Source organism: Lottia gigantea, assembly GCF_000327385.1.
Source record: "Lottia gigantea unplaced genomic scaffold LOTGIsca_49, whole genome shotgun sequence".
NCBI classification, from domain to species: Eukaryota; Metazoa; Mollusca; class Gastropoda; family Lottiidae; genus Lottia; species Lottia gigantea.
In genome coordinates, this window is record NW_008709687.1 from 120,657 (window position 1) to 175,336 (window position 54,680).

At 36.9% G+C, this 54,680-nt stretch overlaps 4 protein-coding genes across 4 annotated transcripts; 1 reads left to right on the forward strand and 3 right to left on the reverse strand.

The window, feature by feature from the left end:
* Window positions 1-2,503: 2,503 nt before the first annotated feature.
* Window positions 2,504-3,034, forward strand: LOTGIDRAFT_125317 (hypothetical protein; the record flags this gene model as incomplete). The annotated part of the gene is made up of 1 exon (XM_009061532.1): window positions 2,504-3,034. The coding sequence occupies one exon, from the start codon at window positions 2,504-2,506 to the stop codon at window positions 3,032-3,034; it is 531 nt and encodes a 176-aa protein (XP_009059780.1).
* A 5,201-nt stretch (window positions 3,035-8,235) lies between these two features.
* Window positions 8,236-8,915, reverse strand: LOTGIDRAFT_69892 (hypothetical protein; the record flags this gene model as incomplete). Its single annotated transcript, XM_009061509.1, has 2 exons — window positions 8,236-8,404; window positions 8,776-8,915. Coding segments are annotated over 2 exons (309 nt in total), but the record flags the coding sequence as incomplete, so codon positions are not given.
* A 355-nt stretch (window positions 8,916-9,270) lies between these two features.
* Window positions 9,271-10,191, reverse strand: LOTGIDRAFT_77902 (hypothetical protein; the record flags this gene model as incomplete). Its single annotated transcript, XM_009061514.1, has 2 exons — window positions 9,271-9,345; window positions 9,922-10,191. Coding segments are annotated over 2 exons (345 nt in total), but the record flags the coding sequence as incomplete, so codon positions are not given.
* Window positions 10,192-11,547: 1,356 nt separating this feature from the next.
* Window positions 11,548-53,575, reverse strand: LOTGIDRAFT_218809 (hypothetical protein; the record flags this gene model as incomplete). The annotated part of the gene is made up of 76 exons (XM_009061533.1): window positions 11,548-14,457; window positions 14,962-15,174; window positions 15,700-15,805; window positions 16,194-16,356; window positions 16,608-16,742; window positions 17,146-17,340; window positions 17,627-17,768; window positions 17,994-18,077; window positions 18,291-18,583; window positions 18,902-18,997; window positions 19,388-19,527; window positions 19,846-19,975; window positions 20,365-20,488; window positions 20,784-20,961; window positions 21,606-21,820; window positions 22,228-22,426; window positions 22,736-23,007; window positions 23,178-23,303; window positions 23,705-23,823; window positions 24,221-24,511; window positions 24,910-25,171; window positions 25,341-25,637; window positions 25,860-26,082; window positions 26,335-26,491; window positions 26,651-26,876; window positions 27,178-27,322; window positions 27,544-27,797; window positions 28,138-28,315; window positions 28,593-28,683; window positions 28,961-29,104; window positions 29,362-29,443; window positions 29,703-29,987; window positions 30,403-30,600; window positions 30,917-31,107; window positions 31,390-31,526; window positions 31,854-31,962; window positions 32,241-32,351; window positions 32,553-32,667; window positions 32,846-33,025; window positions 33,237-33,415; window positions 33,626-33,923; window positions 34,186-34,469; window positions 34,718-34,868; window positions 35,262-35,437; window positions 35,854-36,063; window positions 36,322-36,472; window positions 36,839-37,029; window positions 37,745-37,897; window positions 38,212-38,401; window positions 38,768-38,943; window positions 39,165-39,312; window positions 39,766-39,952; window positions 40,218-40,354; window positions 40,594-40,770; window positions 41,562-41,692; window positions 41,959-42,154; window positions 42,603-42,762; window positions 43,088-43,274; window positions 43,700-43,961; window positions 44,219-44,458; window positions 45,099-45,304; window positions 45,665-45,820; window positions 46,098-46,258; window positions 46,478-46,641; window positions 46,947-47,080; window positions 47,660-47,888; window positions 48,415-48,618; window positions 48,851-49,124; window positions 49,240-49,411; window positions 49,670-49,929; window positions 50,365-50,711; window positions 51,040-51,198; window positions 51,523-51,784; window positions 52,180-52,438; window positions 52,713-52,928; window positions 53,401-53,575. The coding sequence occupies 76 exons, from the start codon at window positions 53,573-53,575 to the stop codon at window positions 14,182-14,184; spliced, it is 14,244 nt and encodes a 4,747-aa protein (XP_009059781.1). The 3' UTR covers window positions 11,548-14,181.
* Window positions 53,576-54,680: the final 1,105 nt, after the last annotated feature.

The window sequence follows — 54,680 nt, forward strand, 5'->3', positions numbered from 1 at the left end:
TTGATTCATTCCATTTTATTTCATTCTCTCTAGTCCATTCCCACTGTCACTTGTGTTATTTCATTTCATTCGCCCATGTTCTGGTACCATTCCATTTATTTTCTTCTATTTTTCTATTTCGTTTCATTCTCTCTTGTTCCATGGTATTGGATTATCTCTTGTTTTATTTCATCTCAATATCTCTGGTTCCATTTCACTGCATTGTCTTACTAATTTCATTTTATTTCATTCTCTCTTGTTCTGGTTCATTCGTCTCATTTCAATTTCTTTTCATTCTCTCTCTAGTTCCATTTCATTTCATTCTCACTTATTCCATTTCATTTCATTTCAATTTCTCATGTCTCTCTTAATATAAATTTTAAACTCTTCCAAATTGTAGGAAAATTAGAGGAACCAAGATATCTCAATCCATTCTTTATAGCCTACCAAAGAACATCTCTTATTTTTTATCAAATTCCCCTTTTCATCATCAAAATATGAGACGAAATCTAGGTTATGAATTTTAATTTCAGTTTGTACACAACTAATTTTGCCCGGAGACTATTTATTATGTACTATGCAAGGTTGTTACACCATTCCCGAATTCCAACTAGAGGTCTGCCGTTGTCGAGTTGGTGGATTCCTGCCTGAAGTGTGTGCTGACAGCTTGATCCAAAACCAATCTAGCATGGCAAACATACAGATGACTTTAAACAACATAACATCACTGACAAACGCTCTTATTTTCACCCAACAGGCCAGCTCCTGTGAGAAGATTTCCGACGACGTTCCAATTACTGTCGTCAGTTCATGTCCAATGTCATCTAAGATGGCGGACATTGTGAATTGTGAGCAGACGACCGAACGCCTTCCACCGGTTGACTACATTGGCGCTATCGACATTACCTTTAAGAATATTCACTGTGCTGTATGTCATGGACTGGATCTAGATGTAGCTGAAAGCCAGGTGGCGCCGTGGTCAGTGAGCTATAACTGTACAGATTTCCACGATGGTGGAAACAACATGGCGGCCATATTTCGCGATAGCACGTGTCAGGCGGTTTATGAACCACGTGATTATGATGATAAATTTTGTTCTATCATATACGAGTTGGATTCTGTTTTAAGAAATGATTGTTTTCGGTGCTTGGACCTTGTGCAGGCAAATGTTTACACGGATGGCGTTTTGAGCTGCTTAATTTGCCAGTTTGCTGTCGAGTCGAGTCGACAATATCCGCAATGTCCAGATCCAGAGGCGGAATCCAGTTTGATGACCCTGTTCCAGTTACCACGTGAATCGGAAAAACGAATCAAAATCAATCAGCAAGTTTTTAAAATCAGTGAGGTTTGTGCCGATGATGAGAAATTTGATGATCTTTTTCAAAAATGTCGACAGTTTAAATGTAAGACTGATGAGTACGCCAAGTCAGGCGAATGTTGGAAAAATAGTACGATTTACGTCCCTTCTTCATCTCAACCATTTCCTAACGGAACTGACGTCATCTATGTTAATATTGTGAAAAAATCGGAGATGGAATTTGGAGAAAGTTTTGGCGACGACTTCCAAAAACTGGCCACAATTCTGGATTCACAATGGAACTTGCTCATCATTAATAGAACCCAAAGTGAGGCAATTGAGGGTTCTGCATTAATTAGAATCGATCTGGAAAAACGATCTACTATTGATTTCCTAGATTCTTTTTCAAATAACAAAATCAAAAGGATTTTTGTGGATTTTTATTTTACGTTTTATAATTACCAGAACGCTAGCGAATTCAAGAACTGCATTGTAGAAACGTTGCATTGTACCACAAACGCAACGGTGTTTTTTGTAAAAGAAAATTGGTTTGCTCGAATGAAGGATGGTAACATAACATTGCTTTATCCGATGGAGAATATCTTGTTCCGGACGACAGCAAACAGCAAAACGGACGGTATTGCGGTAGAGGAGGTTTGCGTGTGTCCGCACACTGATGCTTCCACAGTCTTCAACTGTTCGCACGCACTCTATGTTTATACACAGGACGAATATGAATTTGATGCCAATGGCGAATTGCAAATTGTAGGACATCATCAGAGGTTTAGCTCCGAAGAATTCTACATTTCGGATTCTAACGCCTTTGTGTGTTATAATCCCGACAAAACGCACAAGTTCTTTACTATGGACGATATACAGAAGTATGTCTCGTGGGCTTGTTCTTCAGTGTCAATCATTTGTCTCATAGTAACCATTATCGTCTACTTCCTGTCTGCAAAACTCAATGTTCCCGCCAAGCTGAATATAGGTCTGGCTGTCTCTCTTATTTCAGGACAAATTTTACTGGTAATACCTGCTGGTGAGGACATCACAGTATGCCGATATATTGCAGCAGTGACGCATTTTAGTTGGTTGTCGGCCTTTGCTTGGATGAGTGCTCAAGCTCTGCAAATGTTGATCACTTTCCATCCAAAAACAATCCGCGTTTCGTCCAGTGATGGAAATTTCAGATATTACTGCTTGGCATGCGTAGGTGTTCCAATGGTCATGGCTCTCGTTTGTCTCATATTGGACCTTGTTCCGGGAGATCACTCTAAAGTCCAATATGGCGCCTCGTCTTGTACGTGGCTGTCCTCCAGGTCTGGATATATTTATGCTTTCTTTGTGCCAATCGGAATCAGCCTTGTATTTAATTTCGTCTGTTTCATCATGACGTTATATTTCATCGAGAAAGCGATGGCGTCAACGGAAGTAACGATTGGTAAAAAGAGGGATAAGAAAAGATGTCTTATGTACGTCAGACTCTCATCAGTAATGGGTTTTACGTGGATCTTTGGCTTCATTGCGTCTACGACCAACATCTCCGTCCTATGGTACGTGTACATCATTTTGAATGGACTTCAAGGCGTTTTCATTTTTCTGTCTTTCTGTTTGAATAGTCGGAATAAGGATATGATCAAAGCCAAAATGTCTGAAAGTAGATTTACGAATATCTTTACTGCAAATACAGAGACTACTAGCGCCAGGTCCAAAACTGACGACGAGGACACGAAACAGGTTACCTCTCGAAAAATTTGATCACAACCTGAACAAGAACAGACATGTTGGCTTGGAACTGTGGCGTGGAAATGAATGGAGTTTTACGTCCTACTTTTCTGCACCATTTTATTCTCGGAAGCAGGTTTGACAAACCCAGCCACAAATAAAGTAATGCAGATGGATGAGCTTAACCGGTCTCCACATTGTTTGGAACCAGCTGTTCACCAGGCAAAAAAGGCGAGACCTTTACAAAAGACTTTTCAGAAGATAAAGACTTATCAACAGCACCAAAAGTACCGACATCCTTCCCTGAATGACATGATCCTATCTAATCCTATCTATAGTTAAAATATTATTTTCGTCATTTCTGTCGTTAAATTCTATACAATTCCAACAGACCACCCCCCCCCCCCCCAACCCCATTTCACTCAAAATAAAACACTATTAAGAGCTATTGTAGTTTTTATTACTAACACAAACCATTAGATTATAACATGTTAAATAATTCCCGACCTTAAGTAGCAGACAGTGATAGAACTCTCCGTTTCAAAACTCCAGCTTTCGAGAGAACACGTTCCAAAACTTTCCAATTTTGAACAAATTAATGAAATTAATTGGGGTTTTACGTCCTACTTTTCCGCTAACGAAAACGGAAGACGGTAGTCGGAGTGTCGTTATTGGACCAGTAAGTTGAAGAACTTCAGTTGCATCTTGTTATTATGGACGTTTAGAGCCATACAGATGTATACTCCACCTTGGGGCACCAGGACCCTCCTTAGATCCAGGACCCCGTTGATAGTGGGGATCAGATTGGTCACACCCACAGTACCGCGGTACCATTTGATCTGGCAAGCTGGGTTACACTGTGTCGAGCATTTAACAGGTACAATGTTACCACCCACTGTTACTGCCTGGAGATCTCCTGGCGTTAATGTTAGTTCTGTTGGTCCATCTGAAAGGGATGATATATCTGTTTGACTTTTGTAATAAACTACAGGCAGGGGAAGGCAGTTGTAAGACAACAGCGTTGATCTCGTCAATCATCTACGTCACCAGTAATAACGTCGTATCATAAAGATTAAGATTATTGAACTAAGTATAGCGCTTCTCAAACGTCACATAACGTTGGATCATTGACGTCGCTTAACGTCGAATCATTGACGTCGCTTAACGCAGCACATAACGTCGTATCCTTCACATCACCTAGCGTCATCAATGAAATAATGTTAACGTCGTCTCAAAGACGTCAACTTACGTCACATCATTGATGTTGAATAACGTCGTACGTCGTCCTTGACGCCAATGAGTTTTTTGGAATGAGAGGTCACTTTTGGATTTGATATTCTATACTTACACACGACGTTAATGGCGAGATTCTCCTGCAGCAGTTTATTAGTGATACCATTTTTAACCTGACAAATATATTTGCCTGCTTGATTGCCAGTAATATTGGTTAGGTTCAATACGCCATTTCTAGTAGACACTGCACTCAGAGGACTGACCACGTTCTTATACCAAGTGATGTTACAAGGGGAGCAATCGCTGGAGCAGGAAATAGGTGGCAAGTTATCTCCCTCTATATAAGTAGTCATGGTAGGACGTGGTTTAATACTCACTGTTCCTGGACCATCTAAATATAAAAGATTAGATCATATAATAACGAAGTAGGTCTACGGTTATTCATTGAGATTAAAGGGATTCTATATTTATTATGTGTATCGGGGACACTTATCGCATCATTTTGCACCATTCCAATTTTCAATCAGACTTATTTGGTTCTTGCAATCCCAAATCGACTAAATTTCGAAATTGTTTGGGTATCGGGGGATATTTTAACAGTTGCGTTTCTATGAACCATGAGGTGAGTAGGGGACACATGGCTGTCAAATGCCTCTCTCGTGACACGCAACTTATTCACAGCCCATTGTCTTCAACGAATTGATGAACTTACAATAGACATATATACTAGCTGTTCTTGTGAGGATTTTCTTGGTTTCTGGGTTGAAGATGGTACAGGTGTAGTTTCCGGCATGTTTTCTGGTAATATTGGTCAGTTGTAGGACACCGGTAACAGCACTCGGTATTACGTTGGTCTGAACAGCAGGACCTCGGTACCAGTTGACTTTACACAGTGGGAAACAGTCGGCCGAACAGATAATCCGGTACATCGCTTCTCCTTCTTTGATAGGATGAACAACGGGCGGGGTGAACGTTACGAAATCTGGACCATCTGAAATACATAACATTGTTTGGAACATAGACAGGAAAAGGGGAGATATGAGTAGCCCTGGGCTCTCGGACCAATGAGTTTCTCGAGGCCTAAACCTTAAGACCCATCCAATATAGTGAGATAACGAAACAAGTATCTACTATTTAGTTCCTTGTCCTCAAACTACTTATACTAAATGTTCCATCTCAAAAAGCAGCTTGGTTGATTTTTATTCGTACTTTTCTATTCGAGTACTTACACGCAACGAAGACGTTGACGCGTTGAACGTAAGCTTTCTGATAGACATGTTTACTGTCGTACTTGTTCCCGGCGATACAATAGTAAGTACCAGCGTGGTGTTTGGTGATCTGGGCAAACCTCATCACGCCACCTACTGCGTTTAGCTTGGTGTTGTCCTTGTACCATTCTACGTCACATCCGGGATCACACTGACTCTCACAGGCTATTGGTGGAAAAACTTGGCCAACTTGTAACGGTCCAATATTGAATGTAATGTTGTTTGGACCGTCTGGAAAAACAAACAGTAAAGTTTAGTTCATTTTAAGAGATTGCAGGCGAGCCTCGCGTCTGATTGTAATCTTTAAAATGATACGGGATGCTGTATAAAAGCAAAGTGAAAACGATGTCGTAGCTTAAAAACGGGACCGTAAGAAGCGTAGAGGCAAAAGAGACAACTTCGACTTTAATATTTGTCAAAACTATAAGGATTTTGCATTATATTATTCTCAGCTTCATGGAACCTTTGTGGTCCGGAAATCAGATAAACATTCTATGTCGGCACGTGTTATATCTAAATAGTCATTAGGACAACTTAACACGATAACAATCTAAATGATTTACTGACGATTGTTATATGTACAGTAGAACCCCGTTTTACCGGTTGCAGACCATCGATTTCCGTCCGCTTTTTACTGGGAATGGATCTTCTACTATGCAAAATTAGATAGATATAGACAAGACTCTATATATCTTTTCTGGAATAGTCGGATTTAGGACTTTGAACTTACACATTACTGGGATCTTTATAGACTTTCTTGAAATGGCATTAGTCTGTTTATTGGTGGCCAGACAAACATAGACACCGCCACCTCGCTCCGAAACAGCCATTAAATCTATAACACCCTCGTTCGAGTTGACGAGGATATCATCTTTATACCACGTAATGTGACATGGCGGGAAACAGTCAGCAGTGCAGACGACAGGAACCTCACCCTTTCCCTCAATAACTGGATCTACTACTGGCGGGTTGATTACTACCACGTCTGGACCATCTACAATTTAATTGCTATATCATTATCTATAGATGCCAACAAGTTGTGGACTCCCTACTTCCTAACTCGATGTGGGTTCTTGGAGAGGGATGTCCAGATAACCTTTAAACATGCCCGATAGGGATTCCGAACAAACCCCATATACCAAATAAACATTATTAGCTATGTCAACCCTCTGAAAAGGATGCCGAGTTGACAAAACCCAAATACCAAATATCCACTGTTTCATCTGTAGTGCAGGAGTACCTCACTAAGAAGAGGAAGTAGAAAAAGATATACTTACAAATAATGTCCAGGGTAAAATTCCCTTGGGCTTGTGATTTACGGAAATTTTTGGTGTTAGTAACCTTACAGATGTACACCCCAGCGTCAGACTTGATCAGGTTGGTTAGTTTCAGAGTTCCATCGATGCTGGGTAGTATGTTCTCTTGGGTGATGGCACCACGGTACCATTCGGCAGTACAGGCTGGCCAGCAATCAGCTGTACAGAGGACGTCCTGGTCTAGGTTACCATTCTGAACAACGCTACTGATATTTGACGGGGATATTTCTGCTTTGTCTGGTCCAACTGAAAATTCAAAAATGAAATGAAATGAATGGAGTTTTACGTCCTACTTTTCTGCACCATGTGGGCTAATGAAGACGTGCAACGCCATTCAGGGTGCAATGAAGGAAATTTAGTCAGGACAGTAGCACACGGATCCTCGGTTTATTATTCAAGGGAACAATATAAATATTTTTTAGCTTATACGCCATTCTGTAATATATTTTAATTTTTTGTCGTTATGTAATTAATCTTAATTTATTTTCACTGTTGTTATTTCAAAATAACAGTTCTACTAGCCATGTTGGTGTTTGCTTACTCGGTATTTCTCTTGTATCTCTGATGCCCGAGGCGATTTCCCAATTACATTGCGCAACAAGGGCAATAACTGTCAACAATAGAAATTATAACATAAACATAAATAAAATAATATTTCTTTTACAAAAATTTATTCTCCCCGAGGCTGTAAAAGTTAGATGGCATGTTTCTCGTTTCATAATAAAGAAAAAGTCGAATCCGTATGCCAAATAAGCAACTAAACTTACAAATAACATCTATTTCTATATCCTGGGTAGTTCTGGCGACACGGCAGGTAAAATTACCAGCCTGGTACCTCTGTATACTAAATATCTCCAGTACGTCTATATAGGACAGGATTTCACTAGGATTCGAACTCTCATACCATACATTCTCACAAGGCGGTGAGCAGTCGTTACTACAACTTATAACTGTAGCGTCTTCACCTTCATAGAATGGACCAGCTGATGCCGGATTGATACTGATTTTGACATCCTTTTCTGGAATGAAGAAATAAAGTAGGAATGAATGAATGAATGAATTACTAGCATCTCATCCCAGCTGACAAATCAACCGACCATTAACAACTGAGATAAATGGCATAGTTGTTGATTTCGATTGTCAAGTCGACAACCAAATACAACTTGTATCAGTGGCAACTAGTTGCCGGTAACTGGTTACAACTAGGGGTAACTGCTGGAAACAAGGTGGCAACTGGAGGCATTTGAGATTTTATCAGTCATCGGTGCAGTCATGTCAGGTCTACTAAATCCAGAGATTGGCAATATCTCTTAGATGACACCAGTTGCTGTCGGTCCACCTGAAGCAACAACACCCAACCCCCATTACCCTTTAAAGCCACGTTGATTAAGCAACAAAGATTCGCAACCTTACCCTCACAAATAACAGATACATCTTCATTGTGTTTACAGTTGTGAACCCCAAAATCAGAGTGAGCGCAGTACAGATACGAGATCTCAGATCCGTTACATCTAAACTCGTCCAGTAGAATCTTTCCCGAGCCTTCACCATAAGCTGCTTCTGGGAGAGATTTTGGTTTGATGTCACTCTTGCCAGAACTGGATAGAAAATAAAGAGTCACTTTTGTTACCAACAACAAACAAAAACAAATAACAGCAACAAAAATCATGATAATAACTACTCTATTACGGAAGAGGTTGAAAAATTAGCCCAGACATTATTGGTGAACATAAAGATCTCTGCTTGTTGTCAACAGAAGTCCGAGTACCAGTATAATAAGACGGAATTTGACAAAGTGAAGATGGTGCTCTGGAAGATATTCCAGGACTTTCCTGCTTAAATCCTGCAGTAGACGCGGAATCAAGTTTGTAGAGCATTACAACCCAATGTGTTACAGGCTATTCATGAATCCTCCTTCAAGAGTTGGATTTCTTAAAAAAACTGCCAATCAACTTACACATCGAATCCCAATTCTCTACATACAACTCTAGCCGAGTTTTCATCCCAGCCGTCGTCACATACTGTTCCCCATCTACCATTGTACATGATCTCCAGCCTCCCGGCATAGGGACCAGCTCCTCCTACCAGTCTTATAGCATAGTCTAGAGCAGCTGAAAAATCATAAAAAATATTTCAGCTATCTGCATCACACTTCAAAACGATCTTTCAACGTATGGTTCTTTTACAATTTAGTAAGGTATAGTCGGAAGTATGATTGGGTTTGTTCTTTTTAGCTTTCGTAGAAGTGTTATACGCCGAAAGTCTCAAAGGTATCACATCACCTTCGATCTGGCAGCTTTGATAGCTATCTTGAATAGAGGTCGCCAAACAACAAAACTGCCAAAGGCATGCTAAGGATCAGCAGGATTTCTAGCGAGCCTAACAATATCTGGTGAGAAAGAAAGCTCTGGTTAAAATACCTACCATACTGAGGTTCTGTGGTACATTTGATACCTTCTGTTAATTCTAGATTGTCTATGGCGATATCACTCAGAACATCTTTACCTCTAACAGCATCTACATAGATCTAGGATATATAAAATGACAGATACCTGTCACACCTACATAATGTCAAGTTATTACGAATTCCGTCTAACTAGAGTTCGTAATAGCTTGACATTGTGAAGAAGCATCGAATCATTCACAGATAACATTTACTGTTATATAGTATAAGGGTACCGGTGGGAATCGTATATATACCCTATCATTGTGCTCCAATCTGACAACAGAATACTGTCAATGTCCCCAGTACAGTCACAATCTGCTGACTTGTTGAAGACGATATCTCGTATGATTGTGACCAATTGGCAAGCAGAGCTGTGCTTGGCTCGATGGCAGTTTTCTGTGGTGTGATAGGGGTGGTGTAGCATGTTCTCCGTGGGTTGTCACTCCTGTTGTGCTGACTCTTGCTTTCGCCGACATCAAAACTCATAAGCTCTCTCTTAACCTATTGACCTTCGCTCTACACCCAAAATATGTACGTCCTCTGCGTCACGTTGATCACTCTCACCTTACAGACCTCCCTCTCGGGCCCTTTCCCCTCCCCAAACTCTAAACACCAACCCCTCTCCCCTTCCTAGCCCCTCCCATCCAATATACTTACATTATATTTAGTATTGATTTGTACGGGGATGACTAGCTGGGCGTGGAACCACTGATCACCCTGTTCGTCCTCCAACTTCCACAAATTGTACCGTTCATTAGTCTCCGTCACCACATATACCGACAGACTGCCCATATCTTTACCGAACATATAATAATAAAACCCGAAACACGTGTTACCATTGAGACTGGTCTGTAGCTTACTCTTTAACTTGGCTCTGTCACCGGCTGCTCTTGGTCGGGATGATTCCGTGTAAATATAGGTACCTGAAGACAGAAACACATTCTCAACTACCAAACCAACAGTATTGAACCATATAATTGATCTTGATCGTACTACCAACTTCCACGATTACTAATAACTAAACCAGGTACTAACGATCCGAACCGCAAAACAAAGCCGAAATCCAAAACAGTATTTTTGCGAAACATTGGTAGCAGATAATGAACTTTTCAACGTGCCTTTGTGGATTTTAGAGAGCACTACCTAGTCATGTTAGGGGGTCAAGATGCAATCAAGACGAGTAGGGCCAGAATTGTCAGGCTAATAAATAGGGTTGCTTACCATAGTGTTTGGTAACGAAATCATTCCTAGGTCCAGTTCCTTTTGTTGGAGTGTTTCCAGATCTTCTGATCCAGTCGAATTCATCCTCCGCCTTGACATTCTCCCACGTACAGAAATCAACCTCGAAATCACATTTTGCTGGAAGTTATAATAAAATATTGGATTATACAGGTTGGTGATGCTCTCGAAACGTTCAGATGGGTGATCAGGTTTCTAGATGAACCTTCTCGTCTATATCTATCTTCACAATACCAAGCAATTACGAACCTATAATTACGTAAAATCTTGACTTTTGAAGACCGGTACTTCTCTCGTTGTTTGAAGTTCGTGTGCTTCTTCTTTCCATGTCATTAAAAACAATAGTTTTACGTCCTTACACACTGTGGTGCCATAGAAGAGTAAGCTAATCATCTTACCTGAACAGTCAACTATGTGAAATAATAATAGAAAATACAGAAGAGAAAGACAATGTATTATAACCATGGTGATGAAGTCTTGTATAACTGACCTATTAAATGGTTAAATAACTCTTCACTCAGAAAATTCCTCTCATAAATAACGAGGAAACTGTCAAATTAAATTAAAAAGTTTAAAGGTGGACTGTCTGCGTTTTTGGATCAACTTTCTTTTCGATGTGCCAATTTACAATCTTTATTATTGTCAATGATGGGTCTTCAGACTGACAGCCTGTAGCACCCGAACGAGGAGACGTTAGTCCTTCTGATCTACATTACTGACTGGGTAACCATTCCCTATTGAATCTTAACAGTTAAGATATCTTTAATGTAAACAATCTGTAGAACATGGGGGCTAAGTTAAGTGTCTTCGTTTCGGCCTTTATGAACATTGACAGGAGGAAACAGGATTACGACCTTCGACAGAGAAGACGGACAACGTCACCTAGGAAATACCTATCAACAAAGAAATCTTGAATTTGCACAAACTGAAGGTCAAATATGCCTATAATCCCCAGATAATCCCCGGCTAGATAATTGACTAAGAGAGATTTGGGTAAAGAAATGGGAGTTAGTCATCCTAGAGGGTGTAAACATAAAATGGTATATTTATGAATATTTTTATTCAGTATATTATGTCTATTCGACTGGTGAAATTAGTTTCCCACGACAACAAAATAAAGCAATAACAATATTTCTTACAGTTCATCTCGTATTCATAGTTTTAGTTTCTCAACTTCATTTAGAATTTCAAAATATTGGAATTTCATCCCCACTTCTTATCCAGGTGTGCTGATGATGATTGTATATCAGAAACATGTGCCAGCAGCATGGTATGTGCTCCAGTCAATTAGGTTTGATGAAGATTCTTCGAGGGTATGAGATGCGCATTGTATTCGAAATTATACGGTAATTATCATTTATAGTAATATACATTTTTTCAGATTTACTCAAGGGTAAGAAGGTAATTATATGCGCATTATACAGTATATGGGATAACCGTCAGTTAAGCAACGTCTTAAAGAAGTAAGAAGTCATGCGCATTATACTCGCAATTATACAATATATGGAATAACATGTCAGTTAGATTTAAGTCAAAAGTTTTCTTAAACTAGAACTGTGAATATGAGAGAAAATAAAATAAAATGAGATATATACAGTGTGATATGAATATTAACAGTGTTATATAATGATATGATATGGAATATTATCTATCAGATATAACTGTACATTCAGTGTACATCTAATAATCATCAGAGCTCCTTTTAACAAGAAATCTCTGATCGATCAAGTCATAAGTATGGTTTTTTCTCAATTCCACTATTTTTTTTTCTTGAACAGTGGCCCAGCATGGTCAAAATACAAAAAATAAGTCACACAATTATAAATTATTTTTGTGCATTTCAGAAACAGCCCCCTTCAAAACATTTTATATTAAACTATATAAAATTGTGTTTCTGGGTCAATGAGACCATTCTAATATTGACATTTGATGATTGAAATGATGAAATTTTCAGATATAAGCAATAATAAGGTAGAAGCATGACAGTCCAAAATCCATCACAAAAATATTAAAACTAAAATTGCCACCATGTTTTTGTAAATAAAAGCAATAAGCTACACCAAAAAACTTACTAACTTATTTTCATTTAGATTTTGATAGATATTGAACAAGGTCTTGTTTTTTTTTAAAACTCTACACTGAATGACATACATCAAATAGCAATAATATGCTAGACAAGAGTCAGTAAGTTTCAGTCATAAGTAAATAACTTGTTTGTTTAACAATATAATACAAATATCAGTCCTTTTATTTCACTGTCCAAAATACAGTAAACATGATTTGTGCATTTTAAAGGGACAGATGCGCCATTTTTTGGGAGTTGATTAGATTCTGTAATATATGTAAATAGTCTTCAGAAGAACTTGAAATGTATGAAAATCACATAATTCCTTTAAAAATACCTTAAACTAGGAATTTTACTCACTATTTCTATATATATCTTTTCTATAACACAGAGTATCTTAAATTGACATTCAAACCCAGATAATTCTGGACACACCTGGATTTGAAGGCTCAAATTTCAACAGTGAGCTGTGAACACTATTAATGATTAGCTTAGCTTAAAAATCCCAGTTTCTGAGAGTAAAGTATGATTGGTCAAAAACAAATGGCCTACCTGTCACTTTAATGGAATACAATTTTAAAAAAGCTGGCAGATATAAAGTAATACATAAAAAAACCAAACAAACCCAAAAAAATATTCAACTGATCATTTCAATGTTGGTTTACTTAGTTTAAGGTGAAGTCATATCAATATATTCAACAATCCCATTGTTTAACTAAATATACAATAAAAACAAAACTTGTAAATATGGAGTTGACTCTCTCATTGGTTAATGTTTTGAGATCAAATGATGAATTATGAAAAAATTGATGTCAGAAATTCGAAAATTAAAGGGATATTTACCCCCAAAAAATATATTAGAAATATAGATTTATTAGGAAAATGGTTCATTTGTTTTTCATGATTTAATGGTTAAAAACTAATAAATGTGCACAGGTATTGTTGAAGATTAGCTTTATTAGCTCCAGTGAGACTCTCTGAGAAAGGGATGGAGAGTTGACAATCCAAGTCTTAGAGTGCTATCAGGTATTTTTCATAAGATAAATAAAAACTGTCACAACTCATATTGTATTTGTTTTCCACCTCTTCTGCACCGTTGTTAGCAGCCAATGAGAAGCTTCATTCGAGTTGTACATGGGCAATGGATTTTTTCTCGGGCGTGAAGCCATTTTGATTGTCAAGAATGCTTTAAAGTGACTTTTCTAGGTTTCGGGATAGAGATGGTATGATGTTGTATCATCACGGTGCGAATAGCCACAACCATTGTATTATCTCACCTCGGACATTTGATGCCACTATTGAGAATTAATACTAGTTACTTTCATAAGGGATAAATTCGTCTAAATATTCTCTTGATCAGCTGATTTATGATTCGTGGTTCTCTTGTATGTTATTTTGACGTCATGATATCTAAACCTTTTTAAAAATAAAGTCTTTTAAAAGATGTCATTGAGAATTGAAATATGTACAAGTATAAAAGTTGACATTTTCTTCCCTTGAAATTTAATATATATTTGGTTGATCTCGAATTAGAATTAACAGATATTTGACAAATATGTCATTCAAATCTCATTTGATGGTCTCCTTCCGATTAAAAACATATATCTTGCAATTTAACTCGTATCAGAATCCACGATTTCACCCTCAGAATCCATACATTCCATATCATCTGTATCTTCGTTGCCATCTGGCGTGTCTTCGTCCATGGTTTCACCGGTTAATGCCACTCTCGCGTAATCATCTGTATCTATCGACTTACAGAAATGGATGGCATATTTCAGTTTCTCACGTAACACAGACTTACAGGAATATCTTGGCATTTTTAATAAAAAGAAACAAGTATAACTTTCTGGTAGGAAATGGTCTGGTGGATTATATTTATCCAGAACCTGAAAATAAAATTTACAACAAAAATCAAGACAATTTCTTTAATCAAAATCTCAGTAAGAGTAAGCATTGTCTTAAATGGTTCAAATGTTCAAATCAAGCAAACTATTTGACAAATTGGTGTTTCTAATGAATTACCATGTAATCTTAATCATATCACTATGTTCTTATTGCATATAATTAAGAGTTTTAACCAATCATAAATGCTCATGTATGTACAGTCTGGTTAAACAAAAACGACTTTTTGACCTTTCTTGATCGGTCACTCATTGGAATTCTGTTGGTAATTCTCTTCTACTTTAGCTAATTATGAATTAATTATGGACATGTGAGACAAACTGGTATTTTTCCAATTCATAAGAACACCTCTACTTTCTATTTATATAAATATTAACATTTTCATTTTTATAAATGAAAATAAGGGAACCCATCTTTAATTGAATTTTTTATTTTTAACCTTCTATCATTCAATCTATTATATTACACGATCAATAATCAATATTTACCTGGAGTACAAAATCTCTGCCTCTAAAATCAGCTATAGTTCTAGGTAACCTGGTACGACCCCAGACAAATCGTAAAAATAACGAGCGTTCATTATTGGTGAAATCTTCCATGGTCTCCCAGAACCATTGTATTAATGATGAGGTGGATTCAATACCTTTATACGTAGCTACAGCTTTTAATAGAGTCAGTGGTATATCTGGACTGCCACAAACCTAGAGGAATAGACATGTTCATTACTTTATGAAATAAAATCCAATGGTAAGATTATAAAAAGTTAAGGTAAGTAGGTAGATGACATGTTAACGTTTGATTCCAGCAGATGCTGATATCGCAAACTAGGTAGTTGTTGGTAGTCGTAGTAGTTGGTAGTCGTAGTAGTTGGATTGGTTGAATTGCATGATTCTGTACTGTTGGTTTGGTAGATGATAAAGTCTTACAGTGTACTCAAGGAGAGCTCTTACCCGCCTGAATACCTTAACGTTTATTTGATCATGGGTTCTCAACATATACAAACAATGGACACCAGAACAACAACATTGATACCGGTAAATTGAATCAAAATGCCTTTCTGAGAGTGCAACATGAATTCCTGGACTGATGCAGCACGGAACAAAAACAGGAAACAGAAAAAACAACTTGTGCTGGTATCCAATAATAGATATGAAGGCTAGTTAACACATCTGTAGTTTGCTCAAGCACTGTGATCTCCCAATATTAAAAGAGAATAGCTTCTTTACCATAGTTTCCAGTTCAAATCCAGTAAATAAAGATAATAATGGAACTGGTACAACTTTTGACATTCCTTCTCTCACCCATTTTATCTGATCATCAAATTCATGTAGTCTGTAATAATTAATATAACAATAACATTATTTATACATCAGTAGATTCCTTTCTCTTGTTCTAAGATTTTGCTTATACTAATAGACTTTGTACAACGGTATTTGATAGCTCTCATTGTAGATACAAATATTTGGCACAGTAACAATCACCAGTCTTACACTTGGGTGAAAATGAACAATATTACCAAGTTTTGTCAAATCTGGCAAGAATTCAGCCTTCTAGGTTATTTACCAGCTAAAAAGTAAATACACTTGCCAGAACATGGGCAATAACTCATATTAAATATTAAATCTATAAATTCTTTAATTCAGTGCTATACCAGACTTTCTTTGCCAGCTTCTTAATATGCTCCGTGTCACAAGAGAGATTATCTTAACTTCTTACTGACCTATAATTCATGGCTAATTTGATATATTCTGACTTGTTCTCTGGAGTAATACGGGAATATTTAGAACTGAGATGAACCTCCTGACTAGAAGCACTGGGAATACTGAATGGCATATCAGCTGCCTTTAAACTCTCATCATCCATTCCTTTGATACAGATTAATCCTGCAATATAACATCATTACATTTTATATGCAGTGCAAAGGTGATACACATTAAAGAGACACATTCCCCACTCGTTTGACCAAGAGTACCTTAGTCTTGGAAATAGGAATTTTTTAGTTAAGCCAATCAGCAATAGTGTTCACAGCTCACATGAAGAGTTGTATTTTCTTAAGCTTGCCATATATAGAAATAGACAGTTTAAATATTGATACAAGGATGCGTCCTGTATTCAGGATTATACTGTTTATTACCTGGTAAGAAATCTTTATCTAGCTCTGTTAAATCAGAGATATTTAATGGCATACTGGCCAGTTGTTTCCACACTGATTCAGCTATATTTAAACTAAGAGGACTACCACTTCTAATAGCTATACCAATTAATATACCTACAATGTTAAAGCATAGATCGTTGAGTAGGAATTGGGAGCAAAATAGCAAAAGAGCACCATTAGCAGTGAATACTGAAAGATCACTATAAACCAGGCAGTAATATTGAAAAAATCTGAGCATTAAACCAAGAAACCAGTTCATATTGTTAACCATATCTAATATGATGAACCATGAACTGTATTTGCTATCATATTAAACACTGAAAACCCAGTAGGGGATACACATTACATATTGAAACAATTCTGCTTTGCAAAGCAGCAAGGACTGCATTTATCAATTATTATATTTCTACTCATGTAAGTTTTAGGCTTTCAAATCTAAAGAGATCTGTTTAAAATGAATGGAGTTTTACGTCCAAAATAAAAATTCAAATGCAATAAGAGCCAAAAGTTAACTTACCTAAAAATCTGAACATATTTTGATGTAGTTGTGAGCTAAGGAGAGGATTAAGGATGAAGCAATCTCTATTGAAACCTGATTCATCACGACCGTTTGGTGTTACTATCAGTAAAGGTAGACAACCATTTTGTAACTCGTCACAAATCTCAGCGATAGATTCACTATAACCTCCACCACAATCATCGACACTTTCACCTAAAATAGAGAATACCAAATTAACATTATTAGCTATGTGGACAGTCTGAAGGGGATTCAAACCTTAAAGGTATTGTAAAGAGATTTTCTTAACTTTATATGTGTATTTGGACACTGATATCATCAATTTGCACCATTCCAATTTTCAGTCAGATGTCCGTAGTTCCTGCAAATTTACTTCAAATCAGCATTTTCTGACGCCATTCTTTCAAAAGCTGTTATTGATATATAAGGAACTTTGAGATAGTGGCGTCATAAAACACATAGTTTTAACTTCTTAACTTACCAACAAATTTCACCTTCCAGACTCTATGAGGTAACATCAAACTTTCAGGACCAAATACAGACATTTTCTGAGCCATTTGACCAAACACAGATTTAATTCCATCAGGTCCAGCAAATCCTCCTTTATTCTTCGATCTTTTAACCTACAATGAATAATTCTATTCATTAAACAATATTCTCAGAACTCTTAATTTAAAACATTCTTGAGGATTAAAATGAAAGTTCACCTTTTCAAGTTTATATAGTAACAATTGATACAGAATATAGATATGCACAACTTCAACTATGACCCTAGCCTTGACCCTTAAACTGGCTCTGTAACCTTACAATGACCTTGACCCATAGCAATGACCCTAGATTGACCTTACCTGTAATCTGTTGAGTTCCACAACAGGACCATGTTGTTTATCTCTAACCATTGTAGCTTGGACAACCTTTCGGAATGCTGTTTCCTGAAAATTAAAATCAAGCACCTTTGAAACAATTTCATTAAAGTTTAATGAAGTGTACGGCTATATCAAAATGTAAAATGGCTTCATTTGTTTACACAAAAGCTTGAAAGGCAGATACTTCTACTGATGCTCCAAGCTAAATATCCAAATGATGTCCATGTATCAAAAACCCCCACAATGTTTATCAACCAGCCATCATAATTCAAGCCTTACCTTAGCAGACGACACAAGAACACCACGTAGAGTATCAAAACCATTTCCATTATCGTTCGCCTCCTCCCCAGGGGCCGTGTCTTGTAAATCAAACATGGAGATTGATGGACAGAACAAGTCTGAGAAATGATGTAGCAGAACGAGACGATTTCTTAACGTAATGATAGATATTGATTTTAAATGATTATATTCCATGGGGATGTCTGTTGGTAGTTTACCAGCGCTGACTGGTTTGTGAGTCGACCACGCTAAACTGTGAGCTGAACCACAAGCTACTCTGTTGATCTTCTTGCCTGGAAATATCAAACATACAACATATTGCATCAAATAAGCTCTTCACACACTTAGCAGCGATAAAGTCTCATGTTCTGTGTGCTGACCAGACAGCCCCTTTAACACTAGTCAGCAATAAACAGTGCTGACCAGACAGCATTTTGTAATCTAACAAGGTTTTATGGAGAAAACCACAATATAAAAAAATTACCACAACACCTTGACTCCATTAGGCACTTTACTTTGTAAATGCAGTAATTTCATTGGATTGCACACACGCAAATACAGCCAATCTGACTCTTACCAGATAGACCGTAGGATGAAGTTTGGTATCTTACCTTGTAAAGCTGCCACTAATCTAGGTCTCTGTATAGCATTAGTTGTTCCGTCTCCTAGTTGACCTTCATCATTATCACCCCACGTAAACACTTCTCCTAAAATATACAATGACATATAACATGAAATAGACTATCATGCGTTACTTTTCTATTAGTGCTATTGATTAGACTGATGAGGGACAGCACCAAGCAGTAAGCAATGAGGTAAATAAAGCATTAGCTTTCTCATAAAATATGAAATGTGTACACTGTGTACACGTACAGAAGAGTTCACTAACAAAAAGGTGCTTGGTTATCAGACACATAACTGGCTAAAATTTTGTTAAGCCAGTCATTGTACTCTGAACCCTTGACAAATAGAAATATCAGCATTGAAATTCTGAAGGAACTACCGGTAGGCCTCCTATCTTAATGGATCGGTTTCATCAGAAATCATAAATATTATTAAAAATTGGGGTTTGGTGTCTTTAGAATATTTGGTCTTACCTTGATCTGTACAGGCTACACAATGTAACGATCCACAAGATATATCTATCACTTTCTTCCCCTGTAGAGCATTCACACGTCTTGGTCGTCTGACATGATCATCAGATCCATGACCTAGTCTATGATAATCTCCTTTTCCCCTAAAAATATAAATATCCCAATAAAAAACAGATCCCAAGAACTAACAATTAGCATCACAAAAACAAAACCAGAAATCCTAATAAAACTTGGTCAAAACATTGGTAGCAGAATTGAACTGAATATAATGAGGGAATATATCAAGTATAAATGAGAAAGTATCAATGAAAAATACTTGAGCTGAAAATATACAGAATCAGATGCAATAGTCTGTTAAAATCTTAAAATCAAAGAATCTAGGATAGATATCCTTTGTGATATCAACGATTATGGTAAAATCCTATCCAAACCACCAAATGTGTTAAATATCCTAAACTTACCAAGTGTAGACAGCTCCTGTTTTGCTTAAAGCGACTGAGAATTGTGATCCACAACCAACTTTGATGACACCCCAATCTTGTAAGGATTCTATCTTTACTGGTATCTTACATCCATCACTACCTCCACGACCTGGTGATTAAAATAAATAGACTATAGCTCGTCTCATACTTTCTTAATGCTTTTCAAATTTAAAATAGGCACCATGACAGGTAGTTTTGGAAATGGTATTACTTTCCAGTGTGGGGATGTACTTTGTCTCAATAGACTATAGCTTGTCTCTTACTTTCCTAATGCTTTTCAAATTTAAAATAGTCACCATGACAGCTTGTTTGGGAAATGGGGGAATTTTCCAGTGTAGAGTCGTACTAGACTAGAGGTCTATTCGTGCTTCTGACTTGTCTATGTACATTATATATCGAATTGATCCAAAATTTTCAAAAAGGTGAAAATACTATGCATCTCTAGCAACACCATACCCATATAACAATGGTACCAGATGGTATCGAGCATGTACTCACCTAATTTACCATAGTCTCCATCACCCCAGGACCAAACAGAATCATCGTCTGTGATACAGAGAGTCTGAGCATCACCACTACCACAAGCTACATCAGTAACTCTATATCCTTTTAATGCTTCAACCTGATATATACAATATACAATTATATATCAATCATGTTTACTGTTGACAGAGAGTCTAGCCATCACAACTGAATGACCAATGAATATGGAATAAGGTCACCATGCAGTGGGTAATGAGGACATTTTTTTCAGGAAATCGGCACTAGTGTTTTGAGCCATGTCAATCTGACAGGCATTACTCAAAGACAAATATATTGGTAGAGAAATTTGGAAGAAAGAAAACAATCATTAGATTTAAAGAATTTGTTTTACGAAAAGTTCTGATAATCCTATGACATATGTCACATGTACTTACCAATTTTGGACGTGCTTGATCCTCACTCTCTCCATGTCCCAGTCTTCCATAGCGACCTTTACCCCAGGAGTAGAGTTCTCCATTAGATGTTATACAGGCACTGTGAGCCCCACCAGCAGCAATATCAACAACTTCTTTACCTCGTAAAGATTCTATAACTCTTGGTCTATCACACGGGCTGCAATATAAACTGGAGAGATACATTTTATGATATTTAAAGATGGGTTCCCTAATTTTTATGCTAATACTTATACCAATAGAAAGTAGAGGTGTTGTAATGACTTTGAAAAATACCAGTTTGTCTCACATGTCCATAATTAATTCATAATTAGCTAAATTAGAAGAGAATTATCAGCAGAATTCCAATGAGTGACCAATCAAGAAGGTCAAAAAGTCTTTTTTTGTTTATCCAGACTGTAACAACATGGACATTTATGATTGGTTAAAACTCTTAATTATATGCAATAAGAACATAAAAATATGATTAAGAATACATGATAATTCATTAGAAACACCAATTGATCAAATAGTTTGCTTATATTGACACTAAAAAATAAGGAAACCCATCTTTAAAGGAAAACTGTCTGCAATCAGCCCAAATTTTTTTCATCAGTTAGCCAATTAAACCTTTACCAAGCCATTGAGAAACTCAGGAAGAATATTTTGGACTTGATTACTTCTTTAGTCTTAACAATTAATCATATCTAAGGAGACAATGAAAATGTTTGAAAAGGTGTGCCATATCAAAATTTGACAAAATCTATAAGGATGGGTTATCTTCAAATCTCGATTTTTGACACCAACAGGAGGAAGCAACCTTACCTTCTGTTACCATGTCCGAGTTTTCCATCCTCCCCCTCTCCCCAGGAATACACCTCACCCTCAGCTGATAGAGCTAGACAGTGTTTTCCACCGGAATTAACAGCTACTTTCTTGATGAAGACATGTTGGATGGATTCCAGGAGAGTTGGAGTTGAGATGGAATCGTTTCCTCCAATACCTAATCTTCCACCAGCACCATACCCTGTAGCATATACCTGAAAAATAAATAGAGTTTTACTTCTACCTTTCTTTCCAAAAGATTAATTGACATCCTAAAAAACTACAGGTGCTTATATAGCCAATACAGATGACTTACTGAATGTAGTTGGGCTAGAAAGGCATATTAACTCGTCCTGGACACATGGCGCCACTCTACGACTGGGCTTACCACGTCAGCATTTCGTTCAGAGCGTTCACATAGCAGATAATGTTTCTTCGAATTATGTTTTGACAAATTACCATCTTTTTCTGAGTGTCCACATGCAGTAAATAATACTATTTGGTATCTAGGTTTAAACATTTCTTTCAGAGAGTTCACATAGTTAATGACATTTATATGGTACATAGACTTCGAACAGAGTCAAACAGAAAAACAAAGAAAAAATCCAATCGATCTACATACCTTTCCATCAGCAGTAACAGCAAATAATGTCTGTTCTCCACCAATCAGTTGTATTGGACGTAATGAGGCCAGAGATTCACAGCTTATTGGTAACTTTACCTTCGCCCCTTCTACTCCACCCAGCTGTCCACGATGATTGTGTCCCCACACCCAGATCTGACCACTTCCTCCCCATGATAATGTCCAATCTTGGGGTCTCCTGGAAAAGGTCAAGTTCAAATTAGAAAAAATTACAAGTTAAAAATTAAGCTAATCCAATCATACAGTCCTGTCTCTAAGAGTTTTCAAAAATATTTCCTGATGTCTGAGAAGGGAATTTTTATGGAATTTTTGACAAAAAAAAAATGATAGCAAAGTGGTAATTCAACAGTTTATTAGCTACTACCAATTCTTTTTTTTTATGTCGGGTTTCACTTTGCCGTCGTTGGTTCATAGACACTGATCATAGTCTATTCGAACTATTTAGCATCACACTTTGATATTGTGAACGGAGCAGAAAGTAACGAACCTGTTAAGCCATTGTAAGAGTTGCTCATCTTGACCTAATTTAAATACCATCTGATCTTTGTGTTCGTGACTTTCTTCTTCTCCTTCAGCAGCGATATCTTGTATCTTCTTTAAAACTTCATCACAGAAAACTTGTGGTAAGGGGAGACGATTCACAATGGCATTGGCCACTCTTGCTGCCATACAGTATCGTCTAAACCACACCCATTTATGAGCCTCGGCACAACATTGTAGAGTGTCTAAATGTAGATCACAGGCCAGCGCGACTAATACCTAGAAGTAAAAGATAGGTTGTTGTAAAGGGGAAACATCTGTCAAGGTTGAGGTTCAGCAGTTCTATGCGCAAGCCTCCCTACAGAGTGTCTGAGAGCATCAAGAAATCTTTGAAAAATAGAAAGGATTTGGTGCTATTAGGACAAAATGTATAAAAATTATTTACTGACCTTAAAGAATGGACTATGCATGAGATGTTTGCCACTACGTACTAGAGGATCTTCATAATCAAACTGTCTCTGTAGGGCTTCAGGTAAACCTTTCACTAACGAAGCTAGAGCTGTTCCACTTAATGCCTGTAATATAAAGATTTTAATATTAATACAATGCTTAATTAGATTAATATGACATACTTAATAACAGACATGACAGATAAGAAGCATTAGAAATATAACTTAAAGAGATAGTAAACAGGTTTTTTAAATTTTTTTATTTTTTTAGGGGACACTGATAGTATCAATTTGCACCATTCCAATTTTCAATCAGATGTCTGTGGTTCTTGAATTCCACTAAAACTAAGTGTTTGATGACGTCATTAATCGCAAAGGACCATAAGTCATACAAGCATATTTTTTGATTAGTGAAGTCATCAAACACTTTGTTTCAGTGGAATTGGTTCAATGTAACCTTTTCATCATTGTATTAAAATTATAGTTATTATAAAATCAGAAACACTCACCACTGGAAATCTGGGTACATCTTGATCTGGGCTCTCAGGTGGACTGGCCATCAACATCTGTATATTTAATACAGACGCCATGTTACACGCCATTAATTTACGAAGTTTACGTAACGCCCACATTCTTTGATTGGCACCTGAAAATAGAACGATAAGACTATAACATAACATCATTCTAACTATATAAAAAGTCTACAAAGTTCAGTCAAATGCTACCAACAACTACCTAGTTTGCGATATCAGTATCTGAATGTATGCTTTTGTTATCTTGTCTACCAACCAACCATCATAAAGGTAATATCAAAACATTGTTCTTCCTATATATAAAGCCCATAAAATTCTGCAGAGCAAATTAATGATAATAGAATAACAAGACCTGTTTGACACAGATCTGTCAGCTTCTGAGCTATTTACATCCTATATTTCAGACAACATAAATGCAAAGATACTATCAATAGTTATCTTTGGATCTGTTTTCTGATGTGGAAAGCATTTACAGAATCATTATAAAGAATAGAAATAAAAAGAACTCACCTAAAGAACTAAGCTGAGCACAAGCAGCCAAAGCTGCAGCCAGTCGAGGAACAATGTTTCTGTCCATGGGAAGATCCAGTTTGAGATCCAGCAGACAGGTGACCAGGTTAATGGAAGGTCTGGAGAGGATGGTACGATCTGACAGCAGGTCTAATGGAGCGGCTGCTGGCATTACAGGGTACACCGTTAATAACCAGCCCCACCCATTCACCGACCCATCACTTGTAAACTTCCAACGTAGTTCCTGTCCTTGGATTCTTAATTCTTGTGACCAATCAGACCACTCACGACCTAAAAAGGACAGAAAATGGAGTTTTATATCCTTCTTTTCTGCACCTGATTGAGCAAATCAAATTTGGAATTTTACATCCTACTGATATGCAACTGATTGGGCAAAGAAATGAAATGGAGCTTTACGTCTGCACGTGATTAGGCTAATGAGGATAGGCTAGGAAAGAGAGAAAAGGACATAAGCTTTAATATTCCACAAAGCGAAGTCCTCGATATTTGGATAAGGCCTATTACTAAATTGGAAGAAGTATATATATATATATATATATAAATTGGTTTCAGAAAAACTGAGCTACACGTCCATGAAGGACATTGAAAAAATCGTAATGATGCACATAGAAGGCCTAAATGGGTTTGATACACAAACAATTTTTTCGATCCCTTCCCAGCCATCTTACCAGATCTAATGGCTACTGTCCTTCCAGTTCCATCTTGTATAGATAATGGATCATGTCTGCGTTCTGTTGAACATCGTCTATCGAATTCTACACGTAAAGATTCAGCCCCTGGTATTTTAACGTGACCAGTCAGTGACGTGTCATCTGTATAGGGGTGGGGTGATTCTTGAACTACTGGCTGAGCTGCCTGACGACCGGATTCTGTATCCGTAGCAACATCTTCTAATTCTGTTACACATAGCTCTAGTAACATTTCAGCCACCTGAATCATAATAAAATTGAACTTAAAATCCTTCTACACTTTGAACAAATGCATACAAATCGTTTGACAGTAAAAGGTCTTGATTTAAACAATATGAAATCAAACGTCGTCTGCAAGCCAATTAGGTCTGGTGTCAGCTCTCACCCCCTAATACCAATACAAAACTTACCATTGCTGTAGATTTCCCAAGACTATTGAGTTGTTCAGATAGCGTTTCCTTCCCTTTCTCTCCTACTCTAGTAGCTACAGCAAGTTTCAGCAGATCCACCAACACCCTGGCATCTTCAGTCGTTATCTTACTTGTAAACTCGTCTAAACAGGGGGGATAACTAGCTAGTTGATTATCAGCAGGGCGTGTCACTTCTTCTGTTGATGTAAAGGTCTCCACTATGATACTAGTTGCCGGGGAAACTTTAGCAGCTAGACTATGCATACTGGGGAATGCTGGGAGTTCTATTTGAGGAACCTGCAAATATTTTTTATAATCATTAGTCCATACCATAATTTATGGAGCAACCAAAAGTTTTTAAGAATGTTCCCTTCTTTATATATGGGTGTCCATAAAAAACATGGTGGAGTAGTAGCTCTTTCATGATTGTGTGTCTAGCAAAAGTAACAAAAAAATCTGATTCAGTTCCACAAAAGTTCTCATAATATGTAACTTTTGCTTATGTTTTATGTGTGAAACTTGACCTTTAAGAATAACAATAAGCCAATATAAACCCCAACTTACTGTATCAAGAGAGTCAACCATTGAAACACCCATATCACTATGATCAATGACATCTGATTTGACCAAGGCTAGTGTACTGGATTCAGACTGACCATTAAAACTGACTAACATACTGGGGTTTAGCTTGGTATCACCTACTGTTTGTGTTTCTAGTTTTAATGCTCCCACTACAGCATCTCTGTAAACAAAAACAGTTACGAAATGAGTGGAGTTTTACATTCTATTAGTCTGATTCCAAGGACAGTAACTCAAAAAATGTCTATCAAAAATTCATAAATATCAAACTCGTGCGAGTTACCAGCAAAATACATATTTATAATAAGTAAGGCAATTGTAGTCTGCATTGTGTTCACTAACAAATGTAAAGCAACAGACGGACAGAGGTGACCACAATATGTCAGCATCATAATATGGCTGTAAAATAACTAACCTGGCAAATATAATCTGTAAAGCTGTAAGAACATGAGTTAACGCTTTCTGTTTCTCCTGATCAGATTCTAATGATAGTATTATTTTAGATAGCGATGGTCGGCCATTTTTATTCTGGTTGGACTGTGGTGATGGAATTGCAGTTTCATCTATAGTTCCTTCATTTAATGCTATAATAAAATACAAACATGTTTATGACCTTATGTTGAGGACTCTGATTGGCTGTTCGGCATGATCTCAAATCTGAATAGAATAGCGGCTATTGCAGTCAAGGTATAAGTGAATGCACTTAGACCTACATGTAAAATTTTACATACCAACAAGAGAAGAACCCAGAGGATCTTTAGAGGTGGAGAAGAGAACAGGTTCGTGTGATGTCGGTGCTGAAAGATCTGTTGTTGCCCAGGCTACACTGTGACTTGATCCACATGCCACTCGTGTTATTTTATAGCCTTCTAATCCATGAACTAACGCAGCCTTTCTGTTGACTGTAGTTGTTGAGTTGCCTTGCTGTCCGTGATCATTATCACCCCAGGCATACACCTGAACAAAATAAGTAAAGGTATTCATAACTATATATACTGTATAATTGCGAATAAAGTTCGCACCTTCTTACCCTTGAAATTCAAAAATCTCTGAATGACATTTGATTTATTGATTGCAGTTTTTACCTTGGGATTTCTTCCCTTACAAAGCATTTCATTGGTTGAATATCAAATGACACAGAGCAAGAGATGTATATCAATTACATCAGATCATGAATGGAATGTGGAGTCACCCACAGAAACAACACAAAAAGAAACAAAATATTCAAAAAAAAAACAAAATTTGTATCACCACCAACCTGTCCAGCCTCTGTAACAGCCAGACAATGTAATGCTCCAACAGACACATGTACTATTTTCTTCCCTTTTAACCCTTCCACTAACTGTGGTTTCCGAACGTGAGCATCTGTTCCATGTCCTAATCGGAAATAATCTCCTTTTCCCCTGAAATATAAATCAAGATTGTAATTTAGACAGAATTTAACCCTATTCTTTTATGTTATGAACTCGGAGAAATGGCAGATGAGGTCATTAAAAGGTTCAAAATTCCATTATGTTCACACGTTTGGTCCAATGGCACAAAAATGTTTTGGTTCAGTTTGTAATTGGTATGTTCGATTAAAAAGATCCTCAAATGTGTAATTAATATTTGATTGTAGACTCACCATGTCCAAACTTGTCCAGATTTAGTAAGAGCTAGAGAAAACTGAGCACCACATTCAATCTGACAAACTCCCATCCCAGTCAGCCTGTCTATCACATGGGGCACGTTACATCCATCACTACCTCCTCGTCCCAGCTTTCCAAAATCACCATCACCCCAGGAATAGACGTTCCCATCATCAGTTAGGGCCAGAGTCTGGGCGTCCCTACTTCCACATGCAACTTGTATGACTCTCTGTCCTGACAGAGCTTTCACCTGAAATGGCAGAATATTATTATAAAATACCAGACCATCCTTAAAACAAATACAGCAAACCATACAGAGGTTTTACTTTAAGCGATGACAGAATACATTATTATACTTAAAGAAAAGAACACTTATCCCGAAATAAAGCAATTTCTAGTGAGTAAGCTTTGACCATTAATCAAACCCAATCCAACCCTCACCCTCACCCTCCACCCACATCCACTCCTTTCTTCCTTCCTCCCATCCCATCTTCCCTCTCTCATTATTCATCCCATCCTTCCCTCCATCCCATTCCATTCTATCCGATCCCACCTCCCTTCCCATCCCATCCCATCCCATCCCATCCTACCTGTTTTGGTTTAAGCTGTGTGGTGTTATCACCATGACCCAGTCTACCATAGTCACCAAGGCCCCAGGTATACAGGTCACCGTTTGATATGATGGCAGCACTGTGGCTACTACCACACGATATGTCTCGTACACGTTTAGATTTCAACGCTTCAATTAGTCGTGGTGTATCACATGTCCTGGAAAAAAAAAAAAAAAAAAGTTTTTACTGCCATCTTGATCTCAGTCAGACAAAAAATACTACCACAAGTTTACATCAGGGGAATTATAGATACCAAGTAAACATTATTAGCTATGTGGACTCTCTGAAAGGGATGCCGATTTGACAAATCTATATATCAAATAAACATTATAAGCTATGTAGACTCGCTAAAAGTGATTCTGGGCTCAGACACAAAACATTCAAACAAGGCATGATAACAGAGCTTAATTAAACAATGAAAGTATCAAACTTACATGCGACTAGAATGACCTAGTTTACCATCATCTCCTTCACCCCAAGAGAAAACTTTACCATCTACAGTGAGGGCCATGGCATGTCGTCCTCCTGTCAACATACAATCATATACCGTATATTTGTGTGTATAATGCACAGTTTTACACCCTTAAAACGCAGTGGAGTAGATATACTGTAGCAACGTCTGTTAGGGGAACAGATATTATAGGTTCAAATCCTCTTAAAGTTAGGAACAATTCATGGATGATCTTCGATTACTGGTTCAGGATTCTTGGAATCAACAGTAACTTCAATAAAACAAGTTGTTACAGGATTTAGGATGCATCAAGCGTGCCAAAATAAGAAGCAGGCCTAAGTCATAACATACCTGAATGTACCGCCACTTTTTTAACAACATACTGACTGAGACAGTTGAGAGGTCGTGGTACCGACACATTACCATTGTTAGTACCTAATCCCAGACGACCATTGGTAGCTTCACCACACGCATAGACTTTACCGTCTTGAGTCACTGTAAAATATAGAATTTAATCATTGATATCAATCCCAGAATTCAAAATCGAAAGCACAAGAGAGTAAATTTCTCCCAAAATTATACAAACGAAATTTCACAAGTGTGCAAATTTGTAGGATTCAGTAAAATCAATTTATGTATTTCTGGTTAATTTGTCCTTCAAGGCAATCCTTATTCCTAACAGTAAGGGCAAGTAACTCTATCTGATAAGAAGGGAGGTAACAACCACAACAGACATAAGCTATCATGCTTACCACAGAAGAGACTTTTTGATCCACCAGAAATCTGTATACATTTTAATGATGAGAGAGTGTCATTGATACCTGGTAGTTTAATCTGAAATATAAAACATATAGCTAGTGATGTTGATTGACTCTGTGTGCCAGACATGACTGGCAGAGAAACTTAATGTTTGGCAAAGAAAACCCGTTCAATATAGGTTGGACATAAAACATTCTTGGTTCTTCAGTGTCAGTCAAGAACATTCAAATCTAAAAGCATTTCATTCCCAATAGTAAGTGGAATTGGGTTGTCATTTTTACCAATCTCAAAATTGGGACGCCTTTTGTTTTCCAAAACCTTAAGATTACCTTACCTTTGATCCTTTGGGTCCACCGAGTTGATCTTTATCATTCAAACCCCAGACAAACACGTGGGTCTGGATATCTTTATTACTGGAGACTAAAACTTTACTTTTCTTTCGTCCAGTCACTCCCCCTCGTTCTTCCTCTTCCTCTTTATCCGAGGCCAGGAACGAGAAATTTGCTGCGGCTTCCTCATCGTCTGATTTCAACCTTCCCACAATCCACAGTCCGTGTATCTTACAATCGATACCACTACTACGACACTGACGTATGGCTATTTCTATTATATGGTGATACTGAAAAAAAGAAGTTTTACATCCTTAACATCTGTTCTACAAACACTGTAACATGGTGGAAAATTCAGAAGATAAATATTGCCCTAACCAAAACTTTTATTATCAAGCCACCAAAGTAGTTCACACACAAAGACCTAAAATCAGTTGTTTCTACAATGACCTATGTTGAATTTTTTGGCTCAGTGAATCTGAAACGGATTCTCTACAGAACTTGGTAAAAGGTCAATTTTAAACATCATCTTTGAAGAGATTGCAGGTACCATCATGACCTATGCCTGGACAAGCAAGCTATGAAATGAAATAATCTAAACATGAACTTCTTAGACTATGAAGGCGTTACCTCAATCTATTTTTGTCAAAATCACTGAGCCTTCAGAATAAGAATTAGACCCAAAATATTCAAGAATCAACTTACGTCTGACATATCTTGTAAGAGAGTAACCAAGGATTCTGTAGAAGAGATGTGTACAGTTCGTAATTCTTTCAGATTGTGTGTAGAGTCACCTCCACTGATGACAACTAGTGATGGCATGTAGCTTGAATCATCTGGATCCACTCTCATATACAATCTATTAATAACTATATCTGGCTGAATCTCTAGGCGAATCCAATGCTGAAATGTGTGAAATATTGGGTTAAATGAAATGGAATTATATTTACAAGGAATCTAATTTTGAAAGTCAATTTTCTGTTAAGCTTCATGAACCAGCAGACCATAAAACCATGAGAGAAAGTTTGGCAAAGCAAGACCTAAAAAAATCTCCACCCCACATGCAACTAAAGACAAGGGGATTTGATCCTGTAGTTCTCCAAAATAACAGGTTTTGGAGAAGCATTCTGCTTATGCCAGCCAAACATTTTCAATGTGCCATAATAATGATTATCTGCACTCTGCAACAAATCTAGTTTGAGGAATCCTGTATCCTTACCTTGCCCTGTGAACCAATACTTTGCCAGTATCCAGTGTTGGAGTCAATCAGACGTTCAGCCTGGTTTTCACGAGAGGAAACTGTGATATTTTTGACACACATTCTCCAATTGTCGACCAGATAGCCTTGTAATAAACTGGAGGATTGTTTACTGGTTTTACCTGGTTTACCAACAAACAGTGGATCACTACCTGTAACACAGACCAGAAAGCAACTTCACTAAACTGACTAAACCTAGACTGTTGTATGAGATACCACTTCATGCCATGAAAACTACTGAGCTTTTAAGTTCTAAGTCCTTGAGAAAGTAGGAAAGCTCAGTCAGTAACATGTGGGATTAACGTCTGCTAGGACAGTTGGAACAGATCAGTTGGTAGCGAGTCAGTAACATTTTGGAGTGTTGACTGCGAGTCAATTATAGTGGCAAGGACAGTGCTTTCGAGAGTCAGTGTATGAAAAAAAAGGTATCTTACCAGGTTCTGTTATCTTTATAAAGGGATGTCGATGAGTCTTGATGTTTTTAAAACAATTTTCACAAAGATCATAATTCTCGCAGACTTTACATTTATATCTGGCGCCAGTCAGTGGACTGAACTCACATCCTTGACAACTGGAATATATCAAACATTTACAAAATAAACATGAGCTAAACAATTCAAAACATTTTAGAAAACAATGAAAAAACAGACAAGTTCATATCAAAATTATAATCCAATTTCAAAACAAGCCAACACAATCCAATAGTCAGGTGCATGCAAAAAGTTTAAGCGTTTTCTGCCCACAAAAAACTTCCCATCAAAACTGCTTCTTTATAACTGAGATTTGCATTGCTTTGAAAAAATGTTGAAAAAGCAAACTTAAAGAGGTGTATATGTGTCCACCAGCATAACACACCAAAAGACCAAGATGCATCCTTAAAATTAATATGACAACTTACACGACTCTATGATGAGTTGAAGGTACCGGTTCCATCTCATCTATCACTCCTGTCCAATGAGCTTGTTGAGGAAAATCTACAGTGATATCTCTACCATTAGGGTTGATTGCTAAAAATAAGGATATCTCAATTACTATTAATAAAGTATTATATCTCAGTTACAGACGCAGGTGTCACATTACGTTATACCACTTACCAATATAATGGTTAAGAACTTTTTAACTCCACACTGAAGAGCTAAAGATAATAAACTGAAGAAAAAATGACTCTCAGGGCAATCATGGTATCAGATAATCGAAACGACATGTAACATCCTTCTTTGCTCTATAAGCAATAGATTTTCTGCTCCTTAATCAGCCTATTCAGTATGCAATGAGGGAAAATTACCTGTAACTGTTCCAATACTACCGTGACCCACTGATCCCCATTTATATGTAGGTGTTGATACCGATGGCTTCACTCGAACCTTATCTCCTAGTTTAATGGATGACAGGCTCTCTGTTGAAAATATACAAAATAAATTATTGGGTCATAATCCTAAAGACTCTAAGATATTATTAGTAGATTTTGCAACAGTGAGGACATATAATGTTTAGTTTTAGTGGAATTGCAACCACCACAGACACCTTCGATACACAGTTAAAAGACCCCTTTACAATCCCTTTTATGACCTAAAATGAATTAAGAGAAGGACCTCACCTGAAGGGTTGCTGAATCCCAACATTTCAACGTGTATATATCGTACCCAGTAAGTTCCACTCTTTCTCTGCCAGTCAGCCTGGATGTTCAAATCATGTAGTCCATCACGATCCAGCTAAAAATTAACAAAAATATCACATGTATTTGTATTAATTTTTTTTGAAAAAACTTTGAGAGAACGCGTTCTGAACTCTATTCTGACTTGTGTTATTAAATATTCTGTTGTTTCCATGAATACCAAATGTGCAGAACTCACCAATCACCACCTAGAGGTTAAGATTAGAGTTACTTACCTTGATTACTTTACCGATATCACCTTCATGAACTTCTTCGTAAGTTTTACAACATCGTATCATCATGTTTTCTTCAATATGGTCCTGGACGTATTTCGCGTATTCATCACTGCTCATAAAATCATTACGTTTTTTATAGGGTTGAGTTCCTCCTGAAGCTCCCCGTTCACTCATAGCATGCTAAAAATAGATATCAATTAATAAGCTGGGTTCATATGCCTACCTAGCCTACCTATCCCTATGGACCTTCCTTAAGCTACCCCATCTAACTCATTGGACCTTCTCTACCCTACCAAACCCTATGGACCTCCTCTACCCTACTTAACCCTGTGTACCTCCCCTAGCCTTACCAACTTTTTGGACCTTCCCTAAGCTACCAGTCTACTCTTACCTCGAAAGAATCATATTCTTCAAAATCTTCAGACATGGAGTCTGTATCGGTGTAGCCGTCGACTGATGAGAGACTTTCTGTGTCAGTATCGTCAGGAGGGGCAGTGTCCTGGTGTTCTAGCAGCCATCCCACTAGAGACTCTGCTGTTGGTGTTTCACCCTCAGGAAATAATGAACCACCTGAAAAAATATCAAAAATATTCCAGAAATATTCAAATAATCATCCATTACTCCCTGTAGTTTGATTCTTGCAATCGCAAGAGCTTTAAACAATATTAGCAGGTTTTTAGACCAAGATTTAGATCTGTGTCCTCGATGCACATGAAAAATTTAGAAAATCTGTTAACAATCTGTTTCAAATCATGTTTAAGATTAAAAAATACAACTCACTTTCATTCAAAGCCTTAACAGCTACATCGACATGTTTTCTTGTGAATCCCATCTCCACCATCTGGGTGACTATTGGGGATGCTGCAGGGGCAGGAGGCTTCACTTTCTTCTTTTGTTTTGATGGTCTAGCAGAACTCTGGGAGGGTGGGAGAGAGTTGAAGGAGGGTAGGTTGGGGGGTGAAATCAAACTAGAACTGAGATCTCGGATCTGTTCCTCTTCTGAGCTGGTATCGAGTTCTGAATCAGACACCAATCCCATCTCAGCTGTCAGATATTGAGTCACTGATAAAGCTGCTGCCTGGAAATAATGCAAAATAACAAAGGACCATGATTAAAATATAGTTCAATCTAAAATCTAATGTGGTATAATTGACTACAGACGTCGACGATCTTAGCACTAGGATATCCCTGAAACAGTGTTAGAAATTAACACCCTAGGACATGCTAGCTTTAAGATCATTTCAAGACGACATGGCATTGTATCTCCACATGACACAGCTTGACCCGGGTAAAATGAAAGATATGGTCAGGGAACAGATTTAAAGACAAAAAAAACTTACCTCCATCTCTTCGCGTGTGAACATGGCTTTTAAAGGTGACGGTTGAGTGGCAGCCATTAATATCTGTTGTAGTAAATTATTGACACTAGGTGTCTCTAGCTGTCCTTCTTCATCACCAGACGGCGCAGGTTGTTCTATGGCAACAGTCTCGTTACTAGGAATAGCTGTCTGTTGAAGTAGAATTCTACGTAGAATACTCTGGCGATGAAATAAAACGCGACCAGCTTTTAGTAGGCCGAGTTTTAGTTGTAGTTTGTTTACATCACGGTTATAACTCACAATAGCTGAAAGTAAACAAAATAAATTAAAGTTTTTATCCTACTTTATTCATATGTCGCTGTTTGCAATGAGTAAAAGCAGAAAGGAAAGCAGAATTATTAATATCTTTGTTCCAGTTCAACTGCTGAGAGGTAATGTGTGCACAGTCTAGGCTTCCATTTAGTCAGTCCAGGAGTGAGTTAGACAATACATCAGAACTTCCAATCCCATTGTCAGGAACTAAAAAAAGATGGCTTACAAATAGGTTCGATACTGCCGGTACTTGTTGCTAGGGGTGCCCGGGGAATATCTGTATCTCTCTCTATAATACTACATGTACTGGCTAGACTAACCAATCTCGACCAACTAAAGATCATCTCCTCTGTCAACGGCAACTTCTCCACGTGGAATTCTATCACTGGTACCTACAGGATTATAAAATAAAGGGAATGACAGAGATAATGTTTGCAATTAAACCCAACAGAAATGAAACAAAATGGAGTTTCAAATCCTACATTTCTTTAGTAAACCAGCAGAGTAATATGACTATTGTTGTGTAAAGCAACTAAAAATAAACAAACAGCTATATTTTTACAAAGATAACAACTGAGGTTCTTGAGGTTCTCGAGGTTCTTGAGGTTCTCGAGGATCCCTTCTACCAGCTGGTCATTGACCAAACCTCTTTGCATAGATTTTTCCTAGATTATCTGTACCCATTCACAGTTCAGTTGACTGAAAATGACTGATTCAAGACTTTCAACCGCTGATCAAGATGATAACCCACAAACATCATGTGTTACCGACGCTATCAAACTTACAACTGTTATTTCAGACAGACGACACATCTGTAGCCCATCAGCGTTAAACTGTATATGTATCTTCCCTTTTGGAGTAATTTTAGATATCGTTCCTGTTCCGTAGGTATCATGGCTGACGAGACCACCTAATCTAGGTCGATTATCAACGCCACCTATCATAGCTAGAACAGCGAGAACTGTCAGGTAGCTACTTTCTTCCAGTACCTCTATTTCAATCAACTGAAATTATCAAATACAATGATTTATTACCCTTTCTGCAACTTTGATGGTTTTGGTGCCTAGCTGCACTATTCTGTCTAATGAATTGAAATGGAGTTTAATGCTCTACTATTCTGCACCTTATTGGTTTCCCAAACACAGACATTACCATGCAATGGGCAATGAAGGAAACTGTGTAATTACATCAGTTCTTTTAAATTCTTCAACCAACTGGTGTACAGGCCCTGTATTCTCTTAGCATTAGGCTGTCCTAGAATCAATGTTTGATGATTAGGACCTAGGACATCCTAGCTCTAAGATCGTTTCGAGAATATGCCACCAGGGTTCTAATTCTCAAAATATCTCAAATTAAATTAAAGAATTTGTCAGTTACTAACCTGTGGTGGCCTGTATTTATCAGGTAGTAAATCAGTAATATGTGAGAACTGTTCAGAGATAAATCTGTTGATATGTGGATTCCAGAGCTCCTGTATGTGTAAAGTCCGTAACAATGTCACAATTTCCTCGGCAATGGTGCTGGTATATGACGCTGTCACGGAAACGGGAATATGGAGAGATTTTCTTGTACGATGTGGAGACTCAACTGCAAAATACAATTATAGAATGAGGTATTACTTTGGTTGTGCATTGCTTTATCAATACCATTTCATGACCATTTCATGCGGTGTGCAATGAGGGAAAATTTGCAGGGAGCCAGTAAATTACTCTTTATTATGGATAGGCCATTTCTGATGCTCCTTTTTCGTTATAAAGTTGGGTTATGCAGTGTGCAATGAGGGAAATTTTTCAACTGTAACATACAAGAGAAATTTAAAATGAAAATATAAATTTAGATCACTACCTTCGGTAACTAGAGTTGGATCTGCAGAACAGGAAGTCAAAACAACCCCTAGCAACCGGAACAGACGTCTTACGATACTTGTGACTCTCTCAGTATCCATTCCACGATCCCACGCTGGTAATATCGTTCGTAGTAACCGTAGAGTTAATATCTGGAAAAATACAATTGTCATAAACATTATCAGCTTTGTAAACTCTCTAAAATAGACTTTATTAACTATGTGGACTCTCTGAAATGAATGCTTGGCTGCCAAACCTTAATACCTATTATTAGCTTTGTGACCAATCAAAATACAAAATAAACATTATTAGCTTTATGGACTCTCTGACAGTGATTCTGAGTTGACAAGCCCAATTGCATAATGGCATAAGGTTTTCTGGAAGAGTTAACATATCAACAGTTACAATCATAAAGTCCTATAATCATAGTAGAGCTAAAATTCAATGAAGTTTTTGAAGTTAATAATAAACCTTTTGGGGAAAGGAAAGGGATGCCCCCAAGAAGCTTCCACACTGACCTGTCTATAAATGTTCTTAGTTTTCTTAATCGTCTGTTCTTCTTCCAATATTTTCATCAACAAGGTAATCCAGTGATGAGAACTGAGAGCCTTACAGACTGGAGAACTGGTGGCTATACTTCTTACAAAACCCAGACTACACCAACTATAGTGTTGTTCACTAGCTATCTGGATTGCTGTCGAGTTCACATCTAAAATAAAACATAAAACAATATCTAAAATACAACAACTTCTAACATAAAAACAAACATCTAAAATAAAACAACATCTAAAACAAAACAATATCTAAAACAAAATAACACCTACAAAAACACATCTAAAATAAAAAACATCTAAAATAACACATCTAAAATAAAAAAAACATCTAAAATAACACATCTAAAATAAAAATAAAAACATCTAAAATAACACATCAAAAATAAAAAAAAAAAACATCTAAAATAACACATCAAAAATAAAAAAAAAACACATCTAAAATAAAAAAAAACATCTAAAATAACACATCTAAAATAAAAAAAAAACACATCTAAAATAAAAAGACATCTAAAATAACACATCTAAAATAAAAAAAAAAACATCTAAAATAACACATCAAAAATAAAATCACATCTAAAATAACACATCAAAAATAAAATCACATATAAAATAACATCTAAAATAACACATCAAGAATAAAATCACATCTAAAATAAAAAAACATCTAAAATAAAATCACATCTAAAATAAAATAAAACAACATCTAAAAAAATATATATATATATGTCCTACTGTCAAGCTCCTACAGGTATAGAATAGAAGTAACACCATGCAGTGTGCAATGAGGGAATTGTTGCCATAATGTTACTATTAGCTATTTCATTTTTCCTTTCCTTAATAAAAACAATAACTTACTGAGTCCACTGTTACAGCCATGGTCTACAAGGGTTCTCATTAATCCACACATTGCGCTGATAGCCTCTTTCTGAGCTTTGTCTGCATATACGCCTGCACAGACGGATAGAATTCGTAACAACGATATAGTTGATCTTCGTACCAGAGATGTTGGATGTTTACTCTCAGCTTTACATTTATCTAGAAAATAATTAGAAAGTTTTAAAACAAATAATTCAATGTGTCTCCAATGACCTTGAAATAAATGGAGTTTTACGTCCTCAGCATCCATTTCGGCTAACAACTTCAAAATTCAAAAAAACTTTACGCTTCATGCCATTTTAAGAATAAGGCCCCACAACAAAGTGCAAAAAGATAAAAGGTAAACCAAGTATTAAGGGTAACTTCCCTTCTAATCAGACAGAGTTATTGCCCATAAGATCATGTGACCGGATGTGGAGACTTGTTGCTTTAAAAGAGATTTTTTTTTAAATGGTACCCACCTGACTCTGAGTCCTCATCTTCTTCTTCATCATTATCAGGAAGTTCTGGGGGTTCTGCCAGTTTTAAATCATATTTCCTCTCTTTCCCCATCCTATAACTATTGGTACTACCAGTATCCCACTGTACCCTAATCCAACCATCTTCACCTAGCTCTCCAATTACACGCCCTAATCCTGGGGGTGGTCCATCCTGAAATATAACACAGTATTACAGTTTCATCTCCTAGCTCTCCAATTACACGCCCTAATCCAGGAGGAGGTCCATCCTACTCAAGTAAAACATACTAAGGTTTGACAAAGGACCAGATAGTACATAGAATCCTACACCACCTAAGTTGTTACCCTTGTAAAATCTTTGGTCAACATCACTGTCAAGACAGGATCCTCTGGTTTGAGATTTGACCAGCTGGTTGCAGGATTCCTAGAGAACCTGAAATGTTATCCTTATAAACAATGGATATTGTTTGACAACGAATCATCCTTAGGAAATCAATGTCGAGAGATTTTAATCTTCTTACACGTAAATTGTTATGTGAAAAATGGATGATGATTTTACCTGATCTCCCCATTTCCAATCCACACCTCTCATCACGCGGACACCAATTTTCATCATGGAGGCCAGCTCAGTACCAGTTAGGGGGACAGGCTGATTCTGTTTTCGACTGCGTTGTTCTTCTGGTATGGTGCAGACGACAGTATTATTGTCAGGCACCATCACATCAGGGTCAGGGCCTGGAATAATAAACATAGCTTGCTGAGGTATTTATTAGCTGTGTGGACTCTCTGAAAGGGATGCCGAGTTGACAAACTAAGGAAAGGGGGCTCAGAATACCAAAACATAACTTTCCGAAGTAATTATTAGCTATGTGAACTCTTTGAAGTGATGGCAAGTTGATGAACCTAAGGATAATGTGGTAAAATTTTCTATGCAAAGGAATTTGAATCCATTTTACCTGCGAGTCTCAGAATACTCTGTGTTAATGCCAGAGTACCAGAGTTTAGTAATAAACTGAGGCTTGAAGACTGGTGTTCTGTTGATAACATATTTAACGTAGATAAAATAAACCTGGCACAGGGTAATCCTCCTAAACTCATAGACTCCTGTAAATATAAAGAACGCTGGGTGAGTTATTTTTACTAAGTCAAGGGCAATAACTCAAAAGCTGTTCATCCAATAATTGCCAAATTGAACTTGACTGAGATCTCATCAATATATATATACATACCAAGTTTCATTGAGATCTGATAAAAACTGTTGTCTGTATCTGGTCTACAAGCCAAATTTCACAAGTTGTACTAAGTCAAGGGCAATAACTAAAAAACTGTTCATCCAATAATTGCCAAATTCGGCATTGGCCAAGATCTCATCAATAAAATATTTGCATACTAGGTTCCATCAAGGTTAGATAAAAATTGCAGCCTCTTTCATATCTGACAAGTAATATAGCAATATATTTGTCCATATTTCCATGAAGGCGTCAGAAGAGTAGGACACGAAACTCCATTCATTTCATTTTTTTGATTCCATATGAGAAAATAAAAATGTAAACATACCTTAGAATTATCAATGGGAGGTACAGGGAAGCTGTTAAGAGATTTAAAATATTGATCAGCCTTGATAACACAGTGTCTTAACTCATGTATACACCAGCGATACAGGTCAGCAAACGTCATCTCTAGTAATATTCTATCACAGGGAGGGATTAATTTCACGTCATTCAGACAGTGGGGTAGGGGCACACTGTAAAAAAAGCAACCACCATATTGTTCAAAATATATACTCAAATTTGAAAAAAATTATTCAGATTAAAGGGATTGTAAAGTGCTTTTCAAAACTCTAAAAGTGTATCAGGGACACTCGTAGCACCAAATGGATCGGTTATATTTCAATCAGCCATCTGTGGGTCTTGCAATTCCACGAAAAACTAATCGCTTTCTAGTAATTCCGGCAGTCCCTTTGATATCAGCAGTGGCTTTTGCAATAGAGAAAATGTATAGAAACTTACTGGTATTTTCTGCCAACTGTCAATAAACCATTCCAACCATTCATCATACTATATCTAACAGACGGTATGAGGTATTCTTTATGCACTAATGATAACATGTTCTGTATACCTTTTAATCTTAGCTCAGCTCTAGCAACCTGCAAATATTTCCAACAATCTCAAATTTCAACATATCTCAAAGGTACTAGTTGCCCTATCGAACACTAGGGAAAGAGAAGGGGTACTAATATCAATAGGATTGAAGCAGAAGTTTCTAACTTGGGTACTATAAGCGCACTGGGGGTTCCAGAGAATACCATGGAGTCCCAGGGAACACAAAGTAGGTCAAAGGCCAAAACCAGGGAACAACCAAGAAGGATGAAAGGATGCCACTGACCTGAAAGTGAAGAGATCTCCGAAGTTTATCAATATCTATAGGATGTTCATATAACACGAACTCTACGATTTTATTAACCAATGGCATCTCAGTTCTACTTCCAGTCAGTCTCTGTCGTAACCATCTTAACTTTCTACTGGACATTACAGCACTTACTACATGTTCCCATGGATCTTCCTACAATAGAGACAGTATGTATGAGTGAACTATGACTGAACGAATGAATGGTTGCATGAATGCATGCATGATAGTTGAATGAGTGAATGAAGTAATGTATGAGTGAATGAAGAAATGTATGAGTGAATGAACAAATGTATAAGTGAATGAACAAATGTATGAGTGAATGAACGCATGTATGAGTGAATGAACGCATGTATGAGTGAATGAACAAATGTATGAGTGAATGAACGCATGTATGAGTGAATGCATGCATGTATGAGTTAATGAACGCATGTATGAGTTAATGAACGCAAGCATGATCAATAGATGAATGTATGAGTGAATGAAGAATTGTATGAGTAAATGAACAAATGAATGAGTAAAAGAACAATTGTATGAGTAAATGAACAAATGAATGAGTAAATGAACAATTGTATGAGTAAATGAACAAATGAATGAGTAAATGAACAAATGAATGAGTAAATGAACAAATGAATGAGTAAATGAACAATTGTATGAGTAAATGAACAATTGTATGAGTAAATGAACAAATGAATGAGTAAATGAACAAATGAATGAGTAAATGAACAATTGTATGTGTAAATGAACAATTGTATGAGTTAATGAACAAATTTATGAGTAAATGAACAATTGCATTAAAAAATTATTATTAATGTAAGATTTTCTTAAGGACCCTGGGCTATGTTCCTTACCTCTACAATTGAGACATGTCTGGTAGGTATTTGATCACTGATACTTTCTGTTTCAATTTCCTCAAGAACAATCACTTCCTTTAAAGTTTCTCCAACTTTCGTCTCGCTGTCATCATCTTCTGTTTCTATGATGATATCATCCTCGGATACAATGGCTGATTTATCGTCAAGCGAAGCGTCTTCTTTCACCGTTGAGATATCCTTACTACCTTCATCATCTGTAATACCTCCCTCTGCTCCGGCAGCGCTCGACTCTACCTCACCTTCCACTTCCTGTTCTTTAGCTTGGGCAACTTCGACAGCTTCTGGTAAAATCAAAACATCTTTTAGATATTTGGTGTATGGAAAATTATGCATAAGACAGTATTTAAAAGGCACGCGGGGGTAAAGGGTAATAGTTAAGATAGCAGGAAGTCAATCTAGAGGATGTAAAGAGTTGTAGTAGAGATAGCTGTTAGCCAACCTAGAGGATGTAAAAAAACAGTTATCATACCTTTAGCTTTTTTCTTTTCTTCAACCAGCTTAATAATGACCTCCCTCCAGCGGGGCATGGTTTTTAATAATTTCGATCTGGTACAGGCTGACACCTCATCTCCCACTGCAGGTCGAAGTTCATTAAACAGGAAGTGACATCGTTCTATCACAGACGCACAAACTTCTTTATATGATCTATTCTGATCTTGATGGGCCTGCATAAAAATTTAAAAGATGATATGAATTGAATTATTAAGTTTTACATTCAAATTTGCAGCACCCTAAGAAAATAAATGTGACCCCGCCCATCATATCAGGTATTAAGTTGTACAGCCCAGTAATAAGCTGACAGTGAAGTATTAAAGGGGACTCAAATCTGGATATTAAATTGACTATATCTTCTGAACGGAGAAAGCTATTGAGATGGAATTAATATCAAAATGTAGCTGATGATGCCAGAAATCCAAATATACCAATAACTCTACATACACCAAATGCTACTTCATACCTGGTTTGATGTGCGGGGTCACAAATATTGTAAATAGAGCCAATTTTTGTCAGATAGTCAATGTTTACATATCAAGAAAAGGAGAGAGTGGATTTCAAACCCCCCAAAAAGTTATTATTTAAAAAAAAATGCAAAAAACATTTGAACAAACGGACCTTGATCAATGTTTTCTTTGTATGATGAATTTGTCGACAAATCTCTGCGATAGATTTTGGTAGTACTTGTTTACTACCTGGTTCACCTTGACCGTGCTCTAACAAACCAAGTACTACATGTCCTAAATCATGATGCTTTAATAATACCGCCATTAGTAATCTGAAACAGAAAAAGAAATTATTAGATGTAGCTTAATGTGCAGAACACCCTTTTCAGCTTTTGTGATGGTTACGTCATTAACATTTAGTTTTCGTGGAATTACACGAACAAATGATGTCTGACTGAAAATTGGAAAGATACAAATCGATGTTATCAGTGTCTCTAATAGAAGACCTCTACACAATCCCTTTAACATAAAATAAGAAGTTATCTGTTGATGAAGCTATACAAGATCTGTTGAAACAATAGTTTGTCTATTTTGTGATATCAGTCAGCTGAAAGCAGATGCGAACCTGTTTTTATTCAATCAATCATTTAGACCTACCTGCCCACATCTTCTACAGGATGTTCTATAATCGGTAAAACTAGATGATTTTCTTTACAATATCTATCAGTTAATGCCAGGAAACCTTTCACCAGGGGATCGTTAATTTTACCCTCAACTAGAGCCTGGAGAAAGGGTCGGGAGACGTCAGTCTGTAACGTTCCTTCGTTCAGCCTCTCTTTATCTACTGTCTGGGGTAGATGACACTGTTCTGAAGTTGGTGTAGCACCTGTAAACGAAGCAAGAAATTATTTGTTATTCTATTTTGATTAATTAGGCAGCTTTTCCTCCATCCACAGAAAGGTGTCATGTTGCCATAATTGAAAATACAAAGACATTGGGCCAAATCTCGGAAGCAGTGGCACAAGCATCAGAAGTTTTTTTACCACGAGGAGGATTGGAACCAACAGCACTTAATTGCCTAGCAGACGGCAATCCAACTCACTAGTAGCTCAGCTATTCCACTGCCACAAAACGACAGTGTTTCAACCCAGCGTTAGAGGGAAGTAGGCTATATTGACGTTTACATAGTTGTTAGCCCCTTCAAGGAGACATTCATACAGCCTGGCATGGGCAAGGATAGTAGTCTTAGGGGGTGAGAGTTAAACATACCTGGTGTTGTTGTACATGAACTGGGGGTTCGACTTTCACCTTTTTCTTCATCGTAACTATTCTGGGGTTGTAACAGTTGTAATCCACCGGAGAAAAACTCGGCTTGTAACCAATGACGACTCTCTATTTCTTCACTAGAAAGTGCTGTACTGCGAGCCTGTTCTGATGCATGTAACCCTAACAACGTAGCCAAGGTTCGTTCTGTATCAAACAACGGAGAAGAAACCACGTTTTCATTGGCTCGATTGACATCTTTGGGAGGCTGAAATGAAATTGGACAAAATTATCATCATTTTCTGTATTTTTCATATTATGATTCTTAGAAAATTTGGTGCAATGAGAATAGTATTCTCAAAAAAGCACTGGTCTAGGTCATTAAATAGGAAGCAAAGTAAAAGGGTTTGTTATGATAAGAGTGAAAATAGTTAAAATAGAAAAAAACATTAAAACTAATGAGTTAAAACCAAAAACATAATGATTAGTGCAAAAAACCTGAGAAAATCAGAAAAAAAAACCTACCTGATAATCTCCAACATAATATTCCTCCATTTGATCGAGAGCGTTATCTGAATGGTTGTAGGTATCGAACGCAGCAGACGCATCTCGCCCGATATACTCGTTTAATATCTCTCTACCACACGGAGCATCTGTTTTAAAATCTTGTACATCGTACACCTTGCCGTGGATGATTACCCAGTGTCCACCATCTTTAATCTCATTTTCTATATCTATTGGATGTATTTTACTACTGTTGTTTCTCTTCTCACCTTCACTGTAACCTAGCAACATTAAGTTACCTCTTAAGTTACAAGAAGGGGACAGTTTATATACAACATTAATATAAAATATAAACATATACCAACAAAATTAACATAAATTATTGATCATGACGTTAAGAAGGTAAAACCCATTAAAAACTCATTAGGGCTGGGCGATATACCGATATCACAATTTATATTGTTAATAATATCGCCTGATTAAAAAATACCATATCGTGATATATCATCAAATTTTTGTCCAGATAAGATAATTTACATAATTTTTACAAGTAACTTACTATTTGAAACAGATGTTTTTTTCATGATATTCAAGACTGGGGTGTTATAAAATTTCTAGATCATAATTTTTTTTCAAAAACCAGAAAAATACAAACTTAAAAAATATCGAGAGATATACCCATATCGTGATATCACCATGAACCAATATCGCCCAGCCCTAGCTTACATGCTCGGATTTTACAACCGGGGGTTAGTGCTGGCACGATATATATTGGTGAGTTGATGTATCACCATACAACATGTCTGGTTGTGTATCGATACTTGACGATACCTCTCCTCTCAAATCCTTAAAAGTGGGGATTTTTATATATGTTGGTGAATGGAAACACAAACAACTTAACAACATTGATCATCAACTTACTGTTGACACCTGGCCAGGCTAAATCATCTAGATCATCTTTATCAAGTCCTGGAGCTAGACGATTAAATTTATCTAATATATCTAATATCTCCTCTAATACTGGTACAGCTCGTGATGTTATTATAATATCTGGACTACGTAGTTGTAGTAATACCATACACGTTACCATTTCAGGTAGTAGTACTCCTACAAATAGTCCAAATACACACTTCAAATATCTAGAGTTTTAAAAGGGCTACATATCTCTCTAAAGTGTAAATGAAATGAAATAAATTAGAGTTTACTGTCCTACCTCATTGAGATAATGAACAAGGGTTAATGCATAAGTGCAGATAGGCAGATATTATGTGGTTATCAGTAATAATTACCTATCAGAATGTTTAGAAACTATTTAGAACTGCTGAAAATCTTTGGTGAGTTTTTGCTGATCTGCATGAGAATGAGAAATTATAATTCTATTCATTTAATTCTATCGTAAAAAACACACAATAGCAGCTGGTAAAGCACATATTTCGACGATAATATCCATTAAGAAATGAAACCAACCTGTGACATCGGTGACTATTATCTTAGAAACCAGACTAAAATAATGTGGACTTTGACCTGCGATACTGGCTGCAGCTGGTAGTATATCTCCTACATGGTTACACAATAAACTACAGTATTTCCTTAGCAACGTAGCAGCTCCGTGCATTTCTAAACCTGAAATATTTATCATTGGTAATTAACTACAGTTCATCTCATACTGCTGACACACGTTTCGGATGTATAATCCTCATCAGGACAGTTAGTTTTGGAAATGGGAGTTTCAACATCATACTTAGTGTTAGCTAATTGACTAGAACTCATCGCATGCTGCCGACACATGTTTTGGATAAAAAATCTTCATCAGGAGGACAGCTAGTTTTCAACTTACAGATTTCCGAGGATGGTTTCATGGCGTCATCTTCTTCTTTGGCTTCAATAATTCTTGATAAACTGTTGGTTTCTTTTATAAATATTTTGGAGATGAGCAGACGCTGGAATTGCAGCAAGAGATCAAGAGATGGAGTGGTTTCTTTCTGTTCACTGTCAGATGACTTGGCGCCAGCATTCCTGGCAATTTCTTGGAGCCGAGACAAAGAATGTGTTGATGAATTCCTGCAAGAAAGAGAATCATTCAAAACACCTATTATTCTGTATAAGCCTTCCACATATATAGGAATGGGGTATTTCATATTCATAAGATCAATTATATATTCATAAGACCTTTTACATATTCATAAGACCTTTTACATATAAGACCTAATGCATATTCATAAGCCTAATTTTAAATTCACCGCCAGAATAAAGCTAATCATGAAACATATTTTGACCTACCTGAGAAGTTGATGTATGAGTTGTAAGAGAGGAATGGTAGCTCTGGTTAAATCTGTTTTCTCATTAGTTGGTGACTTATCCATAGTCTCAGATCCAGATTTCTCTCCCCCTGACGTAGAACATTCGTCTATTTTATCGTCAGATTCTTCTTCACTCTCCTTCTCCTACAAAAAAAAACAAACAGACTTTAAATTACTCAAAATATACCTTCATAGTAATCTTAATACTGTGGTCTTAAAATATCAAGTCTCATTAGAGTTGCTTCCCTTGGGAGAGCCTAAAAAAAAGATGGTGGTTAGAAAACACTACTTTCCAGTTTCTCTTTACTTACCCTTGTGTACAATGATTGAATCTAATGGGATCTTAGTGTCCTGAATGTTTTAAGAGACAGTATTCACCTTTAAAATAATAGATCCCTGATTTTATGTAAAATATGGCTGAACAGGTCAAAGGAATTTTCCCATCTTACCTTTTTACTTTCAATTTCTTGTATTTCTTTTTTAATAGCAGCAGAGAGGGCAGATTCCAGTCCACCATCAGCCATTAGACTACTGACTAGTAAATCAGTCATAAACCTCTGTCCTGAACTCATGATTGTCAGGTCTTTACCTAGATTCACAGAAAAATAAAACAAAATAAAGTGCTTCAGTTTTACTAATGAAGACAGGCAACAACATGCAGTGTGCAATCAGGTAGAAAACACCAGGACCAAAAAGAGTTGTAAAGGTCCAAATTTCTTGGATCTGTATACTTCCAAATTAGGCATTTTACTTTTTTGTATTTACTGTATATTTCCCTTTGAAAATACCGCCAATCAATGTTGAGGATCTGCCATTTTGACTTCCTTCATTGCCATTTGATATATGTTTATAAGATCGTTTCGGGAGTTATAATAACTCATTAATTCTCATTTTAACAAAAGGTGTTGAAAGTCATGTCAATCCATGTTAACCCAGCAATAAATGGGTACAGAAAATTTGGGAAAGATCGCTGTCAAGAAGTTTGTCCAAGAACCAGTTGATAGACAGGACACTCATGAACACAAGTTGTTATCCGTGTAAAATCAGTTGTTTCTTCCTATGAGTTGGCATTAACTCAACAAGAACAACAAGAAAAGATGATATATTCATGCAAAGATCAAAGTTCAGAATGAGTCAACAAGAGATATAAGGATCAACTTACTTCCAGTGGCTAATAATGAAGATAAAGCCCTAGCTCTTTCCTCAGGTGTTGGTAGTAGAATAGACCAGCCACTCTGTAAGGCTGACTGGGCTGCTCTCTGTACTGTATCCAACACTCCAGAGTTACTGGCTAGACACACTACTCTCTGTTTAATACTGTTCACTAACCGGCTACCAGCTTCTAGTCCTAGACTCTCTTTAGATTCATTCTGACTCACTGTGGCTCTTAACTGCAATATAATAGAATAGCCTGGAGTTTTATATTCTTCTTTTATTAGCTGATGATATAACCAATACCATGCAGTGTACAATGGGGCATGATAAGAATATAAATACAGTTCTTGCCCTACTTTTCTGTCCTTCATTTTCTGATGTAGCTATTGCCAAGGTCCTTAGATTTTCTTAGCAGCTTTTGCCATAATACTTCATAAAACATTAAGTTTTAGTGGAATTGCAAGACCCACAGACGTCTGACTGAAAATTGGAAAGGTGCAAAATGATGCTATCTGTGTCCCTGCTACACATAAAAAGTACTACAAACCACTTTTTAATCGCTTTGAATCATCAAATATACCCCTAATTACCTGACTGTTTAGAAGCTTTTGAAACATCAATTCAAAATGTAAAAATTTTAAAGCTTTCAAATGTAACACACAAGGGCTCAGTTTATTTTACCAATCCAAACGACTTAACAATCTTTCCATGTCAGCTCTCCTTCTAACCCACCTTTTAGCACCAAAATATACCTGTAATTACCTGTAGGTTTAGAAGATTCAAGGCTGAAACTGCAATACATTCTTTATGTTGAGGTGGACGATCACAGTTTGAGTTGCTATCAATCCCATCACACACTTCACATAGTAACTCATTCAGATGTTCAAATGTTGTTTTATTTACGTCCACTACAAACGGTATTCGATTACTCACTGACCATTGACCAATAGATGACCAGACAAACGTCTGAAATATAAATAAAATTCTTTGAACGAGGGAAAGAAAAAAATATTATGAGCTGAACGTGGATAGAATTTGAGTGACAGTATTATAATATCACAAGGGATATCAAAGTGACATCAGGTGTTCTAGATGAGTGACCGTGCCCCAAGACCCCCTACAGTGATCAACGATTTTGAAATTATAACTAACTTGAGAAATAACCGTGAAAGTTGATAAGAAAAACCCAGAGACAAACCTGAGAAGGTCCACAAGCTGTACCAACAATGTTCTTGCCTTCGACACCAGCTATTATCGTGGGTTCCATGACATAGTTTACACCTGTATCACTAAGCTGGTGATTCTCGTTTTTACCCCAACAATACACATCACCGTCTTCTGTTACAGCTGTACAGTGCATCGAACCCACAGCCACGTCCACAATCTTCGTACCAAACAAACCATTGATCAACTTTGGCAGACGGATATGTTCTTCTGATCCATGTCCTAGTCTATAGTTATCTCCCTTGCCCCTGAAAAACAATTACGCAATTTGAGCAATGGATTTAATCTAACAATAAGTTTCAAGTTATCCTTTAACAAATAAAATCTCAAAAACAGTGGCTATAAAATGTGTCTGATACTCACCAAGAAAACAGGGCACCATATTTTGTGAGAGCCATACTGAACTGAGCTCCACAGAAAACACGAACGACCTCTAACCCCATGAAGAAATCGATTAATTTTGGAGTTTTACACCCATCACTGCCACCACGTCCTAGTTTACCATAGTCTCCATCACCCCAGGAATATACCGCTCCTGAAATATTCAAAATATAATCCAGGGCCTAGCCAAACAACTCTAGCACCAACAAGTTCTCAGAATCGAGGACTATGTTCTACAAAAATATCTTGTGTTCCTATAATTACATTTGTAAGATTTTTTAAGACACTTAAACATCCAGTCCACCAGCTGGTCCTCGGCCAAACTCTTGGCATTTATCTATCCTTGGATAACATGTTGGGGTCTAAAGGATCCTGTCTACTAGCTGGAAAGAACATACAATTTTCCACTGACCTGTTTCTGCCAGAGCTAGAGTATGAGCATCACCACTACCACACGCCACATCAATAATTCGATGACCTTTTAACGCTGTGACAATGCTAGGTGTTGATTGGTCCTCACTACTACCATGTCCTAGACGACCGTAGTTGCCACGCCCCCAGGTATAGAGCTCCCCCGTGGCTGTAATGGCTGTACTATACGTACTACCGCAGATAATGTTGGTTATATGTTTACCAGACAGACTAGCTACTACTGTTGGCTCTTCTCGTGTTCTACAATAATCAAGATATTAAAATGAAATAGAAATGAATTTGAAAAGAAATTGAAATGAAATTGAAATGAAATTGAAATGAAATTAAAATGAAATTGAAATGAAATTGAAATGAAATTGAAATTGAAATGAAATTGAAATGAAATTGAAATGAAATTGAAATGAGATTGAAATGAAATTGAAATGAGATTGAAATGAAATTGAAATGGAATTGGAATTGAAGTATAAGCTTTGACATTATGTTTTCAAGGCCGGTAAAGTGACTTCACAAAATGCTAAGTTCTACTAGAATTGCAGGAACCACAGATGTCTGATTGGAAATTGGAATAGTGCCAATCGATGCTATAAGCCCCCGATTCACATAAAAATCTAGAATACCTCTTTAAAATCCCTTTTACGATAATATTGTTCTGGTGAAATTAAAAAATGAACTTACATGTTATCCCCATGACCTAATCTACCTCCATCACCATTACCCCAAGAATATACATCTCCTTCGCTAGTCAGGGCTAGATAATGTTTTCCTTCCGGATGGGCTGAGATCTTGATAACTTCTTTCTCTCCGAACCCAGACACGAGCTGGGGAGACTGAGTTTCTGAGCTATAATACATGATATACACACGCCCTGTCCGTGTCAAGGCCAATAAACATCTCTCGGAACAAGCTATCTGTTGTAATCCTCCTGTATCATTGAAGAAATCTAGACTATGGGATGTATGAGAGTCTGAATTTCTATTCCAGCCTAGTAAACCACAACCAATAACTTCTTGAGCTGCACTAGTCTGAAATTTAGAATACAAATTATTAGTCAGATGAAATGAGGTTTGCAAAGATATTTTTTATACAAACTATTAAGCGAAATAGCATAAAAACTTATAAGTAGCACCTTATTTTGAAAAGAGCAATTGTCACCAAAAAATCTATGCAGTATGCAATGGGGGAAATTTTGCCAGGACAGCAGCATTAGTCTACAGGGTGGAATTTGAAGGTTAATCTTGATCTATGCCGCAATTAAACATTTGAACTTCAAATAAGCAAGTGTTGAGCAAGCATCTAACTCACTGAGCAACAAAAGCTGCAAGGCTGTTGGTGTTACTCCCCTGTACCTACCTTATAACTAGTGGGTGGAAAGTATGGAGCTGCTATTCTATCTAGATGTGACATTATAACTACAGCACTCTGTCGTAAATCTACTGGCTTATCTTCATCACTGGGATATGTTAAAACTCGTAAGAAACATTCTGTTGGGCTTAGATGGTAATTTCCAAACTGAAATAGATGAGCATTTCATTCACTGAGGCTTTTCAAGAAAGAAGCCATCTTTTACACTGAAAATAACGTCAATGAGGATTCTCATGGAATTGATCTTTCCTTGATTATCCATATGATATTAACAGCAGGGTTGACGGGAATAATGAGGACAGATGATTTGTTCCAGGTCACACACTGACTGTGATTAGAACTCACAACCACCATCAAAAGGTATGAACTACAGAAAATCATGCAAGTGTAACTTTTTCTTTAATTATGATGACATTTAGAAAAGATGTGAAAAAATAATGAACCTACCTCATCAAACGTTGACATTTCTACAGAACGTAATTTAGGGTTGTGAATATTTTCGAATCTGCGTAGTAAGGGTATTAAAGGAGCACTATTTAAACTAGAGCTGATCCGATTATCGAAATCATGATGACTGTTGTTCCATAAGTTTAATAATAATAATACTGTTGATAATATATGACTTAGACATCCTCGCTGTATGGCCAGTTCCAGTAACAACGCTAGCGCTATTTGTTGGTCTTGAACTGGTATTTTACTGGAACTTCTGGCGTTATCCCCTCCATTCAGATCACTGAAATATAATTTTTTTTACATTTTAAGCATTTTTTAAATTATCGATAGACAAAACTTTCAAAGGATTAGCGCTATCTCAAAAGCTGGTAATGATATATAGGGTCCTTAGCAACAGTGATGACAGGTTCAGTTATATTGGAATTGTAAGACATACAGACGTCTGACTGAACATTGGAATGGTGTTATTTCCATAACATTTATGTCCCTGATACACATGTAATGTTTAAAAAAAACCTGTTTAAATCTCTTTAGGGAGGACTAATTTAAGACATAAAACTCAGTAATGCTTCAGCACTTCAAAGTTTTGGTAAATAATTGGATGCCTTTTTGTGAGTCCACATATCTAATATTAATTTCTTATTCAGACCAGAAACCCTAAAATTAACCACCTACCCTGCTACAACGCCATGTAAAAATTTGGTAGCTCTTTCCACCACTTCCTGCCATACTATGGAAACAGAGCCTTCTTCAAACATAGTGGCCTCTGGTAGAGACCGTAAAGCTTCCAGAGCCTCTTGTAACAAATCACTACAGAGGTCAGCATCTTCTCCAGAACGCCACGCTCTACGCAGGAAGGCGAAAGCGAAACTTAAAGCAGCCCGTGAGCCAACTCTGGCCAATCCTGTTGTTGCTTTTTCTGCAGGTTTGACTGCTGATTGTCTGAAAAAAAAATTAAAGACAAAATAATTCAAATCTCTACACCATGTAGTGTACAATAATTTTGCTACAGCAGCACTGGCACTCTTTTTCCAATTTCCAACTGTCAAGGGATTTAGAGCATTCACAACCTGTAGCACACGGGTATATTATACCATCCGACAAACGGACACTTTTCCCATGTTAGCCCTTTGAAATTGCATCACTGATGGAGAAAAACCTGGTTTTAACAATTTGGAAATAAACTTACAATTTTTGTTTGACAGCACTGCTGCCATTTGTAGGTTGGTTGTTTTCAGGACGTTTTTTGGCTGGACTACGTTTTTCGTGAGGGTTTTGTCGACACAGTGCTGTAAAGTAGCGCTCTAGGACAGCTAGACGTTGATGTAGACGCGTAGAAGAGAAGGTTGTGGAAGCTGTATACAGACACAGCTGTTTGTGCTCGTGAAGTAATGATGACAGACATTTCTTTAAACTAGCTGTATCTTAAAATAGAAATATATCGTAAAATGGTGTCTGTATTAGGAGCAAAAAACTTAATGTTTCAAAGCTTAGGAAAACCTTTCCACCAGCTGATCCTTGGGCCAAGCCTTTTAGTAATGATTTGACAAGGATAGCGACTTAGTACATCAATGGTCATTGACCAATAGCTGGTCTTAATATCTTTGTAGTGATTTGATAAACATGACAACATAGGTTCTCTATCAGCTGATCTTAGTTCAAACCACTTAGTAATGATTTAAAAACAGTAACAGGTTATCAAGGATCCAGTCTACCAGCTAGTTCTTGACCAAACCTCATGACATTGATTTTACAAGGATAACAACTTAGGTTCTCAAGGATTCTTTATCACCTTGTCCTTATGTAATTATTTTTTCCAGGATAGCAACTTAGATTTGCGAGGATCCTGTCTACAAACAAGTTGTCACATGAAATCAGAAATGAAATGTTACTTACCAGGTTGTTGGCCCCATGTCCAGGAGTCTATCTGTGGTGCAGAAGGTTTCGGTTGTTGGTTTTCCCATAACAAGAGTAGTCTGTCTTGTTCGTCAAGTTTCTCACAAGATTGACAGTTACAGGGATTGGTTGGTGAACAATAACCATCACAACAACTACATACTAGTGACTTCATACCACAATAATATTTACCACTTTCTCCTGAACGATACAAATTCACAGAGTTCACTTAAATATCTAATTGGAATCTAGGTTGTTTCAGAGAGTCCACATAGTAACTATGTTTGTTTGTTTTGTAAATTTGGCATTCCTTTCAGAGAGTCCATATAGCTGGTATTAAGGTTTGTCAAATCAGCATCCATTTCAGAGAGTTCAAATAGCAAATAGTGTGCATTTGGTATTTTGGTTTGATAACTCAGTATCCATTTCAGAGTGTTCACATAGCTAATAATATTTAAATTTAGTATACTGGTAAGGTTTGTCAACTCAGCAGTTCTTTCAGGGAGTCCACATAGCTAATAATGTTCTACAACATTTTGGATTGTCTATTAAACATTCCTTACAGAGAGTTCACATTTCTTATAATGACTATTTGATATCTAGATTTATACTCTTTAAGAATCAGGTTGAAGAATTCAATGGTCTCCATGCTAAAAGACTGAGCCATTGGAGTTTCCAAAAATGATCTGTAAGCTTATATAATATAAATTATCAATCAACAACAAAAACTCAAAATCATGATGCTAATAAATCAGGTATAAGAAGAATTTGTAATTTTTCAGAATAAATATAAATGGAGAATATTTGTGTAAAATATATCAATTTCTACTAATTAATTAATACTAATTAAGCTAATTAAGTTATAGAGAGATGCCAATAATCACAGGAAGGAATTTGGCAGAAAGTATTAGATGTAAATGTAAACAAGGTTAAAAGATATTTCTTTTTTAATCTAGATCAGTCTGGTACGTTGTTTGTTTACATTTTAATATTGTGTTAATAACAAATTCCTTCATCATTTTCATGTTTATCCCATATAGTTTAAATTTGACAAGAACGAAATCTCAAGATAAGGGAAAACGCAAAAGCACACTGTCACAGCCATGACAAAATATTAAATTTGGGTTAATTTAGGTTAAATCAGAATCCATAAAACACAAAAAAAAAAAAGGAACAGAACAATGAACAAGTTAAATAATAGATATTTCGGGCCGTAACTAAGGTCTTTTTTCTATGAGGCAAAAATCTCTGTTGCCTTTGAAATCAGTTTTGTCATCATA